This window comes from Bidens hawaiensis, unplaced genomic scaffold, assembly GCF_021521415.1.
Source record: "Bidens hawaiensis isolate Kalapana, Puna unplaced genomic scaffold, B.hawaiensis_p1.1 tig00047736_1, whole genome shotgun sequence".
Classification (NCBI taxonomy): Eukaryota; Viridiplantae; Streptophyta; class Magnoliopsida; order Asterales; family Asteraceae; genus Bidens; species Bidens hawaiensis.
Genome location: NW_027498550.1, coordinates 7,902 through 79,990, shown reverse-complemented (window position 1 = coordinate 79,990; position 72,089 = coordinate 7,902). Strand labels below are relative to the sequence as shown.

Here is a 72,089-nt window from a genome sequence, read left to right as displayed (position 1 = left end):
CTGGCCTTGGGACCGGAGTAACGTTAACCATTTTTTCAGAAATTTTAAAAAAAACTAATAATTAGTTCTAGCTTTTATGCACGGATGGCGCCAATGAAGAAACACTAAGAGACCCGGGGCAGATTATAGATAATCTGGGGGTTAAGTAATGTTTCCCACGAGGATGAGGTCTGGCAGAGAAGGTTGTTCTTCAGGGGACCTGCAAAACAGACACCGTAAGCTCGTCACTGAGAATGGGGGGGTTCCTCCTTGTGACCACCCTCCGGCGTGAGAATCAGACTAGATTGCTCTGAATATAAGTGTATATTAAGAGATTGCTAGATAAGATTGAGATATCAGATCATGTCCTTACCATTCCAAGGTGTTGGAGTATTTATAGCCGAAGGTAGGTTTCCTAGAAGGTACAGCCGGCTGAATAGTATTCCTGTTCTACCAACAGTGGACTACGCACAGGCCATGCTGGTTGGTGGATAGGCTACGGCCAACAGTAACAAGGTCGGCTATACACTGTTCCTTTACTGCCGGCTATGCACTGTTCCACCAACTGTAGGCTGCGCACGTCCTATTGTAAGGGTTGGTGAGTAGGCAGCGGCTAATAGTGACAAACAGTATTAGAGGGTGCTCCTCCTCGTACTGTTGTCGGTGAGCTGTCACCCTGTGATTGGTTCATGGGCTGTTCTGGTCAAATCGTCCGTTCTGCCCATACCTTAGTAGGTATAGTACGAAAGACCTTCCAGAAGCATACGGACTGGCTCATTTAGGCGGGAGTATTCCCGCCTTGCTCATTCCTTCATGTGACTACTGAAGTAGCTAATGCCTTGTGCGTGTAGCCTTGCTGTTAGTGCGGGTAGCCTTCCCTGATGGCTTGTATCCGCAGCTGCGGGAACAGGCGGGGTACTTCACCATTGGGAGGCTTTCCCTGCGGGTACAGCTGGCGTACTGCGCGTAAGGTTCTTTGAGCATGGTGGGTCCTGCTGGAGCAGTTGGTCATTGCGCAGACGTCCCTATTCAAGGTGAGTCTTGCGGGTCCAACTGGGCTCTGCTGGGACCTACCTCTTCAAGGTCTTAGCATAAACAAACTTTATAAACATGTAAAGATAGTTTTAGAAGAAATTAGCTCACAATGCTCAAAGGCTAGGGTTCGTTTTAGGATGATGAAACAAGAAAGCTTCTTGAGCTATTCTCCACTTCGTGACGCCCGGTTTAACAACTTAACGTTCCAAAATCCATGCTTTAGCCTGTAAACAACAGACAAAGGGATCTATGCACTCGGTTTACGGGAAGAGACCACGGAGTGTTTCTGACCGGAATCGGGTTTGAAGCCATAACGAGTGTGGGAATGAAGGTGGCAGGAGGGCCGACAGTGGTGGTGAAGGGTGGAGTGGTGTTTGTCGGTGAAGGTGGTGAGTCGATGATGACAATGTGCAGGTGGTGGTGGTGTGTCGGTAGGGTTAGTGTGCAAGGGATTGTTGGTTGACCAGTGGAAGAGGGCTGTGTGTGGGTTGTTTCCAAATGTTACATGATGTGTGTTGATTTTCAAGTGCTTCATGAAAAACCAACCAACTTTTAGTTTTTTCTTACAAAAGTTCCTATACTTTTTTTGTGCATGATAAAGTCCCTCAACTTGATATATTTGAACATAATAGTGAATTTGACCTGCAATAACCTGTTTATTACTAATTCGGTATTCTATAGTAAATAAAACATAATAACCATATATTTAAATTAAAAGATTCTTATTCTACCTATAACAAAATCACAGAGCCACCATCTCTCTACCTCCAAATCCAACCCCACATTCAACAAATCATCATACTAAGTTATATTTGAGCTACGCAGCATACAAATTGATTAACCCACCAACCGGGATTAATTGATAACTGTTCTTCGGGATTCATCACGCATTCTCCGCCCATCTCTGCTCCTGGAATTCTCTCCATTCAGACCGAAGACATCGACCACTCCGCCAGGTGTGGGTCCCATCCCTAACCCCACATTCAACAAATCATCATACATTCGGGTTCAACATAATAGGTTTTTATATTATTAGTTTTTATATTTATTTATTTTTACTCTTTTCACTCCACAATAATTGCTGAACAACATATAAGATGTAGATCTTTAGTTGACTAAAGTTAGATCTTGTTAGCTTTTGTAGATGTTTAGGTGGTTAGGACTAATATAGTTGATTTAGGGGTAAGTAGAATGATTAAGAAAATGCTAGATGATTGGTTGATGTTTTTAAAAGTGTTAAACATCCATTATTCTTCAATCATATTTATTCATTCATATCTTGATAACGTTTCTTAAAACTACCACCGCAAAATAATTAATAAACACTCAAAGTTCGTTTCGTATTCGTTGTCGCTATTTTTTAAAAAGAATCTAACTATCTATATAATTGCCTATCATGAAATCTTACGTGTCGCTCTCAGGTTGTTCCCCACATTCTCTAGAGCTACCAGATTGCTTGATTTCTAAATGGAGGCTTCTAATGCATTTAACCCGAATTCATGGGTATGGGTCTCACCAAACCCGGATAACACTTAAACGGGTTATAACATCTCATTTATTAGTGAAATAATCTCTTAATAATCAAAGAATAATTTTCACTGGTTATGCGTCTTACCAAATCCTAATAGCCCTCAAATGGGTTATAAGATCTCATTTTTTGGTAAACACTTTCATCATCAAACCCTAATTTAATTTCTCTTCTTTACATGTTCTCTGTTGCTGGTCTATCATCTCCATTGCCGGTTAACTTCCGATACTACCCACCACCGTCAACTACATCAACGCCTCTGACAAATATTTGTGTTTATGTTTGTTCATTTAAAAAAATCAACATTCTCGTGTTCGTTTATATTTGTTCGTTAAAAATCTAAAAAACCTACACATCTTAATTGAAAAAACCTAACGCTAAAAAATATACTAACAAACTAATATATATGTATTAAAACAAAATTACGTTAAAAATAAAATAAATCATATAATAGCAAAATGATTAAAAACAAAAATTTAAATAAACTCCCATAACACGGGAGGATCAAACTAGTTATAAAATATAATTGTATAGTGTAGGATTTAAGCCTCATGGTTCAGTTAAATATATATATTCGAGTCGTTTGAGGTTATCACCAATGTCCATATCCATCGGATAAATCTAAAAGTTCGAGTAATTTAATTAAAAATAAATTGCTTATATGCTATATTCGTGCATATGCGGTCTTATGCTAGACTCGTTGATTAAGCATAACAAATTTCATTTATTCAGGAATTAACGTAACAAAATCATGTTTAGTGATTGTACGGAAAATGAGGTTATTTACGGAGTGTCACATTCTCCCTATGTTATTAGAATTTCGTCCCGAAATTCAGTTGAGGTTAAGTTCTTTAAACGAGCTATAAGGATGACAAAGAAATGGATCATTGGTATGAAGTGGAGAAATTTATATGCTTATGAAGAATCCGCGCATTTTAAGTGTTTAAATGCCAGAAACTGCGATGTTGTGAATTTTTGATGAATACATTTGAAGGAATGTGACGAAAACGATTGTGATTCTAAAACATCAACACATGATTAACTCAAGTGCTCTCTTTATCCCTTTCAAGTCGAGGGAGATGTCGTTGAAGATGGCCATGCAAGAAGAACAATTGGTTTAAATTATTATCTTGACTTAGGAGTTAGTTGGCAAGATTGCAACAATTATAAATGGTTGGGCACTAGCAGTGTGGAACTGATTTATACACTGAAAGAGTATGATAAACCAAACGAATTTTATGGTTTAACGATACAAAAATGAAACGAATTTTCATAGGTATATTCAGGGCATCCATTGCATGGAAAAAATATTGAGTGTATTAAGAATTAGTTGTTGTGATAAGTAGTTACTCTCAGTTGTTAAAAATGATCGGATTGAGAGTGTGAACCACAACAAACAGAACTGATGGGTTTCAATAGAATATATTAACCAGGCGACAGAGAGCGAGACTTATCCATCTCTGATAAGTTGCGTAGTTAGTGAACTTAGTCACTAGAAACACACTTGGCTAACACATTGCTGCTACCCTACATTTGTAACATAAAGCATCGCCGCTACCCTACGTTAGCAACATAACGCATCTCAACACAGATTCCGGCCACGTGTCGTTATCCTATTTGTTTAAGTAACACATCGTCGGTGTTCGATAACATGTAGCCGACGACGAGATACCAAAAGGACAAAGTTGGAAACTTGGATTTGGAAGGACAAACTTGGAACCACATTCTATAAATGGGCTATTTTGAGAATTTTCCCTTGCTTTAAACATTAACGCATCTCTGCTACCCTATGTTAGCAGCATAACGCATTGTCAACCCTATGTTATGTTAACACATCGTCGGTGTTCGCTAACATGTCGCCAGCGACGAGATACCAAAGGGACAAACTTGGAAACTTGAATTTGGGGGGGGACAAATTTAGAACCACATTATATTAATGAGCTATTTTAGGAATTTTCCCTCAATTTAATCCTATGCGCACACTTATATATCCCTATAGAAACCCAACAACATTTGTAAATTTTATCCAACCCATATTATTTTAGGAAATGGTTTCTGTTGTCAGCTCATGAATATTTGAAACCCCAAAAATATGGCAAAAAAAAGTATTTATTTGTTTTCTGTTTCAAGAAATTAATGACAATTTAATTTCAAAACTTACCAACACCTGCAAAATTAGCTTGACACCATATTAAACAAAAATAATCCCTTACAAAATCTAATTATCATATTAAGTCATTTATCATTTATTTAAAAAAATAAGACACATAATGTGACATCTGCCCCGATCCGACCCGACCCAGGTACCCGTTTCCCTTATCCGATCTCTTTCTTTTGTGATTTAATATTTATTTCTACTTATATTTTACTTTTAATAATAATATATATTTTCCTTCCCGCCTCTTTCTCTCTCTTTCTTTCCGCCGTCCCGTCCCTCTTCTCTCTTTCCGCCTTCTTTTCCCTCTTGTCGCCGTCCCGCCCTTACGCCTTGTTTCCCTCTTTTTCTTCCAACTCTTTGCTTGTCCTTTGGTTCTTCCCGCCTAAGGTTGTCTGCGCAGCTCCACGCGCCAGACTCCTTACAAGGAAGCCTGCGTGAAGACCACCTGTTACTGCGATACGCGAGACGAACTCTTCTCGCAGCGCTAAGAATTGTAATTCTTCTCGCAGCGCGCTAAGAACGGTAGTTCTTCCCGCGACGCGCTAAGGATTTGTAGTTCTTCTCGCAGCGCGCTAAGAATCGTAGTTCATCCCTCGACGCGCTAGGAATTTTAGTTCCTCCCGCGGCGCGCTAAGAAATGTGATTCTTCCCGCGGCGCGCTTAAAAATGTAGTTCTTTCCGCGACGCGTTAAGGTTGGTTCTGTCTGCCTTCGCGCTCGCGCTCTCTTGACCTTCTGTGTCAGCCTTCTCGCGCTAAACCCTTTGAGTTTTCTTCTGTTGAATCTAGCCGTTTGCTTTTGTGTTGTCTTATCTTTTGAGCCGTTGACCTAATCTGCTTTATGTCTGAAAAGTTACTTTCGGCGCAGCATGCGCACCAACCCCATTGGTTGGCAGAAAAAGTGACTGGCATTATCTTTTGAGATCTGCTTTTTCCATGCTTGACCAGTACCTTTATCTGACCCTCCCATGCCTTTTTACTGTTCCCTGTCAGCTTTATCTTGCCTCTGCAGCTGCCATATCTTTCCATATCTTTTGCTTTTGGATTCTTATGCTTTTTGATATCTTTTGCTTGATCCTGTTAAAGATCCTTTCCCCTTTTCTAGGGATTATGTCTCCTAGGGTTTTCCTATAAATAATAATAATATTTTCATAACACTACACACACAAAACACTTAATCTCTCCTGTTCTCTCTTGCTCCTTGCTCTCTCTGCCGTCTTCCTCTCTGCCTCCGTCTTCCTCCCTGTTCTGCCCTGCTTTTCCGGTAATATATATTATATATAATAATTTACTTATTAATTATGCTAACTTATAATCAAGACTTAAAGCAAATCATTAAAACAATAATCTTATTTATAGGTTAACTTGTGCTTGTTTAAAGTTGGTTCTTGCTTTATCTTACACCGCATCGTTTATCAAGTGAGTAATCTCGTACCTAATCCCTTTTTGCTTTTAATGTTTTGGGATGTTCATGTGTTCATACAAACTTAGAGTCTTAAACTTGTTTATGAACTTTAGTCGCGCAGTATCCCATGTGTTGAGGACGTAGACTTGGCTGTTTATTTGTATGTGTGGATCATTAACCGTCTTGTCGGTCTATTCCGCAGTTCTCATGGTACCATTAGATGAACACGGGAGAACTATCGTTTATGATTTTCTCTTTTGTTTGCACATGCACAGTTTGTCTTGTTTGTGAGCTCAATTGTGAGCACTGGCAGTCTATGAATCTTAGAGTTGGTCCCGATCAGATTACACCCTTGTTGAAAACCAGACATACACATGTTGCGCGCAGATTTATTGTTATCTATGTATTGTATTAAACTTGATTTCTCACCAACACGCAAGTGTTTGACGTTTATTTTAACACATGTTCAGGTTTGCAGTAGCTGTTTTGGAGCTTGTGGACACTTAGGAAGTTTTCTTTATTTTGGACCTAGATTAAAATGTATCAAGACAAGTTATTGCTGTTTTAATATTATGATTTATAATATATTGATTTTTAATGATTTATGTTATCTTGTGTTTACTCTGCGCGTGCGCGAATGAATGTATTTATTAAATATTGACACCCAATAGTGTCACGAGTAATGAAACAATATGTGGCGCCCCGATGTATAATCCGCCTTTGGTCGGGGTGTTACAGATTGGTATCAGAGCTCGTTGACTTTAGGATAGGTGGTTAGACGTAACGGCCTAGAATACCTAAGAGTCCCTTCTCGCGCATGAGAGAAATCTCATGTTTGCGCGCTTATTGTTAATTACTCGTTGTTTATAAATATGCTCGCGCTTGCGCAGTATATGATTTTATGTTTTATTTCGCGATATTTCGATTTTTGTTGAATTTCGATTTTTATTGATTTTACTTACATGTTCGTTTGTTGGATCTGAAAATCCGAAAAGTCATGTTGATACATGAATAGTTGATTTTCAATTTCCATTTACGATTATGTTCTGAGGTTGGAGACTTGAAAAGTCATGGTGATACATGAATTGTCAACCTCCAATACTCATTTTCTTGTATGTTTTATATTGAAGATTGAAAAGTCATGGTGATACATGAATCGTCTATCTCCAATACTCGTTTGCTCGTATATTTTAAATTGGGAATTCGGAAAGTCATGGTGATACATGAATTGTCGATTCTTGATTCGAATTTGTTACCTTTATTAAGTCTGCATTTAAAGTCATTTAATCTACTTTAACTTTTGATAGTATCTAACTCTGTGAAACCAAGCTTTATAAAGTTATACTTTGCGATAAAACCAAGATATTAACTAAAATTAAAACTTTTATAGAATGCCTCCGCTATCTCGCCGATTTCAGAGAAGAGAAGCCTCGCGCATGCGTAGACAGCAACGTTCCCAGGAAATGGCCGCCGCAATAGCCCAAGCTTTGAGCCAAAACAATACCAACACCTCTGGTTACAACATTAAATCCTTTAACGCGGGTAACCCTCCAAAGTTCACAGGTCTTGAAGGAGCCACCGTGATGCTCCAGTGGCTTGAGAAAATAGAAAACACTTTCCTCCACACCCAATGCCCCTCAGACAGACGAACCCTGTATGCTTCCAGTGTCCTGGAATCCAGAGCGCTTACATGGTGGAATGGAGTAGCTCATGCGCGTGGCGCAGAAGCTGCTTCCAGCATGCTCTGGGAGGAATTCAAGGAAATTCTTACGCGAGAATTCTGCCCTCCCAACGAAGTTAAGCGCCTGGAGGAGGAATTTTGGAATCTTAAGCAGTACAGTGGTGAAGCGCGCGAGTACGCGACGCGCTTCCATGAACTAAGCCTGCTTGTCCCTCACCTTGTTACCCCTTCCCGCCGAGCCATAGAGAAATTCCTTGGGGGTCTCCCCATGGAAATTCAAGATTCTGTATGGGCCAGAAACCCAGTAACCCTCTCTGACGCCATCGAGTTGGCCGCTGTGCTCAGCGACAACCATGTCAGAGCAGGAACCCTGTTCCTGCGGGGAACTGAGAAGACCAAACTCACCAAGACTGTTCCTGAACCAACAGAAACCAAATCAGAACCCTCAAACCGTAACAACCTCAAGCGCAGGCGCAAGGCCTATGCGCTTACCAACCCGCCCATTGTCCAGCAACCCATCTACCAACCCCCAGTTTACGCGCCTAACCCTCTGTCAGCTTACCCAACACCTCCTGTAGCCCACAACTATGCCTTAACCAATCCAGCACTCCCTGCCCCGCCAACTAAGAAACCTTACACAGGAAACCACCCCTTCTGCCCAACCTGTAGACTCCACCACCCACCTCAAGTCCCATGTCGACTTTGTAACCGATGTGGCCGCGCTGGTCACCTTGCAGAAAACTGTAGAGTCCTTCCCGCCAATCCAATTGCGCCAACACCACCAGTCTACCCGCAAAACCCTCAACCAACCTACCAAAACCCACGACCCAGATCGTGCTTTAACTGCGGTGATCCCAGTCATTTCCGGAACGCGTGCCAGAGACTACAAGTGCAAATCACGCAAGCGAATCCGGTGAACCAGATTTCGAACCAAGCGACACGCGGACGAGCTTTTAATATAACCGCGCACCAAGCGCAAGCGAATAATGACGTAGTTAATGGTACATTTTTGCTTAACGGATTTTATGCTTCTATACTTTTTGATACTGGCGCCGATCGAAGTTTTATCTCTCGCGCCTTCGAGCAGAAGCTTGCGCGACCGCGCGATAACTTAAAAGAAGATTTTTCAGTTGAATTGGCTAATGGCGAAACTGTTTTAATTAACTCGGTGATTAGAGATTGCACGCTTAACCTTAACGAAAACGATTTTCTGATCGACCTCATCCCCATGCCTCTTGGAAGCTTTGATGTTATCATTGGTATGGACTGGCTTACGCATAATCGCGCCGAAGTTATTTGCGCCAAGAAGATGATTCGCATACCTCGAGAAAATGGTGATCTTCATATCTACGGCGAAAAACCCTCCCGCGGTCTTAAACTTATGTCTTGCGCCGAAGCCCAAAGACTCATGCGGAAGAAGTGTATTGCATTCTTAGCCCATGTGGTTAAACCCGATGAAGGAAAGAAGAAGCTTCGCGATATCCCTGTTGTGCGTGATTTCCCTGAAGTTTTTCCTGATGATCTTCCTGGTATCCCTCCCGTTCGGAAAGTCGAGTTTCGTATTGATCTTGTCCCTGGTGCTTCCCCCGTAGCTAAATCTCCTTACCGTCTTGCGCCCGCTGAGATGCAAGAATTGGCAAGCCAACTTCAAGAGTTGACTGCTAAAGGATTCATTCGCCCTAGCTCTTCGCCCTGGGGTGCTCCGGTGTTGTTCGTTAAAAAGAAAGATGGATCGTTTCGCATGTGTATTGATTACCGCGAGTTGAACAAACTCACCATTAAAAACCGGTATCCCTTACCGCGCATTGACGACCTCTTTGATCAACTCCAAGGTGCCTCTTGTTTTTCCAAGATTGATCTCCGCTCTGGCTATCACCGGTTGCGCATCCGCGATGAAGATGTTCCGAAGACTGCTTTTCGAACTCGTTATGGCCATTTTGAATTCTTGGTCATGTCCTTCGGTTTAACCAACGCACCCGCCGTTTTCATGGATCTAATGAATCGGGTGTGTAGGCCTTTCTTGGATAAATTCGTGATTGTGTTTATCGATGATATTCTGGTGTATTCTAAGACCAAGGCCGAGCATGAGCAACATCTTCGGTTGGTATTGCAAAAGCTTAGAGCTGAGCAACTCTATGCTAAGCTTTCCAAGTGTGAATTCTGGTCTGATGAAGTACAGTTTCTTGGCCATGTTGTGAACAAGATGGGTATTCATGTCGACCTATCCAAGATTGAAGCAATCAAGAACTGGATTACGCCATCCACTCCTTCTGAGATCCGTTCCTTTCTAGGCTTAGCTGGTTATTACCGGCGCTTCATTTCGAACTTCTCGAAGATCGCTTTGCCTTTAACAGCTCTAACGCACAAAGGTAAACCGTATATTTGGGGCTCGAAGCAAGAAGAAGCCTTTCTAACGCTCAAGCGTTTGTTGTGTGAAGCTCCTGTTCTTGCGCTACCTGAGGGTAATGATGATTTTGTCGTGTACTGCGATGCCTCCAACCAAGGTCTCGGTTGTGTTCTTATGCAACGAGGCAAGGTTATCGCTTACGCATCAAGGCAACTTAAGGTTCATGAAAAGAATTATACGACTCACGATCTCGAACTTGGTGCAGTCGTATTTGCCTTGAAGATCTGGAGACACTACCTTTATGGCACTAAGTGTATCCTTTACACTGACCATAAAAGCCTTCAGCATATCTTTGATCAGAAGGAACTTAACATGAGGCAACGCCGATGGAACGAACTCATCAGCGATTACGATTGTGAGATCCGGTATCATCCTGGTAAGGCTAATGTGGTAGCCGATGCGCTCAGCCGAAAACCCTGCCAGCTTAACTGTATTTTGCCGCGCACGCAGCTTCACTTCGCGCCGATCCAAAGCAACCTTGAATCGCGCATTCGTGACGCGCAGCGCGCATCCATCAGTAATGGTAACCTTCGCGCCGAGTTAGCGTGTGGCGCGGAAGCGCATTTTGTCCCTAATCTGAGTGGAATTCTCTGCTACCTTAATCGCATCTGGATTCCCTTTGATGAGAATCTTCGCGCTGATATCCTGAGTGAAGCGCACAAATCTCGGTATTCTATTCATCCTGGCGCTGATAAGATGTACAAGGATTTGCGCATTACTTATTGGTGGCCCGGTATGAAAAAGGATATTGCTGTGTTCGTAGCTAAATGTCTGACTTGTTCTAAAGTGAAAGCTGAACACCAACGCCCATCTGGTTTGCTCGAACAACCAGAAATTCCTACGTGGAAATGGGAATGTGTAGCGATGGACTTTATTACCAAGTTACCTTTGACAGCAAGCAAACATGATAGCATTTGGGTAATAGTGGATCGTTTGACTAAGTCTGCTCACTTTCTGCCCATTCGTGAAAACTACCGTGTTGAGCAACTCGCGCAGCTTTATGTCAAGGAAATTGTCTGCCGCCATGGTACTCCTTTGAGCATCATATCCGATCGCGATGGCCGTTTTATATCTCGCTTTTGGAAATCTCTCCAATCTGCGCTAGGAACTCACTTGGACATGAGTACGGCATATCATCCTCAGACTGACGGTCAGTCTGAGCGAACTATTCAAACTCTTGAGGATATGCTCCGATCTAGTGTTCTTGATTTTGGAGGTAATTGGGATTCGCACCTGCCTTTGATCGAGTTCTCTTATAATAACAGCTATCATTCCAGTATCGGTATGGCCCCATTTGAAGCACTTTACGGTCGTAAGTGCCGCTCCCCGATTTGTTGGAGCGAAGTGGGTGAAACTCAAATCACAGGACCCGAACTTGTTCAAGAGACAACCGATAAAATCGCCAAGATCCGTGATCATCTGCTGACTGCCAGAAGCCGACAGAAGAGTTACGCAGATCGCAGGCGAAAGCCTCTCGAATTTCAAGTTGATGATCTTGTTCTCCTCAAAGTGTCGCCCTGGAAGGGTGTTGTCCGCTTTGGGAAGAAAGGTAAGCTTGCTCCTCGATATGTTGGACCATTTAAGATTCTCGCGCGTGTAGGAAAAGTTGCCTACAGACTTGACCTGCCGCCCGCGCTCAGTAATGTGCATCCAACGTTCCATGTATCCAATCTCAAGAAGTGTTTAGCTGACGAGAACCTTCACATTCCACTTGATGAAGTTCAAGTTGATGAAACTATGCATTTCGTTGAGAAGCCTGTTGAGATTATGGATCGCGAGGTTAAGCAAACCAAGCGCAGTCGTATCCCTATTGTTAAAATTCGCTGGGAGTCCAAGCGCGGAGCCGAGTTTACATGGGAAAGGGAAGATCAAATGAAGATCAAGTACCCGTACCTGTTCTCTGCGCAACCTACTTCGAGATAAATTTCGGGACGAAATTTCTTAAAGTAGGGGAGACTGTGACATCTGCCCCGATCCGACCCGACCCAGGTACCCGTTTCCCTTATCCGATCTCTTTCTTTTGTGATTTAATATTTATTTCTACTTATATTTTACTTTTAATAATAATATATATTTTCCTTCCCGCCTCTTTCTCTCTCTTTCTTTCCGCCGTCCCGTCCCTCTTCTCTCTTTCCGCCTTCTTTTCCCTCTTGTCGCCGTCCCGCCTTTACGCCTTGTTTCCCTCTTTTTCTTCCAACTCTTTGCTTGTCCTTTGGTTCTTCCCGCCTAAGGTTGTCTGCGCAGCTCCACGCGCCAGACTCCTTACAAGGAAGCCTGCGTGAAGACCACCTGTTACTGCGATACGCGAGACGAACTCTTCTCGCAGCGCTAAGAATTGTAATTCTTCTCGCAGCGCGCTAAGAACGGTAGTTCTTCCCGCGACGCGCTAAGGATTTGTAGTTCTTCTCGCAGCGCGCTAAGAATCGTAGTTCATCCCTCGACGCGCTAGGAATTTTAGTTCCTCCCGCGGCGCGCTAAGAAATGTGATTCTTCCCGCGGCGCGCTTAAAAATGTAGTTCTTTCCGCGACGCGTTAAGGTTGGTTCTGTCTGCCTTCGCGCTCGCGCTCTCTTGACCTTCTGTGTCAGCCTTCTCGCGCTAAACCCTTTGAGTTTTCTTCTGTTGAATCTAGCCGTTTGCTTTTGTGTTGTCTTATCTTTTGAGCCGTTGACCTAATCTGCTTTATGTCTGAAAAGTTACTTTCGGCGCAGCATGCGCACCAACCCCATTGGTTGGCAGAAAAAGTGACTGGCATTATCTTTTGAGATATGCTTTTTCCATGCTTGACCAGTACCTTTATCTGACCCTCCCATGCCTTTTTACTGTTCCCTGTCAGCTTTATCTTGCCTCTGCAGCTGCCATATCTTTCCATATCTTTTGCTTTTGGATTCTTATGCTTTTTGATATCTTTTGCTTGATCCTGTTAAAGATCCTTTCCCCTTTTCTAGGGATTATGTCTCCTAGGGTTTTCCTATAAATAATAATAATATTTTCATAACACTACACACACAAAACACTTAATCTCTCCTGTTCTCTCTTGCTCCTTGCTCTCTCTGCCGTCTTCCTCTCTGCCTCCGTCTTCCTCCCTGTTCTGCCCTGCTTTTCCGGTAATATATATTATATATAATAATTTACTTATTAATTATGCTAACTTATAATCAAGACTTAAAGCAAATCATTAAAACAATAATCTTATTTATAGGTTAACTTGTGCTTGTTTAAAGTTGGTTCTTGCTTTATCTTACACCGCATCGTTTATCAAGTGAGTAATCTCGTACCTAATCCCTTTTTGCTTTTAATGTTTTGGGATGTTCATGTGTTCATACAAACTTAGAGTCTTAAACTTGTTTATGAACTTTAGTCGCGCAGTATCCCATGTGTTGAGGACGTAGACTTGGCTGTTTATTTGTATGTGTGGATCATTAACCGTCTTGTCGGTCTATTCCGCAGTTCTCATGGTACCATTAGATGAACACGGGAGAACTATCGTTTATGATTTTCTCTTTTGTTTGCACATGCACAGTTTGTCTTGTTTGTGAGCTCAATTGTGAGCACTGGCAGTCTATGAATCTTAGAGTTGGTCCCGATCAGATTACACCCTTGTTGAAAACCAGACATACACATGTTGCGCGCAGATTTATTGTTATCTATGTATTGTATTAAACTTGATTTCTCACCAACACGCAAGTGTTTGACGTTTATTTTAACACATGTTCAGGTTTGCAGTAGCTGTTTTGGAGCTTGTGGACACTTAGGAAGTTTTCTTTATTTTGGACCTAGATTAAAATGTATCAAGACAAGTTATTGCTGTTTTAATATTATGATTTATAATATATTGATTTTTAATGATTTATGTTATCTTGTGTTTACTCTGCGCGTGCGCGAATGAATGTATTTATTAAATATTGACACCCAATAGTGTCACGAGTAATGAAACAATATGTGGCGCCCCGATGTATAATCCGCCTTTGGTCGGGGTGTTACACATAATATATCGCTTTATAAATTAGTAACAACACTCTTGTTAAATTAATAATTACATTACTAAGCGTTTATCACAACAAAATACAAGTATACTACACGGGTAGTTTTTGAAAATATATTTAATAAATAATCAGATACAACAACAATAAACCTATTAAACACTATTAATGCTAACGATGTACAATAGTCTTATTAACAGTTTTAAAGTAAAAGTTAATTAAAAATATCAAATTTTTGAAAAAAAAATAGAAAGTAAAATATTAAATAATTAACAAATTCTGAATCATAAATTTTAAGAATGATAACTATTATTTCACTATTATAAATTTGTTGAGAATAGAATTTGAAAGAATGATTTAATCATCGGGTCTTCCAAATAAATTCGGTTAGAACCGCACATTTTTTAAAAAAAAATGGGTTTGTTGAAGGATAAGATGCCACATGGCAAAATGAAGCAATTTGGTGAATTATAAATCCTATTTTTTCCCAAATCTTTTTCTTTTTATCCAAAACTAATTTCTTCCAACTCAATATATTAATATTCATCAACACATACTTACATTATGATGAATAATACCAAAAAATAATTTTACATGTGTTTGCATTAGATATCAACAAAAAACATACAACATGCACAAAAATGTATATTCTACACTTGTTCTAAGAATAAGACAGCATATAACCTACACACGAAAAACATTTAACCTAGACACAAAATTCATCATCAATAAAATACACACGCACACGAAAACATATAACCTACACACAAAAAACACATACACACGAAAATTTTAACTTTGTGTAGATTATAGATTATCTACACTTGTTCAAAACAAGTGTAGGTTATATAACTTTGTGTAGGTTGTATATTTATCGAATTAAAAACGTTGATATATGGAGTGGAAATTATTTTTTAATATAAAAAAATAGTATTATATGAATAAATTGTATTTATGTTGAATAAAAATGAAGAATGTGTAAATAAAAAATAAAACTAAATTAGTGTTTTTATTTTTTTAATTATTATAATTAAATTAGTTAGATATATTAATTAGAGATATTTATTATGGTTATATTAGTTGTATTAATTGGAGAGAGAGATTGCATTTATTGTTGCATTAACATCTTTTTATTTATTTTTAAATATTTAAAACCTAAAATAAAATTAGTGGCTAATATTCATTTCTCTTATTTATTGCAATAATTTTATTTCTTTCTTGAACTTATATATATATATATATATATATATATATATATATATATGATAAGGATCATGAGATAACCTTTTTGAAATTGAGAACTATGAGAACCGTTTTGGAACACAAAAAACCCAAAAATAAAAAAAATCATAAAATAAAAAAAACACAAAAATCAAAAAAGTAAAAAAACCAAAATTCTTATTTTATAATCTCGGTTTCATAAAAAAAACTCAGTTTAGCTAAATTATATACACATATGTATACTATATACATATATGTACATTTACATGATTTTTTTGTACACATGTTTATATTTTAAGATAAATGATACTGTACATATGTGTATATTACGTAACTAAAGATTATATAAAACTTTACATATGCGTATACTACGACCTTTTTTTTAATTTTTTTCATTTTTTTATTTTTTTAATGAAACCGGAATGAAATATAAGAATTTTGGTTTTTTTACTTTTTTAAAATTTTTATTATTTATTGTTTTATGATTTTTTTAAATATGTTTTTAGTGGTCCAAAATGGTTCTCAAAGTTCTCAATTTGCAAATGGTTCTCTTAGGATCCTTACCCTATATATATATATATATATATATATATATATATATATAGGTAGGTAGAGGTAGATTATTGTTATTTTTATTGTTATTGTTATTATTTTTGGCAACATCTTCAATTTAAGGGAAAATCTCCAAAATGACCCATTTATATAATGTGGTTTCAAGTTTGTCCCTTCAAATTCAAGTTTTCAAATTTGTCCCTTTGGTATCTCGTCGCTGGCGACATGTTAGCGAACACCGACGATGTGTTAACATAACATATGGTACCATGAGACAAACTAATGACTGAATTTTTATGTATTAGAGACTAACGGTTAGTCTTTGTTAGCGTCATGCAATGAAGACTAATTTTTAGTTATTAAAATAAACCACTATTTAGGACTAGGTATCCGTCACCGGTCAGAGACTAGCAAATCAGTCCCCAATAAGCATTAGGCACTGATTATGGAGCACCAAGGACTAATTTTCGAGTCCCACAAACTAATCTTTTTTGTAGCAATCAATTCTGGTTTTGGGTTAGGTTACTAAGTTGCAAGACTTGATCGTTAATAATAATGTTCAAAGGACTACATATGCACATCTAGTATTGATCCTACAACTAACCTAGAGCACTATCCATGTCCTTACACACCAAACATCTGATCGTTAACTAACTAGGTTGCACTGAGCACGATGGGGTGCCATAATATAAACCTTATGTTGAATCCAAAATCAATCACACCTATACGAATACAAATCAGATGCTTATAATGAACATCCATTTAGATGCTTAAACATAATTTTCATTCAAAGAAGTATGATTGCAACTTGGTAACTTGATGTTTGATATAACATTTGAATTGTTACATAGACATAACATAAATTATTCAGGTGACAACCTTAGGGCGCTACTAAGTAAAATCCTACAAATTTTCTTCCCTAATTATGTTAACGAAGTTGAATTAACAGTTGCATAATATACTATAGCCTGTCTGACGATTAACACAACCAAAACAATATCACAAAATAGATATGAACTGAAGTGTAACAATTTATAAAAACTAAAGTGTCCAGTAGGACCAGTACAATACTACACATTCAAAGCTAATAAAAAATCATCATTCTTCATGGATATGCTCAAAGAACCACATAAAACATCTTCATACTTCATGGATATGCTCAATAGTAGGAAACGAGTATTTAAATTATTTCTTCACACTTCCTTAAAGTTCATAAGTCATTCCAACCTTCAACAACTTTTTATGAGGAACATCAAACACACTATAGCTTTGTCTCAAGTTCTTCTTCATGAAATTGTAAGCATAATTGATCAAGAACCGTTTCCATAGCGAAGACCCTTCCCTCGACACAATCTCGTGCTCCCCCACCAAATGCACCACTCCAGATTGGCAAGCCTTGTCTAGTTTCACAACATCCTCGTTTGCTAGACTAGCATTTTGCGGTTCGTTTCCATAATCATATTTGATGTAATCCGTTAAGCGTTCAATCAAAATCTTCTCAAATGACTCCTTTTCATTGCGTACATCTGTGTACCCGTACCGCACCACACACCTAAACACATACAACTCGTTTGGCTTCACTCTTCTGAACAAGAACCGCTCTTCGGGTGCCACCCTACTGACTGGCAGCGACTTGATGGACACGAACACAATAACCGAATGTAAAGCAGGCACGTTGTCAACATAATGTTTAAAAATTGGTGGAATGCCATGGGCGAGCTCAGAATAGAAAATAGCAAGTCCTCCCATGTGACTAATGTTGGTGTCCATAACAATGTCTTTTATGGCTTCATGTGACACTTTGCGCTCGAGCTCATAGTTGTATTTTGCTCGGTGAACATAGTTCCAAGTGCACATTATGAACACTAGCGCGAGAGCAAATGAAAATGGTAAGTATCCACCATTGGCAAATTTATATAGAACCGCGCTTAAGTAGAGATATTCTGTGAAGCTAATCACAAGCACATACAGCATCACCAGAAGTATATTGGTTTTCCATATAACAAGCATGATCACCACCAAAAATCCTGATGTTAGCGTCTCCGCAAATACCACCGCGATTCCTACATAAATAGGAGGCAGAAGTACGAGTAACATGTCAGAAAATAGAAACCACCACAAACCGTTTGATTATTCAAATTTTAGTGTGTATGTCCAAATAATGACTAAAATTGTTAGATCTGAGTATTAAGTTCATTTTTTTAAACAGACGTCAATTTTATAGCTTTTCTCATAGAAAAACTATGTAAATATGCAATGTTTTATAAACTTGTTTTGTTCTAATAATATTATAATATTATATGTGTAATCCAATGATTATGCATTCATCTTTATCATGTTCCTTGACCCGACCCAAAAATTATAACGTCTGGTTGCTAGAAATTTGACTTCGGAAATAAGTGACCTCATTGGATAAAAACTGGTTCTACCAATGTATAAAGAAACTCTTACCATAAGCATTGCCGATCTTTTCGGTAGTTCTGAACGTAGCAGTAACTAAAACACAACCGGTCATTAAAAGGTAGTTAATTTCCGGTATGTAAACTTGTCCTTCATACTTTTCTGAAGTATGCACGACTTGAACGCGAGGAAAACATCCTAGTGAAAGCGACTGCTTGATGATGGAGAAAGTTCCGGATATCATAGCCTGACTTGCTATAATTGCCGCCAAGACAGCCATAACGAACATCGGCCAGTACAAGGCACTTGGAAGCGACTTATAAAACGTGTCTGCAACTTGATCGCTATTGTTTCTTAGCCACGCAGCCTGGCCGCCATATGCTGTGATTACAGCCGGATAAACCACACAACCCATGCTTATTTGTATCGATTTGACAGTAAAGTGTCCAAGATCCGCAAACATGGCCTCGGTTCCTGTTACAATCCAACCAGACATCATATAGTCAAAAAGTCTAAAATCGTAACAAAACAAAAATCATTATTACCAAGTTGTACCTGTAATGGAAAGAATTACTCCACCAAGCGAAATCCATGCTTCTTTTCCATTTCGTTTGAAATAATCGACAATGTATTTAGGATTTATGGCTTTGACAACTAAAGGGTCATACTTGATGAAATTGTATACACCAATACCAGTAATGAGCGAGAACCAGACACAGAGGATGGGGGCAAAAGCATAGCCAACTTTATCAGTTCCGAATCTTTGGACCATGAATAAAGCAATCAAGATCATTACAGCTAAAATGGCGATCCTCCCTGCATAGATCCATATCCAAGATGTTAGAACATTGTGCTTTCATTCTTTATGAAGACATACAGCAAGTTGGGTTTGAATAATTCTATTTAAATACCTCAAACCTTGTTTAAAATCGACTGTAAACAAGCCGGCTTGGTTTAATTTGAGTTCAATAATAATAATAATAATAATTTTTTTAAATAGCCAAATAGGTAAGTTAGAAACTTAGTATATACTTCTACATGTTTACATCACTACATCCTTTACCTGTGTTAAAACTCAGGTTCATCACTAATATGCAAGAACAGAAGACTGGGTAAGTTAGCTAGCCCCATATAAACCATAATTAATTATTATAAATTTAATGATCAATTTATAACTTATGACTTGACATATACATATCCACCCATTTTCACCAAAGATAGAAAGATTATTTGCGATTCGTTATTTAACTGCATGCATGTTTTCTACGCTTCATTTCTTGACAGGTATGAAAATTAGAAACATGTACTAAAAAAGTATAAATACTAGACTTTTTTTTTTTACTTTCTAGACAATTGTAAGGAAACTGACATATAAAGATAGAGTTACCTTCTGTCATGAAATCAGTTGCTTTCTTAAGTCCTGATACCGCTGATAATACTACATAGAGAATTAGATACATTAGAAATTATTGAAAGTGCGTGAGAACAATAAGAAAGAGTAAAAGTAATCACCGGAGATGGAAGGAGTGAGGATGCCATCACCAACGACCATAGAAGTCCCGAGCATAGCAACAAAAAGAAGTGCATACTTAGCAAACTTGCTTTGCTCGAGACTCTTCTTGATCTTTGATGATATTTTGTTACGATTGTTTGGCAACTCACGTTGATAATTTGAGACCTCTCGGTCCTCTGGTTGCTCGCTTGGGATTAAACCTACCTTTGCATATCGACACAGTTTCGAATACAACGCAAAAGTGCCCCCTGTTGTATATTCAAAAGAAATTCATTAATTAGGACTATTTTGACTACCATGTGTTACAAAAAGACTAATGATTCATATATAGATAGTCTAAAACAAAAAAAAAATACGATTGTTTAAAAAACAAGACACTGCAACAAAGTAGCTGATTTTTTATATGCAATTTAGTATTGGGTGTAACAAGTTAATCTACAATTTCATATTACTTCACATTTTATAGAAAAACCACACACACAATTAAGTAATAACCAAATAGTGATTAAAGAGCTTTAAATGCTTAGATATTATTTAATGAATGCTTTGAGATGTTTTCTAAATTCACATGTAAATATTAAAGAGCATAATTAAGTACTAATTTGATATTATCAACAATAGCACAAAACTAATTGCATGATTTTCTATTCAAATAAGTGCTAAACTGATACTATCAACAAAAACACAGAATTAATCAAGAATAAATGCCTACCGTCACCGTTATCATTGGCATGCAAAACAATTGCCACGTACTTTATAACCGGAATTAGTGTGATGGTGTAGAAGATCAAAGACAAAACACCCAAGATGTCATCCTGGTGTTTGATCCCATTAGTAAATGTGCTCGAGAACACGTACAATGGTGATGTCCCGAGGTCCCCATAGACCACCCCAATACTTTGGAACGCAAGTCTTAGTATAACTCCCCAATCCTTCATTCACACAGATATTTCTTTGTCAATAATAGTATATAAAAAAGTTAAGAAAAATGTAATTTATTAATTAATATGTACTAACTAATGGTGTGCGTGGTACGGTTTTGGGCTGAAACCAAACCGAAAACCAAAGCTTCGGTTTTAGATTTTTGAAACCGTTGGGTTTCGGTGTTTGTTTTGGTTTCGCTTTTTTGCCTTTTGAGCTTGAAAAATTTAGTTCGAAAAGAATGCTGGCCGAAAATAAAATAATGCATTCAGGTATAGATAATTTTGTTAATTGTTAACTAATACGCTATTATACATTTGGCCAAAAGTATTTGAGTTACATGTTCATCAAAATCTTATAAATTACTTAAAATAAAAGGCAGGAAAACAAAATCTAGAAATTTTGTTTGGGCTTTTCGGCTTTTATTACATGCAAAACCAAAACGAACCGTTAGTTTGGTTTCTACATAAACATAAAAAACAAAACGGCGGTTTTTGTTTGGGTTCGGTCTTTTCAATTTTCTCCGGATTGGTTTTTTCGGTTTCTTGCACATCCCTAGACTACTAACTAACCTTGGTATTATGGTGACCATGGTGGCCATGGATTTCACCTGCCTCAATATCTAACGAACCATGACGATTTAAGCCGTTAATTTTGGTAGGTAGATGATCAGGTGTTTGTTCCAAACGGACTTCTTCAGTGCTATCTTCTTTGACTTCGATGTTAACGGCGTTTGAGTTTAGTTTGCTTCCGCCTGCAGGGGTAGACATGGTGAAATCAAGTGGGAGAAAACCCTAGAGATGGAGGTTGTTATACAGGAGTGATAAGAGTTATGATGGCGCTAAGTTGCTTAAAAGAAGAGAGAATTTGTATTGTATATTAATTTGTAACACTTACCCTACGCGTATAATTCATTATTAAAAGAAAATAGAATTTGTGTTGTATATTAATTACTATTTTTCTTTATTGGCATATCTTACATTTGAAATTTAAATTACCAAGTACAGTTTGTAAATTCAAGATATGTATATTTATACTAGGTATCCTTGCGGTGAACACCGTCGCCGTTGGTTTATCATGCAATTCGACTAGAGGCTCGGGAAGCAAGGGCGCCGATAAAGAATCAAGTTTTGGAATGAATCTCAATATCACTTGAATGGACATATTTCTAGCCTTATTCGTGGACTCGTAGCGGACCACCAAGCAAAACAACAGCGGTCCGCCACTGGCTCATGGTCGATTCGTCACAGGATATGTGTCAGCCACTGTTTGATATGAAGATATTTATAAGTAGCGGACTGTTTGTAGCTATGGTAGCAGCCCGTCACCATGTTGAGTAATCCAACACGCATCAATATCAACCCGTTGTTTTAAAAGCCGGTCCGCTACGAGTCCACGAATAAGGCTAGAAATATGTCCATTCAAGTGATACTGAGATTCATTCCAAAACTTGATTCTTTATCGGCGCCCTTGCATCCCGAGCCTCTAGTCGATTATCAATCGTTGCTTTTATATCTATAATGATAATAATATATTTTAACAAATTAAATTTATATATCTAAGTATCCAACAATTTAATAAAACTGTTATAAATTTTAAAGTAAAACATAAAAAGGAAATGCTCATAACGTACCAAATGCTATTAATGTATTAAACAGCAACTTAATAAAAGAACCAAACCAAAGCTATTTAGTTTTTAATCTTGAAAACTGAGACATCGTGGTAGATTTGTTTCTATAATTACTAAAACACGTACGTTTTAAATAGAGAAAACTATATAATCAAATAATATGAGTCATTTAATTAAACAAACTAATAAAGTCAGCATGTTTGTACAACTAAAAAAAAGTATTTAAGTTAACTATACTCTTTTCAAAAAAACTTTTATAACCCTGCGGTGCGCGCATATAATGTATATATGTGTGAGTCCTCGGGTGGGCAAAAGTGAAATTGCATTAATTTTGACGTTACTTTACTAATCTTGTGAAAATAATGTTAAAAAGTTGCGGAAGGTTAATCAGGCATCATGTGGTGGCGTTGATAGCTGAAAGACAATGGTACATGCACCAATCGGGGTGTCCCGATGGTTGAGTGTTATGTGCCTTATGTCCAAGGCTTGATGCAAAACTACTATCGAGCCGGGGGTATCACCGGAAGCAACCTCTCTATTCCTATGGGCTAGAGTTAAGGCTCTCTACATCTTACCCTCTTCAGACCTTATCGTAGCTTTGCTATTAGTGGGATATACTTAGTGGCGGAGCCATAAACCTTTTCCTATGGGTTCGGAATTTCCGATGCTTGACTTTTTTTTTCAGTGTCAAAGTTTCGCGCTCGAATAGGTCGGGTCGGGTTAGGTTGATCACTCGGGTAGATAAATAAGATACAATATCACTATCATAACAAAAATATATCTTTAACATTTAATAAATTACAAAGTCATTAGATATAAAGATATTGCATATTATAATTTTCCTTTACGTGTTTTAATGTTTTGAAAAATATCTTCAATCACGACTTTGAAAAAGAACTCATTCTCAATACAACAAATACAAGCATCATTTATATAATCGTCACCCAGATGATTATGCAAATCCTACTTCACATGCTTCATTAAAGATAAACACTTCTCAAACGATAGACCAGCAGGTATTGGTTACTGGCGATGGTTGAAACTTTGAGGCGAACTGCGAAGAAAAAACTTGATCGGTTGCTGAGTCGATCACCGATGTTTTTATTTGCTTATTAACTAAACTTTTTATAATCAATGGGTTCGAATATACTTTTCTAAAACGATAATGGTTCGCTCGCTGAAAACGAATGGGTTCGCTCGTTAATTCAACACTATAGGCTATATATAAAACCGAAAAAGGACCGGGTTCGGCCGAACCCGGTGGTGATAGTGTGGCTCCGTCACTGGATATACTGAGTAAGATGATGATGATACTCTTTTCATCTTCCCATCATATCTATCATTTTAACAGTTGTATAACAACATTGCCCCTGACAGCCGAAGCTCAAGACATCCGTGTAAATCACTAAATCCGTCGAGGAGGGGGGTGGTTAAGCGGAGTGTTACCTACTATTTAAGAGGGAAACGACAAAACCCAATCGACATCCCACCACGTGCAGTAACACCGCTGTCGTGGGTTTATGGCCTAAATCGGGTTCCTGAATTGAGTGACAACTACCCGATGAAAAGTTGGTCAATATAACAGTTGGTCAATATGGTCTTTTTTTAAAAAAAAATTTAAAAAGAATTACCCACTTTAAATACATATCATCTCAATATAACTTTAAACTAATTTCAAGTAATCACGTTCTCTTTTCACCATACTCATCATTCTCAAACAAAATTTTAGTTATTTATTATGATCTTTGTGGGCAATGGGATCGAGGTGTTCGTTCCTCCTATCGACTTTGATGACGATGTTTTTTCGAATGATGGTAGTTTAATTAGTTTTTTTTTTCAACAATTTGACCAGCCAACTTAAAGACGAAGAGACGGCCAACAAGGCTACATCAATACGTGTGTGGTGTGATCGTGAGCAAGGTCAACGCGTACTCATGGATGATTATTTCGCCGACGACCCAAAATGAAGATATTTTCCGTCAAAGTTTGTTTATGTTGAAATGGTTGTTTTTAAATATTGTGAAGGATATATAAGAAAATCTACATATTCTAATAAAGTAAAATAAATGTGAACACTTGTCATCTTTTAGTTAATTCTCACAATTCTTTTCCCTCCAAAATTAAGATCTTAATTATGTAATAGATCAATAATTATTCACTTTCCTTTTACATTTTATTTATATTATATCTATACACTGTTATAAAAATAAATATTAACATATTAGCTGATTTTATATTTAAAAAACAAGACACACTGCAACAAATTAGCTGATTTTATGCAATTTTGTATTGGGAAAAACCGAGTGTAATAAGTTAATCTACAATTCCATATTTCATATTTCTTCACATTTTATAAAAAAAAACAATACATACATACATACATACATTTTCTTTATAAAAACCAATATATTACCTAAAAGGGAAAACCCAAGTAAGTTACTAGGGCCTCATACATACATGCATACATGCTAGGGGTGTGCAAGAAACCGAAAAAACTTATCCAAACTATATAATAAAATAATATGAGTCATTTAATTAAACAAACTAATAAAGTCAGCATGTTTGTACAACAAAAAAAGTATTTAAGTTAACTATACTCTTTTCAAAAAGACTTTTATATACCCAGCGGTGTGCGCATATAATGCATATGTGTGTGAATCCTCGGTGGGCAAAAGTGAAATTGCACTAATTTTGACGTTATTTTACTAATCTCGTGAAAATAACGTTAAAAGTGGTGGAAGGTTAATTAGGCATCATGTGGTGGCGTTGATAGCCAAAAGAGAAGGGTACATGCACCAATCGGCGGGTCCCGATGGTTGAGTGTTATGTGCATTATGTCCAAGGCTTGATACAAAACTACTATCGAGCCGGGGAGTCTCACCGGAAGCAGTCTCTCTATTTTAAAGGGTAGAGGTAAAGCTGTCTACATCTTACCCTGCTCAGACCCTACCGTAGCTTTGCTATTTGTGGGATATACTTAGTGGTGGAGCCATAAACTTTTTCCTATGGGTTCGGAATTTCCGATGCTTGATTTTTTTTTATCATATACAAGTATAATTTATTCATATATTAAAATTTCTTTCTATCAAAACCTAATTTCTTCTAACTCAATATATTAATATCCATCAACACATACTTACATTATGATGAATAATACCAAAAAACTATTTTACATGTATTTGCATTAGATATCAACAAAAAACATACAACCTACACAAAAACGTATAATCTGCACTTGTTCTAAGAATAAGAAAACATATAACTTACACACGAAAAAGATTAAACCTACACACAAAATTCATCATCAATAAAATACACATGCACACGAAAACATTTAACCTACACACAAAAAACATATAACCTACACACGAAAATTTATCTTACACAAATACAATTTATTCAAACATTAATTTCTTTTCAAAACCAATTTCTTCAACTCAACATATCAATATCCATCAACACGTAGTTACATTTTGATGAATAATACAAAAAACTATCTTACACATGTTTGCATTAAATGTCAATAAAAAATATACAACCTACACAAAAACATATAACCTACACTTGTTCTAAGATTAAGAAAACATATAGCTTACATATAAAAAAACATATGACTTACGCATATGTAGGGTATGTGTATCTTTGTGTAGTTTATATAATTGTTGATGTCGAATTACATATGTAAGTTATATGATTTTTGTATGTTGTACGTTTTTATTGCTCAAAACAAGTGTATGTTATATAAATTTGTGTATGTTGTATATTTATTGTTTACATTTAATGGACATATTTGTATGATATTTTTTTTATTATTATTTACGACAATAATTTTTATAGTCATACCAATTGAAAAAAAATATATATTATGTTTTGATATCTAGTAATAAAAAGTACGTTGATATATGCTAATATATTGACTGAAAATTATATTTTTGACATAAAGAAATAGTATTATATGAATAAATTGTATTTATGTTGAATAAAATGAAGAATGTGTAAATTAAAAACAAAACTAAAGTAGTATTTTTATCTTTTTAACTATTATAATTAAATTAGTTAGGTATATTAATGAGATTTTTACATATTTCACCTCCCTAATAATAACATCCACATTACAATTGATCTCCACTTCATCTCCACCGGAAACCACCACCACCAGCGAGTTGGAATACATATAACACTTGAATACCCATCAATTTACAACAAAAACACATTACAATTGATGCACCTACCTTATCCGCGCACTTTCCTTTAAACCACTGTTTCCCTCCACCTAACCCATGGCAACATTGATTCAGATCTGAAAAACGAGATGGTGGCGGTCGCTGGAGATGAGACAAGCAAGTTCTTTGAAGCGGGATATGGGCCAATTGTGTGTGGAGGTGGTGGTGGGCTGTGTGTGGTTGTCTCACCGGAAATTATGGTCTTGACGGAGTTGAGGGCTGTCAAAGCCAGATGATGTAGAATATTGTTTTATAAGATCTTAAGTAATTCTGTTTATTTTTATTGTTTAAAAAAGGGTAAAATAGGAATTAATAAGTTAATTATAGTAAAAAGAATAAATATGTAATATATATATATTTTAAAAAGGGGATATGCAATTAGTTTTATGGTTTTGAGGAAATATGTAATTAAAGATCTTAAAAAGAGGATATATGTAAATGTCCATATATTAATTAGAGAGAGATTTATTATGGTTATATTAGTTGTATTAATTGGAGAGAGGGTGCATTTATTGTTGTATTTACATCTTTTTTATTTATTTTAAGCAATTAAAACTTAAAACAAAACTAGTGGTCCATATTCATTTCTCGCATTTATTGTCATAATATCATTTCTCTATTGAACTTAAACACACACACACACACACACACACACACACACATATATATGGGAGAGTTATTTTAAGAACCATGGTGAGTTTTAAGAACTTTAAGAACTCAATTTTGAATCACACATTTAATTAAATGATATGAAATATGTGGCTGAGATTAAATTTAATTAAAAAATGAAGCAGGAGAGAGAATAAATATTTTTGATAATTACACAAGTTTAAACGTTAGTTACACATGTGTAAACAGTCGATTCGGGGAGTAAAAAAATACCCTAATTTTTTTGTACATCACTTACACTTACGTATTACACATGTGTAAAAAAATTCAAAAAAAAAAATTGTTACCTTGAGTTCTTTCAAGTTCTTAAAACTCAAAGTGGCATTCAAAAGAAATCAATCATATATATATACACACACACACACACACACACATACATACTGAAGAATGTAAATAAAAAAACCAAAAAAAAACTTTTAATATGCTTTTAGTTTACGAAATAATTTTTTTAGTCATTAAATTATAAATATATACTTAAAAGTTAGATCCATTTTTTAAAAACTAATCCATTTATTAATTGGTTTTCTTTACATTGTCAGATATATATATATATATATATATATATATATATATATATATATATATTTATAAACTATAAATATATGATTTAAATATATCTATTTATTTTTTCGGTTATCTTAATACACTATGCATATACATGTGCTAAATTGTATGGATAGTATATACCACAAGGTGTATTTGGTGTGAAGTAATGGAATGGATGTGGTAATAGAATAACAAGGGAATTAAATGAATTTTTTACTATTCTATTATCTTATTAGGTTTCCATATGGGAATGGAATGATTTATCACTTTATTAATATTATTATCAATAATAATAATAATAATACAAAATTAATAATAACTAGTTTTTGAACATATGCATTGTGGTGACATTATCAAACCAAATAAATATAATTGTAAAAACATGAATCACGTATGCACGATAGAAGTGTTTTTTAATTCATCAAATTTAAATTAATAATAATAATAATAATATTGATAATATAATTATAATATTACATTGTATTCTACAAATCAATAACATTAAAAAATACAACAGTAGTGGTAGTGGTAGTAGTAGTGGTGGTCGTAGTAGTAGTAGTAATAATAATAATAATAATAATAATAATAATAATCATCGTTGACTATTCCATTCCCTAGTGGAATGAAAAGAATTTCATTCCTTATGAATGATCAATTTTATTATTTCATGACAACCAAACATGATTAATTTCATTCATTTGGAATGATCTATTTCAATCTGCTTTTCATTTCTTCATAACAACCGCTACCCAAATATAATAAAGTTTATAAAATTTAGTTTCTTGAGTTTTTTTTATTGAGGATTGCTTCAGGGTTTTTGTGAAACTTAAATTTGATTGTTATGAGTTAAAAGTTGGTAAATTGATCATTTGGTACAAATTAACTACATTTTTGCTCAAATTTATTACAGGGTAATCTAAATATTTTTAAAAACTTGAGAATGCAAATAGATTTATCGTCAAACTTGTTACGAGTTCAAAGTTTTGACTTAAAAATGGATAACAAATGAAAGTTAAAATTTTAAATGTAACTAGGTATCGAATTTATTTTTAAGGAATTTTTTGGAAATAGTCAAAAGATTCGGGTTTTACACATTGAGTATTATTATCATGACTATTAAAATTAAAAAAAATAACAAACACTTCTGACATGTCACTTCAAAGTCTATCAATGCTTCTAACTTTTACCGAATTAGAAACATTTGTGTCAACATTGACTTTTCCATAAATAGTGACCAGAATGTTGTATGTGAAACATGTTATACAAAATTATGCTCAAGTGAAGCAAAATATTCAAAAAATTGAACGGGTTAACCTGTTATTTTTTTTCAATTGGCAAAAGCGCGAGAAGCCCATAAAGCTATTATTATATGAGAATTATTCTTCAAAATTGGTTCATAACCAAATTTCTTTCAATTATTATACAAATATTATATAGAGTGTTCTTTGGTATGTTTTTGCACGTGCATTTTTTTTATTAACCTTAGTTTTATTTTTTGGAAAAGATCATACTGTGAGATAAATGAAATCAATTTATGTATAATGGATACAAGCATAGATGTAATATATTTTTCTATATAAAGTATGTATTGCTTTATTTGTAACTTTATTATTTAGATCATCCCGAGTGTTACACGGGCTCTAAAAGTAGTACTCTTATAATTCAAATAGCTTAATTAAGAATTGTCGAAAACCCGTGAATACTATTCCAATCGAGTTCCTAGTTCAGAAATGATCGATTAATTAATATACATTCCATATGAGACTAATTACTATCAATATAAATTCCATGAGAAGGATTTGCATAGCAGCAGCAGTGAAGACCGTAAGCAAGCCCATGAAAAGATTGATGACATCAAGATACAAAGCAACCGCAGCCCAGATGTAGTCATCATGTAATGTGTAGCGTTTGATCAACATATCAGTGTCGTAGAGTATGTATCCACAGAAGATTTTAGCAACCAAACATCTATGCATCATAACCGTAATTTTACCAGGAGGAAAGAATGTCTGAAAAACAAATGAAAATTAAACAAACAAACACGAGCCTATCATTTATATAACTTTTATTATAAAATATTAAATGTATATTTATTTATTTATGAAAGAACTATTTTCACATATAAAGTTATAATAAGAATGACCAAATAATATACATGTATGCTATATATTAAAATTATAGTTATAAATACACATAACATATCATTCTAAATGTATAAAATCATATAGGGTAATGTTAAAATACAAAGTACAACAAAAATGAGAAATGTGAGAAAAAATCTAATTCATTGGTCTTAAATTCGGATAATGAAGATTAATTTATGTTGGCTTTCTCTCTCTACAAATAAGACGCGTGTCAATTCATCCATCACTTTAAAATTTCTATAACATTTTTATACGACATTTTTTTGAAATTTTTTTAACATAATAACAAGCGTTTTTTATTTTTAAAATGAATATCATACAATTATATCAAAATAAAAATATATTATTGGGTTTTTTATATTGTTATATTTTTTTCCTGTTAAGTATTTTAATTGGGTTTTTCTATGCATTGTGTTATAGATTTTGGTTATTGTGTTTTTCAATTGGTACTCATATTAAAGATAAAAACTAAAACAAAGATTATGTCATCGTGTCTTTTTGTTCGTCATTGTGTCTTTGTGCTCAACATTTGTCTTTCTGCTTATCATTGTGCTCAATATTCACTTAATTAAGAAAAATAGTATTATGTTCATTGTGTATTACGTTCAAGTCAATGTGTAATATGTAGTTTCGATTGTGTTTTACGTTTCAGGTCATTGTGTTGTATGTATGTACCATGTATTTTACGTTTTAGGTCATTGTGTATTATGTTATATGTATTCATTATTGTGTTTTACATTTCAGGTTATTGTGTAATATGTATTCATCATTGTGTTTTATGTATTATATAATTTGTTTGTATTTTTTATTATATTTACATATTATTATTATACAATGATGTTATTATTATTTAAAAAAACACAATGATATGTTGAAAAACAAAATGTCAAAAAAAAAACAATGACAAATAGAAAGACATAATGACGAAAAAAGACACAATGACACAATTTTTTTATATAACAAAATCATACTCATATTAAAGATAAAATAACACTTGTTATTATGGTGAACTCTTTTTTAAAAAAATATCATATGAAAAAGTTATAGACGTTTTAAAATGATGGAAGAATCAACATGCGACTTGCAGATGAAGAGTGCAAATGTATACTATTACTTTTATACCCTCAAACCTTTGGTCCCTACTTGACACATACCAATTAACTATGAGATCTCACACTTGTCATTTTGTTGGCATTTATAAAATAACTCAACCCATTAATCATATAATATATAATAATAAACGAATCAAGCTCGAGCTCTTGTAAGTTACATGAGCCGACCTCCGCTCTTCAAGTTATGACATAAAGATATATTATTATTAAAAAATATATATATATATAGGGTCAATACACAAACAAGCACCCTTGGGCGGGTGGCTGGCGACACCAACCCACTAATTTAGCTAAACATGTTGGTGGGTTAGACCCGAAACCGACTTAATTAAAACTGTCTATACACACGAACCTGAATGAGACCAAAGACGAGAATCACCAAAAGGTAACCGGACAAGAACGAGCCCAAGAACTTGAAGTCATAACCTCTCTTGGCGGCCCAGAATGTGAACAGAGTGAGACTCACAGCCAGCACTGCTGTCAAAATTGTTGCTTGTAGTATCGCCTTACCTGCCAACATTAATTTGTTCTTCAATCGTTTATTACTTCTCAAATTTTGATATTAAACATGAATAGATGGAGAGTAGGATTACGGCTAGTCACGGCACATGCAAAACCGACTGCAAAAGCCATAGAGACGGTACTAAGGATCCCTAGACACGCATAGTTCAGAGGATGGCGATGACGATAATAGTTCAATGGGAACATCAAGAAAACCCCTAGCGAATTGACAAGACGAAACAAATGTTAGTCAGAAAATAAGAACAAGGATGCTCAACACTTTATAAAAAATTGAGTTTTGGTTGCTGAAAATAGTTCAAAATTTTCTGTAACTTTTTTTTTCCTCAAAAGTTATTCTCATTACATGTTTACAGGAAAACTATAAGTGTTTCTTTTCTTTTTTTTTTGAACTTTGAAGTTAAACCAAAAATTAAAAAATAAAATCAAGCAACGCAAAGCACACACTGATGAATGGGGTAATGAGGAGAAGCAGGAAACAAGCCAATCCGCCTCTTGTAGTGGTTAAGAAAGTGACAATCAGATCATGCGAGGCGATAATAGCAGCAACAGGGATGGTGACAAGTAACTGTGTGGCTACCATGGAGTAACTCCTACGAATAAACGACAGCCGGTGCTCCGACATCATCAGGTTCAAAAGTGGGAGTATGGTTTGTGATTTGAGAGATGAGAAGAAGATAATGAAATTGGGATCATACAAATATGATGGCGGTTGTATTTAACAAGATATGCCGGTAAATATTAATAATTTATATAAAGGATGTGGGGGTTTATGGTTTCAAAATAAACAAGAAAGATTAATTTGTAAAAGTAAATTAATAAAAGGTAAATTTCTAAATGTAGTTAAGCAAAAAGTTTATGTTAAATTGTTAGTTATTGTTATAATTAATAAAGGGTAAATTTCTAAATCTAGTAATGTAAATAACTGATATGATCATTAATTTTAACAACAAATGTATTATGTATAACATGCATTTTTATGAATTCTTTGGTACAGTTAAACTCTCTCTTGTAAAAACCATAAATATTGTTAAAGAGGAAACCAAGTTATTTATAGCATTTGTTTTATATATTTATCAAGTTCTAGAGAGTAAATTATACTACTAGTCTACTAGGGTGACACGTTTTATATACTATACAAGAAAATTGCTCTGATAAGACCGCCTTTACCGACCACATGTGATTGGTACTGATTTTACCAACCACATGTGATCATTATAGATTGGTCACTACAAAACGGTCGCAATAAGTCAAATTTGTGGTCGGTATAAAATTGGTCAGTATACCTATACCTTTCCCGACCACAAGTGGTCTCAAAATATTCTGTTACAATTTTTTTTATTTATGATTTTTCAAAAAAAAAAGTTAATTTTATAATTTTTCAGATTTTTACCAATTTAAATATAATTGTAAAGCTGTAAATTTTCTAGATATTTTAACAAATAAAACTATAAATCATTAAATTACAAAACGTTAAACTAAATAGTTTAAATAATTGCCATACAAACACACAATAATTATAACTAATAAGTCAGTATATCTTCATCCATATCGGTTTCTTCATCATCTTGACTCGGCCTTCCTTTGTTTTGTTATTCACCTAATTTTATCATCCTAGCGTGCAATTGTGTCAATTGTTCTTGCATGACGTTTCATGTGATGGTATTGGTTGTTGGTGCACGCACACCACATTGGTGGTTGTATTTTCACCTTTTGCCGAATATCCCATTCCCAACAACGGCGTACCTAGACCGAGTGAACGTCTAAGACACCCGACCACATCAAATGACAAATCTCCCGCTTCACTTTGCATCCGGGTGAGCTCGTCTTGAATTTTATCCCAAAGACGCAAAATAACATGGCGGGCCAAACGAGCTGTGTTCATAATATTAACATAAATATGCGTAGATGAAATATTATAAATGAACTCTGTGCGAGGGACTGTTATACCTAAGATGAATAAGAACATAGACGGTATTAAATAGAAGATCGATATGTAAAAACAGCCTGCATTATGAACAACATTTAAAAAACATAAATCAACTCTCTATAGCAGGTTATCTATTACACACACATATCTTTATTCATTCATGATGACTATATTATTTTGTTGACTTTCAAAATAAAACCTAACACTTTTAACATAGTTATGAATAAAATGTTTAATTGTTAGAGTTGTAAATGAGCTGAGCCAGGTTGAGTTCGGGCTCGGTTTGTTTAAAACCCGAGTCGAGCAACTAGCTTGTTTATCTTAATGAGTTCAAAATGTGAGCTCGGGGTCAGTTTGTTAATAAACGAGCCTAGCCCAAGCCGCCTCACAAGCCAACTTAATTTAAAAAAGATAAATATTTCACCATCTTCTCTTGTCGATGGATGACCTGCATCACACTAAGTGTGAAATTTAATATTATGAGACAAACCTACTTCATTAAAACTCTTATGAAAGCCACAAAACCAAAATTCAAAATGAAAGAATATATATAATAAGTAAAATGAACATGTATAACAATTACCTCTGGTAAATATGAGTTGTAAAAGAAATGGCAGCTATAGGCGTTATATTCTTTATTGAAAGCCCGTTTTCGTTCTCCATATTAGATGTCATTTCCAGTTCTGCCCCTCTGTTAGCAACTGTTGGAGGTTTCTTTTCTTGTCTATATGATCAAGTAATAGGATTCACATTTGTTTTAGAGGAGTAGCCAGGACTATTTCTATTGCAGCTGCAGCACCAAACAACATTCCCACCTGCAACAAATATGACCTGGACCGTCTTAGAATCTCAACTAGAAATAAGCTTAATCGTTAATAAAAACACGGATGAAAAAAGTGACATTATTAAACAAAGAAAATAAATCAACACGATCAACAAATTTTTGTATTATTTAAATAATATTATTAACTTTTTTAATCAGCAAATGCTGTTAATTAATACTTTGAGAAAATATATTAACATTGAAGTTACAATGCGAGCTCCTTTTGCTCCGCTCATGTATGGGAGTTGGAAAATTGTTGTTCGGTCTCAGAACATGCCAACCTGTGTATGTAGGGGAAGCAGTTTCTGTGTTTGACAATGGCCTTCGGGGGCGATTGAGGACATCGTGGTTTGTGGTGGTGCCTTCTTTGGAGATTTTCAATGGAGGTTGGCATCACTTCCGACTCGTTTTGGAGGTTTGGGTTTATGTTCAGCTTCAGACGTTTCTACTTATGCGTTTGTGGCCTCGAGGGCGCAATCTTGTGAATTGCAAGACCACATTCTTCGAGGTTGTGGTATTGATGGGTTTGACTCCGATTATAGGAGTGCGATAAATCGGTTGCACATTTCACTTCCCGATTTTGATATTTGCGGTTTCTCTAATAAAGACACCGCCCCCCTAAAGCCCAACATGCTTTGGCAAGTGCCCTTTATAGTGGAATCATCAAGAGTTTGGAAATGAAGTTTGATTTATCCCCTCGTCAGAAAGCAGTGTTTGAGTGTCTTCGGGCTCCTCGGGCTCAAGATTTCTTAAGTGTCCTCCCTATTGAAGGATTGGGCCAACATATGTCGGCACTGGAGTACCGGGCCATCCTGAAGTATCGGTTAATGATCCCTTTGTTTCCGGTAGATGAGCCGTGCCTAGTTTGCCGTAAGGTTTGTTTGGATTCTTTTGGTGAGCATGCGATTCACTGCAAAGAGTTGCCTGGGTTTAAGTACATGCATGATTTGGTTAGGGATGTTCTATGCGATGTTCTTAAACAAGCCGAAATTTCGGCTAAAAAGGAAGCCCTTGTAAACTTTCTCACGGATCCTCAAGAAGGAAGATCTACATTACGACCGGCCGATATTCTTGTTTTTGGGTGGGTAGGGGGAAAACACGCTTGTGTCGACCTCACTGGAGTGTCCCCTCTTGTTAGGATTAGGGACAATGGGTTTGTAGCAAGCTAGGCAGCGTTGAAGGCGGCATCGGGCAAGGTTTTTCGAAACACGAGAGAGCTTGTTTGGAGAATCAACACGTGTTTATCCCCTTTGCATTTGACACTTTTGGTTTCTTAGCTCCGGATGCCGTGGACCTTTTGAATAGGGTTCAGAAAGTTGTGCATAGTAACGTATCGGCCCATAAGAATCGAAACTTTGTTTTTAGTAAGATTGGGCTTGCTATCCAAAAGGGGGTTGCGGCGCAACTTGTTGCCCGCTTACCTGCCACTTCATTGTAAATCGTTTGGATGTTTCTATAATTCAATCATCCACAAGTTTAAACAGTAAAAAAAAAAATTGACTTGCAAGGGTCAACAGGTAACTTCAGTACATTCTAAAATGAAAGAACTAAAGGTAGCCTAATCATCCTATGAATACCAACCAGAATTACACAACAAAGTATTTAAAACAATGTTGATATTTTGACGAGTTTCTTACCTACAAACGAAAGGCACAACTTTGGCGCGGAATGTACCTGCGAATGTCTTGACTGCAGCACCAAAAGTACATGAACTGAACAAATATGATAAAAGAGGTTAATACATGAATACATAACTATTATAAGGTATAACTCTATTCAGAATTGACCCACAACGCAATGTCATTTAGTGAATACAATGAAACAGAGGTATATTTTTAAACATATGCTTTAAATTTACACATCTTCTAAGTTAACACCCTTAATTAAAGCACATGTTTCATATTTAACGGTAAAAAACACAGTTCATACTACATATGTTAGTCACAAATACAAAACCACCAAAAATACATAGCTTCGTGAACACTAATATGCGATTTATATACATGCGTAAACCCAACTATTGCCTAGTGGAAACGTACATCAAACAATTAACCTACCCACGAAGTCCAACTATTAACAAAGAACAAAGAGCACAAATGTTTTCTTAACAAAATAGGCAGGTAATAATAGAGAAGGTAAATTTCTTATTCATTCATACGGTTGAATAGAATATTCAAAACATATATATATGCTTTACAAAGCCTCCTATTCCAAATAACCAGGAATTGTAAACTATAAGAAGTTGTAAACACACCTAAACTCTATCTCTAAACACACTGAATAGAAACAAGTATAGAGATAAAGTTAAATATTAAATTATTAAATTTAAAATCCAATAAAATACAATTAAATTAGCAGAAGTATTTAACCTCTAGTTCAGCAAACCAAGTAATGACTTGAGTGTAGCAACCTCAAATTTGCCCATGAATCACGAACCTACGAAAGAACTAAGACCTCAACTCGAACACAAAATCCCAAAGAAACAGAAATTAATCGATTATTTAGGAACAAAGATGATAGCATATACCTAATAGATGGTGGTGATAGCACGACCCAAGACGGTGATGACGGGGTTAGCTGCGGCAAGATGGCAGAGAGATACAAAGATGGTGAAGGAGACTAAATACGGGGGATGCGGCTTGTGGCAGTGGAAAACGGTGGCTGGTGGTGGCTAAAATCAAAAATTGGCCGGAGGAAGAAAGGGGACGACGACGTGTTTATGAGATCAACACTCCCGCCTAAGTTCAAATATATGAGATCAAAATTATAATAAAAAATCAACCTATTCCAATCAAATGTATTCGGTATAGGGTTTCCCACACTAAGTCGGATAATATAATATTTCAAAAGTTAAAAATAACTGACCTTATCCAAACCACAAGTGATCGGTACAGGTGAGCCTTCCTAAGACTATATATTAACCGTTCACACCTGAGTGAGTTTTTCTTAAACGGGATGTCAAGTGTTCATATTGATTTTAACGCCCTATGTATGACTCATTCAAGAACATCATCAAAGAGGAAACCCATCCATTGTGAGGCACCTCCCTCCTCCCCCGGAGTTAGGTTTCGAGCCTAAGACCTTAAAAATCTCAAGCCTTAATCATCACCCTCATATCATTTGACCATATCGCCAATTGCACACACATGCGTGTGTATACTCATACAAATGCATTCTTATGCATATTGTTAAACACGAATCAGATCTAGATAATATCGATTATCAATTGTAGATCTAACAATAACTTAATAGGATCTAGTTCATTATAGTACTCTTAATCGGTAATATATATATATATATATATATATATATATATGTATTAGTTGTTATGTGTATTAGTTAATAGATTAAACGAAGAATTGATTGAGAGAGAATGTGGACAGAGTTTAGTTACTTTATAAAATAAAACTTAAATTAACAGGGGACTATCACCCCTATATATAGCCCAATTCGTTACACGTCCCGTAACGAATTGGAGTCCAGTTCGTGAACTTACAGATACATAAGAAGAAACATAACGAATCATTGATTCGTTACATTCCATGACAAATGGGAACATACATAACGAACTAGTAGCCCATTCATTAAACATCCTTAACGAATGAACTTTACATTAAACGAACTGGCTAATTCGTTAAACATCCTTAACGCATTAGCATTACATTAGCGAACTAACTATTAAAGATATATATATTTTTCATTATAATAATAATAAATATAAAGACGATATATATTGTAATGGGACAAAAGTGGAATAACTTATCCAATGTTGATTTATATTGTCCCAGGAGCATAGGGTGCGGCTTGGACATGCTTCACATTGAAGGTATTTTTTATGCACTCTCTTTTAAGTTTCATAGTATATTTGAAGATTTTATTTTGGAGTTATAAGTAGGGGTTTTTAAGTTCAGAGTTTTATAATTAGGGGTTTCGAGTTCCGGTGAAGGCTAACTTTTTTAGGGGGGGAATTATGTTTACATCTTTGTTTCCGGTGACAATTGCATTCTTTTTAATTCAAAGTGTTTCTACAGTTGTAATGATTTTGATGTTTCTTCAATAATTTAAACGAAAGATTACGAATTCGTGGTATTATTACTTGATTCTACGTACAACTGTAAACGAACCTGTCTCATATGAACACACGCGTCTCATGTGCAAATAACACACACCCTGATGAACTCGATACAGAATTTGATATGGTTTCAACTATTTTATCCCCAATTCAACCATTTTTCATTTTTAGCAACTAATTACTAGAAGTGTTAATTACTTTCAATCAACATGCTTTATTTTTTACATGATGCGTCTCTTTAAGCCTCCAATTTCAATGGATGCAAATGGAACATTTGTGCAGGTATGATTTCCCACGGGTGTGAATTAATGACGTAGCATGAATCTAAGGTCGTCTCTTTATGTTTGGGTTAAACGTGTGGTATTTTTTGGTTCATCCATGGACACGACCCATATGACAACCCTAGATTAAATCGAGCCGATATTAACTTACTATTATTTTATTTATTTTTATTTTTAATACTTTAGTTCATTTGCAAAAAAAGATGGGCAAGCCATATCTTAGTCTCTCCACCATAATTCATAATCTTTCAAACAATTTTTTTTTTGTCATGAAACTGAATGCATTATTGGGTCTCTTATAAACCAGTTTGATATAAATATAATTCCAAACTCTTAACATCAAACTACATGCACTTTTTGATCTCTTATAAGATAGTTTGTTATATACTACTATGCATGAAGTATGTATATACATTTTGTCTAAACATGGTAACGGCTGAACTATTAAAACTTTAAAGTATATTTTTGTTTGATTTCATCTTATATCTTTGTTTAAACCAACTTAATAGTGTCAACATTATGTGATTATACTCATTTTTCCTGTTATGTTTTCGTTTTTAATGTTGACTAATAAAGTAATTAACCAATTCGCTCTTCATATGACGGAAGCCGGTTATAAGAAACCACTAATAAAGTAATTAACCGAAGGTAACTTAACAACGCTTTTTTTCAAATCTCATGTGGTTAACGGAGTGCCTGCTCACAGTAACTTTCGTTTGATGAGAATGAGCTTTGGAAACGAGTGAGTTTTGATTAAATCTATATTGCACTTTTTTCCTTAAATTTTGAAAATATTCCGACAACTTGAATTTGCTAGGCATAGCATTAATTTGCTACTTCATATGATTATATACTATGCCTAGCAACACAAGTGGATCGCGTGACAGGTTGGGCTGGGTCGGGTCAAAGCCGTCAAACGAGTTATTTTGAAAAGGTGTCAATCGGGTTTCGATCATTGTCATTTTGGTTCGGGTTAAAGTAGGTCATTTTAGAAAGGTATAATTGTGGTTCATCTCAACTTAAAAAGGCAATCCTTTGTTGGGGAATTTCTGCAAAAAATATCTTTGGATATCTGAGAGTCGTGTAAACACTTCAAATCAAAATTATTTGTGGTTCCCAAATATTTTGACCAGATGAAACTCAGAATTATGAGCAAGAATCAAGTATGAATTTGTGTATGTTATGATGAACCAGTGAGAACTTCGTATATTGATAATCAAGTTATATTAGGGTTTTTAGGGATAATGCAGTTATCATAACTGCAAATACGCTCTTGTTTTTTATTAAACGTTGTAACCAAATTAATTAATTAGTTAATTTCCTAATACGTTTTTAATAAAGAAACATATGTCCGAAATAAAAAATTTTCAAGCTGACCAGGCAGCTCGACCCCATCCAGGGGCGCTGCCCCCGGACCCCGCTAAGGGGGCGTTGCCCCCTTGGAACCCCATGACTTAGGGGCTTCGCCCCTAAGTACGAATAGGATTATAAATTATAAGAAGATCAGATAAGTGTGCACGTCGCGCCCAACTAAATTCACTAACAATCCTCCCCCCATTTTGGTGTAATCCCTGATTAACTTAAACAAACTCACACAACAAAACAAACTTATGCATAAATGAAATGTCGTGACGATTGAATTTCACATTAGTATATTACACATTCCAAATATTCGAAGAATATAGGGGTATCGCTACGATTGAACCCTTTATATTCATAGTGAATAATCGAAGATAATATACACACAATTTCACATACTCATATATTCTTACATGACATTATTTTTACTAGCCTATGTCCTATCCTTCAATGAACATATCAAAGCCAAGTCCCAGCTTCTTGAAGCGGCTAAACTTCATGCTCATATAGGTAGTTCTTTTACTCTCGCACCTGCATATGCAATTTTTCAAAAGAACTATTAAGAAGTCTAACTTCAACCTCCTTAACTTGTAGGTCTAAACACATACCTTGGGATGTTGTAACCGATGTGTTCCAATTTCTAGATGTTAAGCTTTCCACATTGAATTCAACACCCAATATCAAATTAGATGGCAATTGGGTATCTCAACATGAGAAATTTCAGGTGGACTTTAAACCCATCCCTACAGCCGATTTGTGCACAAGATCTTAACTTAATGCTTTTATTAAATGATCGGCTAAATTCTGTTGAGTTTTTACATACTCCACTGATATCACACCATTCACGATGAGCTCACGAATCATGCTATGTCTAACACCTAAGTGTTTAGACTTCCCATTATCCATTTGACTATAAGCTTTAGCCAAAGTAGCAATACTATCACACGTGATAGATATGGGTGATATCGGTTTAGGCCACAATGGAATCTCATAAATTAAGTTTCTTAGCCATTTAGCTTCTTTACTAGCTGCTGCTAATGCTACAAACTCGGATTCCATAGTCGAGTTAGTGATGCAAGTCTGTTTCTTAGATGCCCATGACACATGACCTCCTCCAAGTAGAAAAGTCCATCCAATTGTGGAAGAATGATCTTCCATATTATTAATCCAACTTGCATTTGAATAACCTTCTATAACCGAAGGATATCCATTATAATTCAAACCATAATCCATGGTTCCTTTCAAGTACCTAAATACTCGATTTATAGCTTGCCAATGATTTGAACTTGGATTGCTTGTATATCTACTAAGCTTTCCAACAGCATAAGCTAAGTCCGGTCGAGTACTTATCATTGCATACATAAGAGATCCTATAGCTCTTGAATATTCGATCAAGTTGATTCACCGCGTTACCTTTATTAGGTAAGAGCTTATAAGCGGGATCCATAGGAGTACTAACAGGAGAACAATTAAGAAAATTAAATTTCTTTAAAATCTTTTCAATATAGTGAGATTGAGATATTGAAATACCATTGTTCTCACGCTTGATCCTTATACCAAGGATCACTTCAGCCTCCCCCATATCTTTCATATCAAAACAAGATGACAAAAATTTATTTGTTTTATCAACCTGATCTTAGTTTGTATCAAAGATTAACATGTCATCTATATATAAACAAATTATGACTCCTTTACCAGAAGCATCAAATTTGCTGTATACACACTTGTCTGATTGGTTTAATAGAAAACCATTAGACAATACCATATCATCAAATTTTTGATGCCATTGTTTTGATGCTTGCTTTATACCATAAAGTGATTTAACAAGTTTACACACCTTATGCTCATTACCGGGCATAACAAAACCCTCCGGTTGTTTCATATATATCTCCTCGTCCAATTCACCATTCAAGAATGCAGTTTTCACATCCATTTGATGAATCACAAGATTATGTATTGCTGCTAAAGCAATCAATAATCTTATTGTAGATATTCTTGCTACAGGAGCATATGTATCGAAGTAGTCTATTCCTTCCTTTTGTCTAAAGCCTTGGATAACCAATCTGGCTTTAAATTTATCAATAGAACCATCTACTTTCATCTTCTTCTTGAAGATCCATTTACAACCAAGAGGTTTACAACCAAGGGGTAAGTCGGATAATTTCCAAGTGTTATTTTGCATAATAGAATCCATCTCATCATTAATTGCTTCTTTCCAGAAAGCAATATCCCGAGATGCCATAGCCTCACTATAGGTTTTAGGATCTTCCTCAATATTAAAACAATATTCATATTTCTTTTGAATCTCATTTATAGATCCTTCAACCAAATATAGTTGAAAATCAGAACCATAGTTCTTAGGCTTTGTAACTCTATTACTTTTTCTCGGCTCAGTTGAAGTTGATGGAACATCATTTTTATGATTAATTGATTGAGAATTACTTGAACTCGTAATCATGTTCTTTGGTCTAGGTATAGATGAAAACTTGTTTTCATCCCAAATTGCATCCCTTGACTCAATAACAGTGTTTACTGATACGTAGTCATTAGGTTCTATAACATAGAACCTATATGCCTTGGAATGCTCAGCATATCCAATAAAAATGCAATCAATACCTCTTTCACCCAATTTTTTTTTCTTTTGGGTTCAGTAAGCCTTACTACAGCTCTACAACCCCATATTTTCAAGTAATTAAATTTTGAAGGTTCACCATGCCAAAGTTCATAAGGGGTGATTTTATTCCTTTTATTAGGAATCATATTTAACAAATAACAAGCTGTCAACATAGCTTCACCCCAACATCACTAAGTCCCGAATAGGATAACATAGAATTAATCATTTCTTTTAATGTTCTATTCTTTCTCTCAGATACATCATTGTGTTCTAGTGTATAAGCCGTAGTTTGATGTATAATTCCCACCGATTGAAAATAACATGGATCAAAATATTCACCTCCCCTATCCATGCGTAAAGTTTTAATTAAAGCATTTCTTTGCAACTCTACCTCGGTTTTGTATATTTTAAACTTATCTAAAGACTCATCTTTAGAATGCAAAAGATACACATAACAAAACCTTGAAGCATCATCTATAAATGTAACAATATACTTTTTATTTCCTAAAGTTGGAGTTGCATGGTAATCACATAAGTCACTATGTATTAATTCAAGAACCTTTGTTTCTTTTTTAACAGCAGGTTTAAACGGTTTTCTAGTTATCTTAGTTAACTAGAGATTCAGACCCGTTAGATCTAGTCGCTAAACGACGAGCCGACACCTTAAACCGTTAAAGTTATAAGATGCGGATGGAATCGGGTATAAACCGACTAAAAGATGAGCTTAGGGATCACCCTAGCTCAGATTTGGATTGAACAAGACGAAAAACGGTGAAAACGGTGATGAAACAAGCGAGATCTCGCTTTTCTGGCGAGATCCCGGTTTTCCGGCGACGGCGCCGGCGCCGGAGAATGTGGTACGAGGTTAAGGTGGTGTCAGGGAATGTTCTGACCTAACCCTAGTTCGTTAGCGGGAGCGTAACGAACTAACCCCAATTCGTTAACAGAGACATAACGAATTAGCAAGTAATTCGTTATGCCCTTTCGTTAAGCTGAGATTACGAACTAACCTCAATTCGTTATGTTAATTCGTTAAGGGAGAACTGACGAATGAACCACTAGTTCGTTAAGGGTTCAGTTCGTTATAAGGGTTCAGTTCGCTATGGAGTTTAATTCGTTAACCCAACCACACGAATGAGGTCCAATTCGTTAAAAAGACCAGTTCGTTATGATGGGTCAATTCGTTAAGAACCAATTAACGAACTAGAAGTTTAATAAAATGACAGAATGATCCCTGGACTTAGAAAAAAATGATTTAATTACAAAGAATCCCTTGAACTTTTTAAGTTAGCCAATTAATTAACGATTTAAATTCTAATGGAAAATGTGTTAATACAATTAATAGAAATAAAATTTTTCCAAGCTGACCTAGCAGCTCGACCCCAGCCAGGGGCTCCCTAGAACCCCGCTGCCAGGGGCGCTGCCCCCGGACCCCGTTCTTTGAGGGTTGTAATTAGACTAGAAACGCGTTATGGGTAGTGATAATTGATACGCATGATTTTTATACAGTTAGTCGTGCACAGCTAAAGAAAGGAATAACCATACACGGTGAACGTAACCGCATTCAGGTGAGTTTCTAGCCCCATTTCCTTATTATGTTTTCGGGGCTATGTGCATACTCAATTTGAAGTGTGAATACACTTACCTTAAGTGGTAAGTGTATGCTATAAAAATTGATGTGATAGTAAGTATTATGTTATGAATGAATGTTTGACGGTGCGTGAACGATCTTCGGATATTGCACGTACTGTCAATGGGAAAGACCTCTAAGTAGTTATTAGTGTGTGTAAATATTATTATGTAACTTGGTTATTATGTAAATGATGTAATTATAGAAAGTGTGCTGTAGACAAGCAGAGGTAGAGTGTGCTAGAAGTGGCAAGGGTCTAGTAAGGGTGTTAGTGGCATGACGATAGTACGTGGTATGGTAAGCCTATACGTGCCTTCGTTATTAAAGTGGCATGACGTGAGTGCGTGGTAAGGTAAACCTATACGTGCCTTCGTTATTAAGTGGCATAACGTGAGTGCATGGGAGGGTAAGCCTCTACGTGCTTCTGTTAAACAAGTGGCTAAGACGTAGGGGACAGTTAAGTGGTTAAGCGGTAAGGTGAACATGTCAGACAGTGGACTATGTGTCTTCGGACACGTATACAATTGTATGTAATGGTTGTATGGTAAGTTGCTTGATTAACTAGAACTCACTCAGCGTAGCTGACATTTAGTATGCACGCATGTGAGTAGACTGAGGAGCTAGCATGAGGATGGCACATGACGTGGATTGAACGGCTGACATCTGAAGATGGAAGACTTGATGTTTTAAACGTGATGTTTTATGTTAAGGTTTTAAAGAGAAGACTGAATGTTTTGTAATGAATAATTGAGGTTTTATGTATTCCGCGAAAGTTTTAATAAACTTTGATTTGTAGAATTGCGTTTATGAGTAAATCCGACGCTAAAGTGAGGCACCGGGCTTACATAACATGTCGCATTTGGCATTTTTACGTATGTTTTTTTTTTTCGGTTTAGCAGTCCGGGTTCTAAATTCTAGTTACATATAGCTAGCTAGAACCAATGTATTGACTAAATTACCCTTGTCATCTTTCTTCATGACACCTTCATGTAAGAATAATATATAATAATATATATTTATATATGGCTATTATAATCATTTATATTATAATAGATCAAAATATTTTAATTATACCTTATTATATATTAGTTTGGTAATTGTTAATAGGCCATATTACATATAATTAACTAATAAAGAGTTTCTCCTTGGGTGTATATAAAGAGAGATTAATATTAACATCATAACCTAATCACACACACATAACAATTTTGTGTGCATCATCTCTCCTAAACCGGGTTCCTTTCAAGAACCCTAACACCATCCTTAACTATACATCCTAAAAGGGAACTCGACCAAGCTGATAACCATGCCGTCTACATCATTCTCTGTTGCGGTTACTACTCTCTATGCTGTAACAGGTTCATAGGTTTATTTTTATTCATGTTATTTATTACTTACATGAAGAACTAACCAACATGTGACATCAGAGCGATGTCGATTAATCAGTTCTTTATGTTTTCCTTAAATCTGGAATTAAAGTTGGAAAACTGTTTTGACTAAAAGCCTGATTTAAATTCACATAATAAAAACTGGTTATAAAATTTTTATTGTTTTTGGTTCACATGGTGTTTTATATTAATTAAAATAGTTTTATCTAATTATATTGGTGATCCTATAAAACTTGTATTTTAAGATATCGATAAAAATAAATAAATTTATTGAGTGGAGGTTGTTCATCAAATTTTTGAACGGCTCAACTCCATAATTTTTTAATGAAAAGTAACGAAATCTGCTAATTAGTTTGTGATCTATTTTCTAATTGTACGTGAAAAGTGCTTAGACTCATGTAACATATACTTGTTAGAAGAATGTCATCTATATAAGTACAAATTTATTTTTAGTTGCTCCCACTCATCTTGACATAGGTACATTAATCCACTTGTTTTTGATGAAAATAATTGTATAAACATTTCATCATATTTTGATGTTTGCATTAACCAATATATGGATTTTATTGACTTATAGACTAAATGCTCCTTGACCTTCTATTTATAACTTATAGAGGTTGTTTTATGAACATATAAATTTGTAAGCCGATTGTTAGGGATAGTTGTTTTAATGTTCATCTAATTTAGCTCTTAACTATTATAAGCTACTAGAACAATAATGATCCTTAAATAAATCTTTTGTAATATAGGTAAGAAGATTCTTTGATAATTGATTTATCCTTGAATATAACCTTTAACAATCAATCGTGCTTCTTATTGTCTTAACGTTTCGTATTGGGATTTAGTTTAGTTATGAACACTCTTAGGTGATTCAACCAAATCTCTAAACGTTAGCCTGACTTATGAAGTCAATTATGATTGATGCTAATGGTTTAATTATAAGGGGTAGGATCATTAAACTTTTCAACATCCATTTCAACTTTAGTTAGGGAGGTTACATAATCATCAGTGTTAGTAGGTTTTAAAACCTAGATGACCTCCAGAGTTGATTATTGGGTAATTTTAAAAGTCTCTGTTTATGGATTAGCTCTTGGTTAGGTTTGCTATCATTTTTAGGATTCTAAGTATATAAGAGTTAGTGCAGTATGTTGTACAAGAGGTGTAATTGGATTTTAAATATGGAGTAAATGTTAATGACTTTAAAAGATCTTGTGACTCATTTCATGACTCTATAATAATACAAATTATAATGAAACTCATCTACATTACTAGTGAAAGTGAACAAGATCGATTAAGTGGCTGCTACAGACAATAATAATAATCTCTACTATATATAAAGCAGGAGTCATGGGCAAACTTAAGAGTATAGATTTTAAGAGTTTTATAATAGGTAAAGCACATTGTACAAGTTTAAACATGGGTATATTAGTCATTATAACATTTAATCTCACGTGTTATTTAATTTTATTTGAAATACTTATAAATTTTACCCTTTAACTTTCATCATAATTTGTTAATTTAAAATATTCTTTCAAAATTGCCCCTCAACTTTAACTCTTAGATTGACAACTTCAGTTATTTATTGTTTTTTCTAGATATCTTGAAATATATTATGTTTTTTACTTAAATGAACTTACTGTTACGATGGACTCATTTTTGTCGACGTTTTAATATAAAAAATTTTCAAATCGATATGTAGATTATAACGTACAAGTTAATGTAGCATTAATGTACAAGTTGATTAAACATAAAAACTAGGGGTGAGCACGGTTCGGTTCGGTTCGTTTATTGGGTGAAACCCAAACCTAAACCTAAGCTATCGGTTATTTTAGAATGCCAAACAATCGGTTTTCGGTTATTCAATTATTCGGTTATTTTCGGTTTCGGTTTAGGTTATTTTCGGTTTTTTTATTGTGAGTAGACATTACAAAAAAATATAATTCAAAAATAATAATAATAATAATAAAGTTATTTTTTCGTGATGAAAACCTCCTCAACTGCAATTCCTGATTAATCTCCCTCACCACCACCATCATCATCATCATCATCATCACCACCATTATCTACAACACATATCTAGGTAAGACCCAAAATCTAATCCTACTTTTAATTTATGTATGATTTTGCTGTTGAATTGTGAAACCATATATGAATTAAGTTCACATTTGGTTCGGTTAGGATTAAATTCTCCATGACTCAAAATTCATCCTACCTCGGGCTCTGATTTTAATTATAAAATGATAAATATATACGTGTTATTATGTTTGAAGACAATTAATTATAAACAAGTGCGTTCTTGTCAGCATTGAGTGTTTGAAGCCAATTGATTTTGTATTCTTTGAATGACCATATCTTTAATGTTTGTAACAGGACATAGCATCATTCAAAAGGAAGCGATAAGGAAAAAGAAGCGATTATAGCATCATTCGAAAACACTAATCGGTCCACATGATTTGGACTCCTTGAAGAGATTGCTGCATGATCTGTCCTCTTTTTTTTTTTTTTATTATTATCTAATATGCATTGTTCAAGTAGTGGGTTTTTACTTCAGTACTTCCATACTCAACATCAACATAGTGCAAATCCGTTTGAGGAGCCGGTAACGTAATTAAACTTCACAATCTAATCAAACATTTATTTCTTTACCTAGACCATGAATTAATTTGTAAATTACTTATTGATGGATAATAGATTGGGCCACGGAAATATAACAACAATGCGTGGCTTCTATTTACAGTCGTATGAAGGTTCAACCACCCAACCATGACACAAGGGAAGCTGAATGCACCTTGTATCCTAAGAATACCTAAGGTATTGTTAAAAACATGTTTTGTTAATTTGTTTATATTATTTAATATTGCAATAAAGTTATATTGTGTAAATATGTTTTATTAGGTTGTTAATTATGTTTTGGAGAAGTTGGTATTGGACAAACCATTGGAGAGTTTGAGTATCGATGGGACTTTTGCTTCCGAAGGAGGAGAATGGTCCTTTAGATCCGGACTGAAAAGTGAAAACCATAGCAAAAACTTTGGTCATTTATAGAAATATTATGCAACAAGGCAAGTTTATTTTACTATTACTGGTGTAGTTCAAAATTTTTAAATATATTTATTTTGGTATAAATGCATATATATATATATATATATATGTTGTTATTTAGGTCTTGACACCTAATGTGAGCTTAGCTTTTATGTTTCTTTCAGTCCAACAAGAGGATAAGCGTTCTTTTATTATGGGCTTCTTGAACTTCAGTAACAAGAGTTTAAGCTGAGAAACAGAGTTGGCTACTTGCTGGTAAGAATAATGCATTGTATTTTAGTAATGAAAGTCTGGTTCGTGTTGAATTGCTTTTTCATACGTAATAATGCATTTTATTTTAGAGGACTTATTATACATCTTTTTCAGATATGCTTCCAGGTTAGTGGCTTTGTCTTTGAGCCGGGAGTTTTAGAGGAGTTACTACAGATATGTGGGAATTGGACTTTGCAATTTCAGAAGCTTAATTGATGTTAGGATCAGTTTGAATGGGTACACTTTTCTTATTTTCCTATCAGTTTTATGATCTAACTGATTTCATTATATGTTATCTTTAATATGTTTAAGTAGTATTTTATACTATTCTATTTTTGATATACATATTTGACAGTTAGTATAATACAAATCAGTTTTGTAAAATGTTATTAGTTTTTATTTGGGCATATTTTTTAAATGGTTTTTCACAATAAATGTATAAAAGGCGTACAACAACATAGTCAAATGATTAAGACAGCTGCCCAAGAGATTTGATATAAATATAAATGATAGCATGGGCAAATTGGTCAAACTACAAACTTTATACAGAAGAAAATATATATATAAATATTAGATATCTGATTGGGTCTTTATATGATAGTATATGTCAAATGCACTATGTTATGGAGGAATTTATGGAAGGTTTGTACTTTCGAATTCGGTTAAGAATGGTAGTTTGTGCAAAAGGGTAGTTTGGTCAAACTCTCAAAATGCCGTATGTGTTTATTTTTAACCTTTAAAAGTCAAACGATCAAATTGTAAGAAAGTGTGTCCATGTTTGACATTTAAAAGTCAACTGGCAAATTGCAAGATTATTTTTTTTCTATTTTGACTTTTAAAAGTCAAGCTGAAAATTGTTCAATTCCATTAATATTGGTGACTTTGAATTAGCCTCAATGTTGGAACGAAATAGTTGGTTCTGAATTATTATTTTGATATATTTAATTCATATTTATAATAATTTATTTTTATGTATAAAACTATGATAAAATAAAATAGTATATATTGTTTTATATATAAATTTTATGATTAGAATATTAATGAAGAAATTCAATTTGAGTCAAATGGGCTAAAAACTATAATTAGCTAACATTAAAATGGGTCAAACAGGCCAAAGTTCGATTTAACATGTATTCAATTGACTAAAACCCATTTTAGCTAACATTAAAATGTGTTGGTTTGTTTCGGGTCAAAATAGGCCATTTCATAACGATATTGGTTTGGTTTGTGTCAACCCGGATTGATCGGGAGGTCTGTCAAAACGTGACATTTGATGCAACCCGACATCGGTAAGCGTGTTTGTAGTTATTTTTTGTGGACAAATCGAGGCGTCCGTGGTGACTATTGGTGGCGGAGATGACCAAAACATAATTTGAGGGCTTTATTCAATTTGCTTCATAAACACGCTAGATTTTGTTCATCTTTTTTAACATTTGTTATCCGAGTTCAGGTTTATATATGGTTATTATGTCAAATATATTGTATTTTGCTCATACTTTTTTCTTGAAAAAAAGTTGCAATATTTTCGTAACACGTTTAATGATCTTTATTATGGTGTTTCTGATACAATTATGGCCTAAATTAATACCATAGGCAAAGAAAGAAATGGCTTTACGTGCGTACCGTGATCATGGGGCCGAGGAAGATTTGAACAGCAAGATGGTTGATGCAATGGATGAATCAAAGTTGTTTTTAATACTTTTTGCAAGGTATAGATATTATGCTTTTAACATTTTCAGTTATATGAAACACTTCAGGTTGTTGTGAAATTGTAATTGTGCAATGATTATCTTTTTGAAAATGGAGAGTTGGTTTTAGATTTCAGGCAGCTGTTCAAGTTCGTTGTGGATACAGCTACAAATGAAAGAGATTCGTAGCTGCACGAGTGAGAAGGTTAGGGACTTTTTGAGGAAATTATCTACCTGGTCAAGCGGCAACACTCAACAACCATAGTATCTTCTCCCACAGGTCCACAAATTACAAGCAATTTTTAAGTTTCAAAAAAGCACAAGGCTTGCTTGAAATCAGCTCATTTGTAAACGATCCGAGCTGGCTTGGTTTGTAAACGAGATGAGCTGACTCAGTTCGTGACGTACCTATATGTTTCAAATGAACGTACATGAACAAACTTAAACTAATGAACATGAGCATACGCGAATATTCACAGACATAAATGAACGAACTAGACACGTGTTCAAGCAATTTAAAGATTATTTTGAAAACAAGCCGAACTGGTTGGTTTGTAAACGACAAAATCCAGTTCTGTTTGTAAACCAGCCAAGGTATGCTCGATTCATTGGCAGTTGACAAACATCACATGTAATTACAAGTGTTTTGTATATTTTTGTCTCTACCTATTTTTTTATTTTCTAATTTAACTCTCCTGATACGATTACATAAATTATAAATATTTCAATGATTATCTATTTTTTAAATAAAATGATTTGTATGTTATAATTCATTGACAATAAAAGTTATTTAAAATACATTAACTTATAAGCTACTAATATGAGAACGCCCTGGTAATTTTCAACGTAGTCAAGTCAACAAATTGGTCTATGATAGGGTCAGGTTTAAACTGGTTATAACTCGATTTTTCAAAGTGGATTGGTTCTTACACCAGATTATATTTCCATGCTGGAAACTGGTTTGGGTCAAACCGGTTTTAGTGTGTTATCGGGCCAGACCTTAAACTATCAATTTCTGTTTCTTTCAAGCGACTGGCAAAAGCTTTCTTTACTGGCCATTTTGTTCAGGCTACTGATGCCCCTTTGAACATTTCAGAGTCAAAAGGATTGGTCAAAGATAACTTGATTGTTGCTGCTTCATGAAATAATTTCATTTTAAGGCAATTTTGAAAATAAAAATAAAAGCTGAAGTTTATAGATGTTAAAACTTTTTAGGCTAACGTTGGAAAGTTTTGGTGCAGGTCAAACTTTTTAGTCAACCTGTTGCAATAGAAAGCGACAAATGGCCGCATATCTCTCAAATGGCAAGTGGAAGTTCAAGTTATGTTTCGCAAAAGATATGTTGATTAATGTATAGATTATAGAGTTATATGCATGTATTTTTGGACTCTGTAGCGTTTGAATCAATATATCGGTGAAGTAATGAATTATATTAAAATGATCAAAACAATGAGTACCATATTTTGTAATATGGAGAGTTAACTGAGTATATTTGTAATTATAGAAACACAAACGCGAATACAAACTTGTTTATATTAACAATTTAGTTATGCTTATTAATATATTAGTTGTAGTATCAAAATGGGTAGTCTAAATAGTAACAACCAGCAGAAATTTTAATATAGAAATAAGTTCACTTAACAAATTCATTCCCCATCCAAAAGAATGCATAATATATCCAAATATTGAGTGAAAATATCATAATTAACATTTGTCGATACACCACGAGAAAATTGGAAAACTACTAGAAAATGTGTATCGCATGGTAATTATCGACGCCCGTCGCATCGCGCGGGTTTCCTACTAGTAATATTGTACGTTGTGGAACAAATTACACCCACCAACAAAAATGAAGATCAACAACAAATCCGTACAGATCCAGCCTTCAACAATGAAGAAGAAGAAGAAGCAATGAACAGATCATCCATTTAGATCCCTTGATCAACAAACATCTGTTATGAATTTGAAAATTTATATATATATCGGGTTCTGATGGACAGGAATGAAACGTCGTAAGCATTGTTGTTAAATTCCCGGCTACATGCCGATAAATCGCTACCTTCCACCCCACTGACCTGCCGTTGAATTGATTAATCTCTATTTGTCCAAAGTCGGTCAAAATTTAAAATTTTATATATATGTATATTTGAAAATTTATATATAAATTTCAATCCGATTAATTTGTAATCCTGACTAATTGCTAGCCTCTACCCCACCACCCGACTAGCGATTTCTACAATACTGTATGTAAGTATGACTTTAGTTTTATGGCTTTAAGAGTGTATATTATTTTTTTTTTAAATTAAAAACCTAAAAAGATTAACATGTGTTTAGGACACAGATTTAAACAAGTGATAAGTAGTATTTATTTTTATTATTAGTATAATATAATATAATTTACTCACTATATATTAAAATGCAACATACGGAATGTGTGAGGATTTTACTATTCAGCTCACTTTGGTAATTTGATGAACATCCTAATCTTCAACCACATATTTTCTTGCATTATACGTGTCCAACCTAATAACTACAAAAGGTATCATTCATTTGTCTTTATATTACCAACTTCATTTTTACCTTCTTCACCATTTCACTTCACTCTCTTCTTGCTTCTACTCTGCCAAATCCAACCTTCTCTGTAAGTTACCATTTGATTTGGTTCATGTCTTAAGTTTAATTACTGTGATGTGAATAGCTGATTCTGAGTAGTCCTGTTTTAATATGAAGATTAACATGAATATAAAGTTTTATATAGATTTTTAAACGTAGCCATGTAGATGGTGTCTCCTTTTAGTTAACTTAGTTACATCGTCAAGTCACGGTCTAAATTTTAAGAGTTAACATGTCGCATTTGGCATTTTTACGTATGTGTTTTGTTCGGTTTAATAGTCCGGGTTCTAAATACTAGTTATATCTAAAAAAAGCATATGAAAGAATTCAAGAGTGATATACAAAGATAGAAACATATAGCTAGCTAGAACCAGTGTATTGACGAAATTGCCCTTGTCATCTTTCTTCATGTCACCTTCACAGATTAAAAGATCTTGTGACTCGTTTCATGACTCCATAATAATACAAATAATAATGAAACTCATCTACATTACTAGTGAAACTGAACAAGATCGATCAACAAGTAGCTACTGCAGACAATAATGATAATATTATTGTACGTTGTGGAACAAATTACAACCACCAACAAAAATGAAGATCAACAACAAATCCATACAGATCCAGCCTTCAACAATGAAGAAGAAGAAGAAGAAGAAGAAGAAGAAGCTGATGAACAGAAGAAGATGAAAAGGTGCACAAATCGGGGTTTTCTAATTCAAGTATGACGGGTATTGGAAAATCGAGTGTAGGAAATACCCAGATCGGGTCAGGGTCCGGGTATTGTCTCTATAAACCATACACTATGCACCGGGTTCAGGCCGGGTATTCTAAAACCATGTATTTTAATACCCTATTTCTAGATATTGAGAAACTCGTTTAGTTGGGTTTTTTCGGGTATAGATTGGGTTTTTTAAGGAGCTAAACCTTTTTTTTGGTATTTTTCGGGTATGGATTGGGTATTTGAAATACCTGGTCTCGGGTATTGGAAAAAACCAGTTACATAATTAGGGGTGTGCAAGAAACCGAAAAGCCAATCCGGAACCGAAAAAACCGAACCAAAACAAAAGCCGACGGGTTGGTTTTATGTTTTTGTAAAAACCGAACTAACGATTCGGTTTTGGTTTAGCATAAAATAAAAACCGAAAAAACCGAACCGAACCGAATTCTTAAATAATTGTTATTTTATATTTTATATTTTATATTAAGTAATTTATAATAATTTAATAAACATGTAACTAAAATATTTTCGGTAAAATGTTAAACGGTCTATTATTTTACAATTAACAAAATTATTTCTACCTAAATTAATTATTTTTTGAAAACTTTCTTTCGATCTAAAATTTTCAAGATCAAATGGCAAATACCGAAACCAAAATGAATACCGAAAAAACCGAAACCGAACGGTTTCAAATACTCCAAAAACCGAAGTTTTGGTTTGGTTTTACCCAAAACCCGCACCGAAACGCACCACGCACACCCCTTGGTTTCATACCGGTTCCGATTTTCGGGTATTACCGAGTACAAATCGGAACTAGTTCTGGGTAGGGGTTTGGGTAGTAAAATTTCGTGTATAAAAATCCGGTTCCGGGTTATATTTTCGGGTCTGGTTCCTGGTTTAGATTTTTTTTGCGCATATTGATGACTGTCGTTTGAGTCAATCAAAAACCTAATTATTCTAAATAGTTAAAGCAAGTAGGGTATCGTATCACAAGGAGTATATGGTCAATGCAATTCGTGTAACAGATTTATAATTATGAAGTAACTGGTTTTAGTGCTAATCACACAAGCAATAGTTTGAATTAAAAGAACTAATCAACGAACGAACAAGCGAGTTGTAAACAATTAACAAAGCAAATCACACCCGGGAATTCAAGTAAGCAACCAAATAGTATCTCAAGCAACCTAACAGATTGATTATCAACAATTAACTGGAAACTGATCAACCAGACAAAACCTTAGACGCCAACAATTACTTTACACACGGCACTAGTTATCAAACAGTCCTTGCCAGTGTGACTCACTTAAGGGTAATTGCACGTTTTATCGTATTCAATCTAACCAAACAGTTATATGACTACTTATCTAGCAACTGGTAACAGATCGTTCAGACCAACGTAAACCTAACCCGACCGAACACACAGAAATACTAAACATCAATAATCATATATCAATTATCAATAATCAAAACATAAGTTTTCTTAATCACAAGAGAAATACTGTAAAATTACAAACTATACATCACGGGTGCGATTCTGAGAGATTAGCCGAGCCTTGACATGATACGGTTGATATGAATCATGCGGAGGGTCTTGGCACAAGCTATAATGGTGGAAATCGCCTCTTGGAGCTGCTGGAATCGCCTATGGTTCGTCAAAATGGAGTTAGGGTTCTTGAGAATGAAAAATATGTTTAAAACCTAATTTTCCCGTCTTTTATGTCCATCGCGATACGCGATGGCCATATGACCATCCCATCGTGTACCGCGACCTAAGAAAACCTCATTTTCAGATTCCTTTCGTCGAGAAACCCAAAATTTATATATTATGGCTCCCGTAACTCATTTTCTAGCTCAGGATATGCTCATTTTACTTCAAGGTCTTGTTCAGTTTTAGCATCGGCTTATGATTTCTCATCCATACTCTTCCCGAATCCTTGTAACACTTCCCAAGACATCAAATCATGCTTCGGTCTTCCCGAGATATCCTTCCATGCTCGTACAGGTTTCTAATTTAGCATCTTTAACGATTAATTACCTGAAATACAAAAGCACGTATGAAGTACCAAAGTTCTAACAATATACTCAATAAAACTACATAGTTAATACACTAATATATATACAAAATACCCGACCATCACATCTCTACAAGGAGTAGCTAACCATCATCTTGCCGACAGTACCAATCCCGATTTTAAGGCCTGAATTTTTTTTAATATGTGTTACCTTTGTGATATTCGATTTGCTAAATTATTATATAGTCAGAAAGTGATCTAGGTAATCGGATTTTGCTTTAGGAGTCGACAACACTAATTATCAATAACACAAAAACTCGGCCCATCTATACAACAAAGGGCTCGGCCTAAACAACCAAAACCCATTAAAGTCAAAGTTTGACCAGGGAAAGTCAAAGTTGGCCAAAATCTTAAATTGACCCAAAAAAGTCAAACTTGACAGAAAAAAAAGTCAAGTTTTACTAGATTTCTCATATTATTCGTTATAGTCCAAATTGCCCTTATGATATTAACCAGTTTTCTAACATGGATCTATGCAGGGTGGATCACTGTTATATCAATCAAGATCCTTATAGCACTTTTCTTGGTCCAACAACTTGGGACCGGTAAAGTTGACTATTTCTTTGCCTAGATTATATCTATTTGGCTATCATTGATAGCTGGCATCGAGGCATACAATTTCATGAAGTATGACCTGTCGGTTGCCAAAGCAATCAACCCCGTATACATTTTCGATTATTTAAGACAAAACGGGAAAGATGCTTGAGCTTCACTTGGAGGGGTGGTCCTAGCAATCACCGGTACGTTCAATGTGGTCAATGACTTTGTTACTGTTTTGGACATCTGTCATGTGAAATAAAATGAAATAATATATTTGTTGGTTGGATTGTAACAGGAACCGAGGCCATGTTTGCTGATCTTGGACACGTTACGGTCCGGTCCATACAACTTAGCATTGGGTACGCCGTTTATTCGTCCATAGTCACAACATACGTTGGTTAGGAGTCCTAGCTTAGAACGCGCGGAGGGGACGTGGCATATACATTCTACAAATTGCTTCCCAATGCGTTATATTGGCATGTCTTTGTGATGGCAGCAATCATAGCCAATCAGGCTATTATGATTTCCGGGACATTCTCGATTATAAACTAGCATGTTGCCTTGGGATGCTTTCTGCAACTCAGCGTGGTGCATACATCTGAAAAGCATCCAGGACAGGTCTACATTCTTGTAATCAACTATGTTTTGATGATTGGTTGCGTTGTTGTTACTGCTGCCTTTAGAACGTGTATGCTAAGTAGGGTTGTAAACCAAGATCTTGTTTGTGTTCGTTCGTTATATATATATATATATATATATATAGGGGAAGGTTAACGTACAAATGAAATTAACGAGCTAAACGTAAGAATCAAGTAGAGTAATTATAATTACTCTATGATGTAATTACATAATTACTCTACTTGTATATATATAATTACTCTACTTGATTCTCATGTTTAGCACGTTAAGTTTATTTGTATTTGATCCAAACCCTATGTGTGTGTGTGTGTGTATATAATAAAACTGTTTTGTGGTGGGTGGTTTCTAACATTATGCTGAACTCATATACTTGTGTATCCTAATCTGTGCATTAGGAATCGCGGTGATATTTGCAGGGACGCTGACATATGTATTTATGGTGGTGATAATGATTGTGGTGTGGCAACAAGGATGGCTCTTGTTATACTATGCGTGCGTGTGATATGCTCGACAAGGTATCTATTCTTGAGTGCGGTGTTGTACAAGTTTACCAAGGGGCAAGGGCGGATACCTGCCATTCTCTTTCACACTGGTGCTTATGATCGCCATGTGCGCCTTCTCATACATCAGGTATCGCCGTAACATTGGTCATTAAGTGGGTTGACTTGGTCACGATCTTTAAAAAGAAAACAGAATGAATGAAACAAGATATGAGGTGTCAGGTTGTTAATTATGAAGATCAGATTGTGTAGATGGATAGATGTTATTTAATTAAGGCAAACAAAACAATATTGTACTTTAAGACTTAGCTAAGTCTTACAATACAATATTGTTGGTTTTATTTATATAACATGATCCATCCATCTACACAATCGATTAATACATCTCTTCATAACAACTTGACACCATATGTTCTTGTTTCATTCTGTTTCCTTTCTTCGTTTTAAAGATTGCTGTCAACCCACTTGATGACCAATATTACATCGATACCTGATGTATAAGAAGACGCATGCACATGACGAACATAAGCACCAGTGTGAAAGAGAATGGTAGGTATCCACCATTTGTAAACTTGTATAACACTGCACTCAAGAATAGATACTCTATCGAGCAGATCACAAACTCGTATAGCATAACAAAATCCATCCTTGTTTGCCACACCACAATCATTATCACCACCATAAATACTGACGTCAGTGTCTCTACAAATATCAGCGCGATTCCTAATTCACAGATTTATTAGGAGACCCACAGTTGAAACCACCTCAAAACAGTTTTGATTATATATATATATATATATATATATATATATATATATATATATATATATAACGAACATGAATAAGATCTTGGTTAATTTACAACCACCCTACTTACCATACGCACTGCCGATCTTGTCAGCACTTCTGAAGGCAGCAGTAACAATAATGCAACCAATCATCAAAACATAATTGTTTACCGGAATGTTGACCTACCCTGAATGTTTTTTAGAGGTATGCTCCACTGTGAATTGAGGAAAGCATCCCAAGGCAAGAAGTTGTAACTCAATTTTCTATCTTCTTAATTTTAGTTTTAAAAAACAGTAAATAAAGTAATAAAAAAATTATGTTCAACTAGTAATGACATATTACCTTAAAAAAGTTTGTCCGAACTCAAGAACTAACAGTATATCAATTTTAAATTCTAGTACTATAAAGTAACGAGAAATGAAGTTTCTAGAAATATATAAGCTGATCGCCGCAACCACTATCTCAATCTTTCCTTTTTTTTAATTATTATTATTAGTTACAATTCTAGTAAAACTGAAGCAAACCTTTATGCTCATATCCCTAATATTTTTTTATTTCTCAATTTGTCTTTACATCTTGATTCATCAGAATTTCTTTTTCTTTAAAAAAAAGGGTCATGATATTTATACACCCCTTCTAGAAACTCACACACCATATATATGATCGTATAAGATCTATACGATCGTATGGAATAAAAATACAACAAAAGTACACCTGTACGCGCAGTGTACAGAGTTTGACTGTCCCATACGATCGTATGGAAACAAAAAAACAAAAACTAAAATTATGCCACGTGTTTTTTCCTCTAAATATACGGGTCTTGCACCGAACAAACAGGACGTCGTTTACTAGTTATACATTATAAAAGTTTAAGCCTTTTAAAGTTATAATTTCTTAAAAAGGTTATACCCAAAGTTCCGAATAATAAACGGGTAGTTAACACATGCATCTACCCAAAGCTATACCCTTTCTCAAAACTCACACGTTCTAAAAAAAGATCATATGATTGCTTGTTTAAAAAACTCACAAAGGTTGCAGATTTTTAAAAAAACTATACGATCGTATGGTGTCCATACTATCATGTGGAATGATCCTGACAACAAAAAAAGGCTGCAGTCTTATACAACAGACAAAGGCTACAGTCTTATACGATCGTATAAAAGACATACGATCGTATGGTTTCCAAGGATGTGTGAATAACCTAGGCAAAAAAAAGTGTACTCATGAATAATTTGTCACGCACATAAAGAAAACCAAATAACTAAATAGTGTACTCATCAATAATTTGCACCTTCTATTATGAATATATTTTTTTATTAATAAAATGTTTTAATAGTTTTAATGCATAATAAACAAAGCTATCTTTCATATATTTTAGGAAGGTATAAAGGGTGTGGGGGTATTTATAGGTTCAACATAAACAAGAAAGATTAATTAATTAGTAAAGGTAAACTAATCCCTTTTCCCATTCTAGATTCTCTCTCTCTCTCGGTTCACACAGACAGAACACACACAAACACACTTAATCACCTACTGAAGTCTGAACCTATATTTCTTTTTTTTTTGAAAGTTGACACTTTATGTATCAAGTTTCAAAGTTGTCAAATACAGCCCTTATAGTGTTTACATCATTATAATATAAAGCATTTGTTATGTTGTTAAAACAAAATTCATTAAATCAATCAACAACTTATAAGTATTAACTATTTTATAAATCGATCTACGTCTATATTATTTTCGGTGAATCAAATCTAATAATTCTTATTTATATATAAAAAAATCAGGGTGTTACAAATGACAATGGCAAACAGTGGTAAGTGTGGTGGTTAAGGGCGGTCGTTTGTTAAATAAGACAACATGGGTGTTTTTGTTAAATCCGGCAACATAAGAGCTTTTCCGGCCAAATCGGAGTGGTGCTAGTAGTAGGAGGTTGGATGGTGGAGAAGATGATGACTTGTAAAAGATTAAAAATTAAAAATAAAAAGTTAATTTCCAAGTAGGCATGACACCTCATCTGATTTTATTAAAAAAAGCCACGTCAGCGTCTCAACTAACGACGTTAGTATTCAGTTAACGGGGGAGCGATAAAAACAAATAGGATGAAAGTTGGGAGCGGTGAGAGACAAAGTGAAAGTTGGAAGTGTTATCTACCAACGAGCAAAAATTGAGAGTATTAAAAACCAATATTCCTAATTTTAAAAACAAATTATTTCAATAGTTTAGCTAGAACAAGATTAATTGTCCTACAGTTTGATATATCTTCACAATATAATGATTATTATCTATATATAGGGAAAGGGATTAAAGGGATTAGTTTACTTTTACAAATTAATTAATCTTTCTTGTTTATATTGAACCCATAAATACCCTCCACACCCTTTATACCTTCCATAAATTACTAAATTTACAACTATCATCATATTTGTATGATTCCAATATATCTCGATGGCAAAATGCAAAAAAGGTCAGACTTCTACACCATTGTCATATTTACTTTCCAAATTGATTGAGCAAACCCTTCTGGGCGTGTGCCTATATATGCATGTCATATGAGAGGGACATATAATGTGTATATGTGTGAACCCTCGGGTGGGCAAAAGTAAAATTGCACTAATTTTGACGTTATTTTACTAATCTCGTGAAAATAACGTTAAAAGTGGCGGAAGGTTAATCAGGCATCATGTGGTGGCGTTGATAGCCGAAAGACAAGGGCACATGCACCGATCAGCCGGTGTCCCGATGATTGAGTGTTATGTGCCTTATGTCCAAGGCTTGATGCAAAACTACTATCGAGCCGGGGTCTCACCGGAAGCAGCCTCTCTATCCCTATGGGATAGAGGTAAGGCTGTCTACATCTTACCCTCCTCAGACCCTACCATAGCATTGCTATTGGTGGGATATACTGAGTACGATGATGATGATGATGATATGAGAGGGACATACTTATTTTCGAAGCGTGAAAATGAGTATATTTGCAACAGAAAATCTCTTTTTTCGTTTTCACTATATTAGCTTGCTTTCTTATAATACCTTCTCATAGGTCATGTTAGCATTATGGGTATACAGTTCATATACTTAATGGCTTTCATGATGGATCAATGATATTCATGTGAAATCAGGAGACGATGATCTGGGGTGGCGCCACAACCTTAAAGTCAATCAAGATTATAATTTTGGATTTTATGAAAACAAATTTAGAACTATTTTTTTCGCAGGAGATTTTAGTGGGTTACAATTTATGCATTTTAATGTCTTTGTCAAGAAAAATAGGAAAACTTATTGGTCATGATCTTGTGGTGAGCACAAAGAAAAATATGACATCTTATTGGTCATGATCTTGTGGTGAGCACAAAGAAAAATATGACATCTTATTGGTCATGATCTTGTGGTGAGCACAAATGTTCATAGACTTAATGGCTTTCATGATAGATCAATAATGATATTCATGTGAAATCAAGAAACGATGATATGGGGAATCACAGCCTCAGGTTCAATCAAGACCATAAATTCAGTTTTTGTCAAAACTACTTTCAAACTACTCTTTTTGGAGAAGATTTTGTACATAGGTCTCAAGTTGCGCATTTTCATATCTTTGACGTTGAAACAGGAAACATTATTTATTGGATACTGAAACCCGATGGGTATTACTTGTCAAAAGAAAATAAACCGAAAATGATCCAGCATAGATGTTTAGAGGGCGTTGACAGAACATATATTTTCAAGTTGTTTTATGTAATAGTATTTATGTATTTTGTCTTAGTTCTGACAAAATCTTATAATAATATATTCAAATAAAATCATACTAAATATACGTTTGTTAACTATAATGTTTTTGATGTCAATGTCGGGTAAAATTATCTTTCTAGAACAAAGGTGTATTAGGTGTTCAGAAAAAAAAATAGGAAATTTATCAAAATAGGCATTTTGACTAAAAGTTTACCAAAATAGACATGCCTATTTAGACTACATCTTTACAATCATTGATTTTCGACCAATAAACAACTGACACGTCACCGAAACCGGCTAAGGCGGCTAAGCCTTAGCCGCCACTTTCTGGGCACGGAATTTAATGAAAAGTAAACGGCCCCACCTTTAGCCTATAAAAATTCGACACGTGTCAATGTCGGCTAAACTTAGCCTACATCTATGGTTATTTAGCCGACATCTTTTACTTTTAGCCCTCTTTGGGATATGTGTCTATTCACTTAGCCGGCTCACAATATTCTTTCTTAGCCGGTTTCAACTCGGCTTATTGGCTAAGGCTTCACATAGTCATCTTCTTTTATTTATTTAGTCGTCTAATTTTAGCCGCCAAAATTGAATATTTTACCAACCTTATTAAATATTTAGCCGGCTTCTATATTTTTATCTCTTAGCCGTGTTTTTAGCCGGTGTAAATTTAGCCCCCGAAATTTTATAGTTTTACCTACTCAATTAGTTATTTAGCCGGTTTCTACTTTTTATTTTCTCTTCACCGACATTTTTTTTCTCTTAGCCGGCATGTTTTAGCCATCTAAAATAAATACATTTACCTACTCATATTTAACTTTTCACCAACCATTTTTATAAAACTATACAACCATCTTCACTCCATCTTATAAAACCATGTTCATCATATCCAACTTTTTTACTTTCTTATAATCCTCATTTTCTTAAATATATGTTTACTAACGTCGTCGTTTACTCAGCTTGTAGGCTAAGGCTTCACTTAGCCGTCTAATTTTTCTCATTTAGCCGTCAAATTTTAGCCGCCAAAATTGAATAATAAATATTTGGCCGGCTTCTATCTTTTTATCTCTTAGCCATCTTCTTATCCGGTGTAAATTTAGCCCCCAAAATTTACCTACTCAATTGGATAGGGTGAAAATTTAAAAAAATGTGGATCTTGTGTGATAAAAAAGTAAAAAAGTTGGATATATAGAGTGAAAATGGTTTTATAAGATGGAGTGAAAATGGTTGTATAGTTTTATAAGAATGGTTGGTGAAAAATTAAATTTGGGCATGTAAATGTATTTATTTCTAATGTAAATTTGGGTAGGTAATTTTGTGTTTATTTCTAATGGCTAAAACACGCCGGCTAGGAGAAAAAAATTGATGTCTAAAAGGAATAAAGGAGGAAACCGGCTAAATACCTAATTGAGTATGTAAAGGTTGAGGGCTAAATTTACACCGGCTAAGAAGACGGCTAAGAGATAAAAAGATATAAGCCGGCTAAATATTTAATAGGGTTGGTAAAATATTCAATTTTTGCGGCTAAAATTAGACGGCTAAATGAAAAAAAGAAGACGACTAAGTCACCCTTAGCCTACAAGCCAAGTTGGAGGAGCTAAGAAGGAATATTGTGAGCCGGCTAAGTAAATAGACACATATCTCGAAGGCGGCTAAAAGTCAATAATGTCTGCTGAATAACCATAGATGTAGGCTAAGTTTAGCCGCATTTGACACGTGTCGAATTTTTATTGGCTAAAGGTGGGTCCCGTTTAATTTTCATTAAATTATGTGCCCATAAAGTGGAGGCTAAGACTTAGCCGACTTTGGTGACGTATCGATTGTTTGTGGTCGAAAAATCAATGATTGAAGAGATGCAGGCTAAATAGGCATGTATATTTTGATAAAATTTTGGTCAAACATGCATATTTTGGTTATTTTTCCAAAAAAAAATATCCGGTTTTGGGATATCAAAACAAGTTCAAATACATTTTACTCAACGGTGAGAACCAATTTGTTGTTATTATTAGGTTTATTTTTATGAAATATTGGATTTTAATAATCCCTATTGAATGGTATTGGCCGATAATAATCCCTATTTATTATATCACCACTGTTAGTCCCAAATTCAAAAAAGTTGGCCCCCAATGGTCCCGTTAAAAAGGACTTAACGACGTTATACTTTTTTCTGAATTTCAAATTAACTTTTTAGGGCTATTAACCAGAATGAAGATACGAGTCGAATGATATAAAACTTAGCTCCAAACAATGATTCAAACGAATTAATTTTGGTTGATTGTATGTTCAAACACCCGAATTGAAGCATTGTTTCGTCATTTTGAAGCACTGTTTCGAACTAAGTCTTACACCAATCGACGCGTATCCTCCTAACAATCAAAAGCCCAAAAACATTGGTTTGAAATTTAGAAAAAACTATAACGGCGTTAAGTCATATTTAACAGGGGACCATTGGGGGACAATTTTTTTGAATTTGGGACCGCCGGTGACGATAAAATGAATAGGGATTATTATCGGCAAATACCATTTAATATGGATTATTAAAATCCAATATTCCTATTTTTATAGTTGTTTGTTGTTATTTTTTGTTCGCATTTGCTAATTTTCGATTATGAGACGTTATAAGTATTTGTTGATTTATATTTTGTTGTTATTATTAGATGTTTTCTTTTGCTGTTATAAGTATTTGTTGGTATTTGTTCTTATTATTTTGTTCTTGAAATTGATTCTTTTGTTGTAACTTTTAGGTTCTTTTCTATGTTATTACAAATCATTGAGTTGGTATTTTTTCTTACGTTCTCATTTTTTAATAAATTTGTATTATTTCTTATGTTCTCATATTAAGATTAAAATGTACATGAACTTTCCCCTTGAGATATCATAGTATTAATTGACTTATAAATTCTTTAAAATCATTAAATGATTATAGAAGTGTTAAAAACTAGTTTTTTAACCCCCCGCGTTGCGGGGAGGGGGTTGAAACCGTAATCAGAGCTTAGATCAGGTGACCGAAACTCAAATCATATATCGACTCTAGAATCTTCAAAGATAATGCGTAGTTGACCTACATTGCTTGATATGATCAAGGAGTTTTGACTCCATTAACAAAACTCAAAACTTGTATTTGAATTTTTTGGTAAACATAATTACGCTTAAGTCAGTAAAAAAAAGAAGCACCTTGAATTCATAAATATTATTTGCTACATACAGATGATACATATATACAGAGACGAATTTCATATTTGTCTTGTAGAAAGAAAAAATAAGGCTCAATAGCCGTCAACTTACAAAATATATGGCTTCCGGCACTGCATCTAATCGGGTTTCAAATGCAAAAAACGATCATCAAAAGTCAAACCAGAACTGCTATCATGTTTTCGCCTACAATAACACACAAATCATGCTTATTTTCTCAAAATTTACTTAGAATGCAATTAATATAAACTAAAAAGTTATAGATTCAATTGAGCTAACCTTGATTATGACAGCAACAGAGATGGAGATGTATACAGTTTCAACCAAGGAACAAAAGCTTAACGAAGGCTTGTTACTCTTTTTCTAAGATGGCTTTGTGGGCACGCCATTCGTCTCTAATTTGCGTTTATTTTGATTGTTGTTGGTAGTGGTGGAGGTGATCGACATTTTTGATGCATGCACGCTGAAGGATGAATTTGAGTATTTGACTTTCCTGAAGAAGCTATAAAGCAACTCAACTGAAGAAAACAAAACACAAAATAATTAGTTACCATATGCTAATTGTCACTAAGCATCTTATCTAAAAAGAAAAGAGTTTGAATTATTTAAACGGGTCAGACATCAAATAATGTGTGTTCAAATAGTGATTTCATATGATACCGTTACTTTAGTAAGTATGGTTTTATAATCATGCTAGATTGATTATTTATGTTGGCGCCCAGCCCAGTCCCTCCACAATAACATTAAGTTCACATTAGGGATGAGTTCGGCACCATACATGTATCTGTTAAACGTGTCCAACACCAAATCAGATTGAAGGCTCCTAAAATCTCGGAAAATATTTAATATAATAATTAGTTTATTATTATAAGATAAGTTAGTCTTATTTAATCCTATTTGTGTTGGATTCAAATTGTGTATTTGAGTTAGTATAGGATTAGTCATGTATGGGTTCTATATAAGCCGTACATTGTATCAAGAATTATTAAGTTTTTCTCGTGAGTCGTTTTCTTAATAAAAGAGTTGATCGTGTGTTGATCAAATCTCATGTTTGTGTTCTTGATTCACCCGCTAAAAGTTTAACAAGTGGTATCAGAGCTTAGGGCTCGTACCGAGAAGTGGTTTGAAGATCGGGGCAGCCTCCACCGGCATGTGTGTCCGTCGGTGGAGGGCAAGCGTGAAAGAGAAAGCGGTTTTGATAGTTGCTTTTTGAGAAGAGGGAGCCCCTAGCTTCGCGGGGCTGCTGTGGCTGTGTTTGAGTGAAGACGAAAAAAAAAAACGTGTGTTGTTCGTCTACATCAAAGTTGGTTGTGTGTCAATCAAGTTTCGTCGTCCGTCGAAGTTTTTCGGTTCGTCTTTTCTTAATAAAGTTACCGAAGTCTTTTGTATGTCAAAAGGATATAGCCCACTGCCCAATTCGTTTCTTATTAATATAGAATAAGATTGGTGTGTTAAGTTAAGACATGTGCAGCCATCCTTAAACTTTCTGTTCGTACAACAAAGTTTGTTAAGTGCACAATATTAATATTGTTTTGTGTATTATGATTGAGATCTGCACATTAGAAAGTGCAGATACTTCTTTTCTTGTTTGAACAAGAAGAAGACAGAAGCTGCATATTTTAAGTTCTTGTTTTGGTGGTGTGATTCGCTTGTGATTCGCTTCTTTTCTTATCGAGGTGAGTAAGTTTTCGATGGAAGGTGTGTCCGGGGTTCTAATCGTGAAGGAGTTGCGACCTGTTTTTCGGGTTAGTGACTGAACCGCTCGAAGTCGAAGGAAACGAGGGCTGTTTTAGTTTGTTTAAAACAGAGAACTGGATCGAAGATGTCCAGGTTTCGATCGATCGCCGAAAGTTTCCGATCGAAAGTGTGTCCGTGTTTCGATCACAGTAGGTTTCCGATCAAACGTATCCAGGTTCCGGTAGTAGTTGATAGTAGATCAGAGGTTGTTACGGGGATGCCTTGATAATAAAAAAAAAGGCCACGAGTAACAACGGAAACGGGCTGTCATATAGGGATAGCAGGCGCGAACGTTTGGGTTCGAATTTGTGAACAAAACAAGTAATGGCGAGGGAGTTAGAAGGTGGTTCGGGTTCGTCGGTGTAACGGAGTGCAACGAGGTTGTGTGTCAACTTTGTGTTGGTGTTCGTCACGTTGAAGGTTTCACTGGTTATGCATGTGCCATCACCGTGTGTCGGGATGGTTAGCTCTCCGTGTGTCGGAACAGTGATAACGTGTCTTCACCGTGTGTCATAGGCGTCCATTTCGGTGGTGTTGTTGACGGTCATGGTATCTCAGAAAAATGTTTCCAAGGCTTGAAGTAATCCATACGTATAAGGATAGATGAGACGTGTTGAAAGAGACAAGTGAGAGAAAGTGGAAGTTTGTTTAACAACACGGATTCAGCTCATCAATTTGCAACCCAAGCCACTTAAAAACGCAAACTTAAATACAAAAAAAAAAAAAAGAACGAAGGAAGGAACTTCAATATCTAGTACTCATCGTCGTTATAGACTAAAATCATCAAAAACAAGATTTGAGAGCCCATGTAACACACGGAATGGTAAAAATAGTTAAGTTACAAATAAATCAATACATAATATATATATAGAAAAAAGTATTACATCTATGTTTGTATCATTATACATAAAGTGATCTTATTTATATCACAAAATGATTTTTTTTTATAAAAAAAAACTTATTAAAAAAAATATGCACGTGCAAAAACATACCTTAGAACATTCCATCTATTGAAAATTTATTCTCTGTATCATATATGTATGTATAATTGAAAGAAATTTGGTTATGAACCAATTTCGAAAGATACTTCTCATATAATAATAGTTTTTAGCATACTTTTTTACGACATGTTTCACATACAACATTTCGATCACTATTTAAGGAAAAGTTAACGACCTAAATGTGGCATGTCGTAAGTGTTTCTTTAATATTTAGGAGTCATGGGAAAAATACTCAATGTGCAAAATCTAGAATCTTTTGACTATTTCCAAAAATGTCATTTTTTTTAATGGCCAACTAGGTAACGAAGGGTACGCTGTACACGTCCCCATTGGCTAAAGGTAGCCCGAGCCGGCCACGAGTCCGGACGGACGGAGCCTCTAGCGTTCCACCTATTAAGGGATTCCCCGGATATAACCCGACCCCAACGCCCGCCAAACGACACGACAGCGAGGAGCCGGTAAAACCGGGTGAGAACAGGACTCGGATCCTGGCAAGCCAGGGTCATCCCTCATATCTCCCATATAAATTGGTGATAGTGAGGTTTGAACTTCCTGCCTACTCATTAGTAAAGTGAATGCTCTACCATTAAGCTACATCCAATTTATTCCAAAAATGTCATTAAAAATGAATTCGAAATACAATCACATTTAAAATTCTAACTTTCAATTTGTTTTACATATTCAAGTCAAACTTTGAAACCCGTAACAAATTTGACGATAAGTCTATTTGCATTCTCAAAAATTTTAAAAATATTCAGAGTACCCTTTTTTTTACCCGTAACAGTTTATTTGTACCAAACGACTATTTTAACCCGTAAAAATTAAATTTAAGTTTCACAAAAACCCGAAACAATCCCTGATAAAGAAAAACCCAAGAAACTAAATATGATAAATTATTATATTTGAAAGTTATTGTTATATATTATCCTTACAATTTAACACATATTTGTATAGTTTACTAAATTAACCGAAAAAATAAATAGATTGATTTAAATCATATATTTATAATTTATAAATTTATATAAAATTGTACAAAAAAAATCAATAGATAAATGGATTTATTTTTAAAAAATGGACCAACTTTTAAACATATATTTATAATTTAATGATTATAGTGATTAAAAAAATTACTTCATAAAATTTTGAAAGCATATTATATTTCTTTTTTGTTTTTTTATTTACAATCTTCAACAATATATATAGTATAATATATTAATAACATTTAAAAATATATTCTTTTCAATATTTAACAAACATGATTTGTTGATTTTTGGATTTCACTAAGTATGTTGTGAAATATATTCTAACAACGTATAGTAGTATAATATACAAATATTTATTTTTATAAAAGTGTATAAATATAATGCAAATAAAGTTTAAAAAAATAAATAATTTAATTATGTTATAGACATAATATAAATGGGGTGTAAAAGAAAAGTGAATAGTTATTTATCTGTAAGATATATTAGTTTTGGAGGAAAATAAATGTGATGATTAACCACAAACGGACATGTATATACATTTATTTTACTTTATTATAATAGATAGATACCAAAATTCAAATTACACAATGATTGTTCATACAACATACTTCGAGAACACATAAATGTTCTTCATAAAGGTACTATAATTTCAACCTATTAAGATGACAAATGGAGTTTTTAATCTTTCCTCCATTTTTGTAAATTCATTTTAAATCATTAGAAGTTCATCTAATCTGCTTTGAGCCACTTCTTGACAAGGCTTACCCACGAACTTAGCATTTTCAAGACTATCGGTCGTCTCTAACCGATCTTTTTTGATCTTTTTGCATTGCAAAAAAAATTGCTTTAGGCCAATTTTTTTGTAGTGTTTAGGCTTACGCGCTAAATTATCAGCCGTGCGTTTTTACTTTATCAACCACCATTTGTCTTCGGCCCGGGAAATTTGCAATCGCTACGTATCTGTCACATGGAAAAATATTTGATTAAATGCCTAAAACACAGTTTGTTATGAAATAATAATATCATTTTCAAGAATTTAAACATTTATTAATATATGGAAGACTGTAATAGAATAATATAAGGTGCATATTATTGGTGAGTACGCTATTTAGTGATTTGGTTTTCTTTTTGGGTGTGACTAGTTGATTAAACATAAATAGTTTTTGAAACGTGATAATTAATGATTCATTCACATACTATATTAGATACGTGCACGTCCAATGCTCGATAGAATGCCTATATGAGACTTACATTATTTAAGGGGCGTTCACCACCTCATTAGTTGTCACACCCCCGGCCAAAGGCGGAAAGCCAAGGGCGTGGACGAAGTCGCAGATTGAATAAGCCATAACACAGGTTAAGAGTCTAAATGAAATGCATACATAAATATTCAAGTTACATTGTTCAAAAGATACAAATAACACCACAATTGTCCAACAGATACTAAATCTAGTACTACGCCTTCGGTCTTCTCCTAAGGCCATCTAGAAATCCCTGTTCTTCATCTATCAGCATTATCTGAAAATATGCAGGAAAACGTCAACTACAAAAATAGTTGAGTGAGAACATAAGTTTGTGGTAAAAAGAAAAAGGGATTTCATACACAAGCATGCTAGACCAAGTTGTAGGGGTTTATATATAGGGTGTACCAGCGGCTAACCCACCACTCCTACAACTTGTTCTACCATGTTTGAGTATGATCCCGGTTTTTAGGAAAAATAGTTAGAAAAAGAACAAGCGCACCAAAATAGGTTGTAGGGGTTTATATATAGGGTGTACCAGCGGCTAACCCACCACTCCTACAGCATATTTTGTTGTGCTTTTTGGTTTATAAATCCAAAGTGAGAAGACTGATCATAAGTAAAAGCGTAGTGCGGGTACATGGATCATTACAGTTCATAATAGTGCGCGAAAAGCGTGCACGTGGGTCATTGAGTGGAGAGGAGAGTCCAGAGTTACGATGTGTGTGAGGCAACACAATAGTTCATAATACTCGAGATAATTGCACATAACAGATAGACCAAAAGAGCAAGTAATAACACATAATACACATAAGAGGCCACGCGAGGAATACGAGACTTACATGGATTCACACAGAATCCAAGGCCGTCGAGTCAGTGTTGGTTAGATGAGCCTTACATGGGTCCCGCAGGATACCCAAAGCAGTCGAGATAGTGGCCGTGGTTCATAGAGCGACAGTGTAGGGAGCATATAGTTCATAGTACAATAACGTGTAGAGCAAACGTGTATAGTGCAACAGTTCATAAAGTAACAGTTCATAGGGCAGCAGTTCATAGTGAAGTTACAATTTATAGAGTAAGTAAAATAATTGTGATAGTGCTTACATTACATTAAGTTATAAGTGAAAGCGTGTAAAAGCAGAGAAAACAGTGTGTAAAGGTTTTGAAGTAAAGTGTTTTTGCATATTTCCACCCCGTGGTTTGATAAAGCAATACAGTTAAAAAGGGGTTATGAACTCACCTTGATCTCAGGTTAGGATGGTGCTACAATAGATCTCCTTAGCCTAGAATTGGACATATATATAAGGTTAACAACGCGTTATAAGTCTAAGAAAACGAGCTTACGCGACCTCGAGCAAAAACTAGGTTTTAAAGACGAAAACAGCTTGGTTCTGGCTTGATTCGGTCGAATAGGCACACATTCGGTCGAATCTGAGGCACACTCGATCGAACTAGACACACACTCGGTCGAACCAGCTGGGAAAACTCGTTCGGTCGAACATGGCACTTGTTCGGTCGAATAGACACTCGTTCGGTCGAATACGAAGCTCATTCGGTCGAATGAGGTGGAGACCATTCGGTTGCTTCCCTATTCGGTCGAATGGACTGGTTCGGTCGACTGGTTCGACCGAAT

General features: G+C 34.9%; 2 protein-coding genes and 1 long non-coding RNA gene across 3 annotated transcripts; 1 reads left to right on the top strand and 2 right to left on the bottom strand.

Annotated features, from left to right (window-relative positions):
- Positions 1–17,125: 17,125 nt before the first annotated feature.
- Positions 17,126–21,550, bottom strand: LOC143597200 (potassium transporter 5-like). Its single transcript, XM_077075773.1, has 7 exons — positions 21,353–21,550; positions 20,572–20,791; positions 19,859–20,107; positions 19,734–19,784; positions 18,902–19,162; positions 18,398–18,820; positions 17,126–18,009 (listed from the first exon to the last, which is right to left on the bottom strand). Exons 1-7 carry the CDS (start codon positions 21,548–21,550, stop codon positions 17,150–17,152), a joined length of 2,262 nt encoding a protein of 753 aa, XP_076931888.1. The 3' UTR covers positions 17,126–17,149.
- Positions 21,551–29,590: 8,040 nt separating this feature from the next.
- LOC143597195 (protein LIFEGUARD 4-like) lies at positions 29,591–32,248 on the bottom strand. The gene is made up of 4 exons (XM_077075771.1): positions 32,071–32,248; positions 31,698–31,823; positions 31,457–31,614; positions 29,591–29,857 (listed from the first exon to the last, which is right to left on the bottom strand). The coding sequence occupies exons 1-4, from the start codon at positions 32,246–32,248 to the stop codon at positions 29,591–29,593; spliced, it is 729 nt and encodes a 242-aa protein (XP_076931886.1).
- A 16,069-nt stretch (positions 32,249–48,317) lies between these two features.
- LOC143597199 (uncharacterized) lies at positions 48,318–50,985 on the top strand. Its single transcript, XR_013146849.1, has 4 exons — positions 48,318–48,531; positions 48,616–49,251; positions 50,608–50,723; positions 50,833–50,985. It is a non-coding gene; the product is annotated as an uncharacterized LOC143597199 (long non-coding RNA).
- Positions 50,986–72,089: the final 21,104 nt, after the last annotated feature.

What these genes read in the sequence shown, in the direction of transcription:
- LOC143597200 (XM_077075773.1), bottom strand. Translation starts at nt 21,550, where the DNA reads ATGTCTACCCCTGCAGGCGGAAGCAAACTAAACTCAAACGCCGTTAAC. An exon ending in ATGGTCACCATAATACCAAG is followed by an intron (nt 20,792 to 21,352) that starts GTTAGTTAGTAG and finishes GTGTGAATGAAG; the next exon opens with GATTGGGGAGTTATACTAAG. An exon ending in TGCCAATGATAACGGTGACG is followed by an intron (nt 20,108 to 20,571) that starts GTAGGCATTTAT and finishes AATATACAACAG; the next exon opens with GGGGCACTTTTGCGTTGTAT.
- LOC143597195 (XM_077075771.1), bottom strand. Translation starts at nt 32,248, where the DNA reads ATGTCGGAGCACCGGCTGTCGTTTATTCGTAGGAGTTACTCCATGGTA. An exon ending in TGCATGTGCCGTGACTAGCC is followed by an intron (nt 31,615 to 31,697) that starts GTAATCCTACTC and finishes TAATGTTGGCAG; the next exon opens with GTAAGGCGATACTACAAGCA. An exon ending in TCGTCTTTGGTCTCATTCAG is followed by an intron (nt 29,858 to 31,456) that starts GTTCGTGTGTAT and finishes TTTGTTTTTCAG; the next exon opens with ACATTCTTTCCTCCTGGTAA.